General features: G+C 49.2%; 2 protein-coding genes and 1 pseudogene across 2 annotated transcripts; all 3 read left to right on the top strand.

The window, feature by feature from the left end:
• Positions 1-26: 26 nt before the first annotated feature.
• LOC144095591 (uncharacterized) lies at positions 27-1,265 on the top strand. The gene is made up of 2 exons (XM_077629270.1): positions 27-417; positions 487-1,265. Exons 1-2 carry the CDS (start codon positions 97-99, stop codon positions 811-813), a joined length of 648 nt encoding a protein of 215 aa, XP_077485396.1. The 5' UTR covers positions 27-96; the 3' UTR covers positions 814-1,265.
• A 10,323-nt stretch (positions 1,266-11,588) lies between these two features.
• Positions 11,589-22,437, top strand: LOC144114772 (phosphoenolpyruvate carboxykinase, cytosolic [GTP]-like). Its single transcript, XM_077648724.1, has 10 exons — positions 11,589-11,740; positions 12,457-12,749; positions 13,260-13,444; positions 13,745-13,948; positions 15,679-15,866; positions 16,372-16,585; positions 18,551-18,859; positions 19,154-19,249; positions 19,457-19,698; positions 22,166-22,437. The coding sequence occupies exons 1-10, from the start codon at positions 11,735-11,737 to the stop codon at positions 22,388-22,390; spliced, it is 1,962 nt and encodes a 653-aa protein (XP_077504850.1). The 5' UTR covers positions 11,589-11,734; the 3' UTR covers positions 22,391-22,437.
• A 9,333-nt stretch (positions 22,438-31,770) lies between these two features.
• LOC144116091 (uncharacterized) lies at positions 31,771-39,451 on the top strand (annotated as a pseudogene).
• The last annotated feature ends 32,257 nt before the right edge of the window (positions 39,452-71,708 follow it).

Here is a 71,708-nt window from a genome sequence, read left to right as displayed (position 1 = left end):
TTCTGTGAAAACGAAGAAGACGAATGTTGAACGAATCTGGCAGGCGCACATTGTGTGTGATCACGCTTAATACGCTGTGATTTAGGAATCGAAGTTATGCCAAGATGCACAAACTCGCAGCACCATGGAGAGGTTCAGAACGCACTTCAAGAGTACATTCGGAGGTCTTCCGGGATATTCGATCTGCGCATTCGTGAGCGACCGTGCATGTTATGGTCTTCGGCGGCCGAACCTACCATCGCGGACATGACCGGCCAGCGAAAACAGGGATTTGCCGTCGTGCCAGGGGAGCGGCGCGACTTGAATATCCTCGTCCGCATCGTGCTACTCGGTGGCTCGACGTACAAGTCTGGTTTCTTCCGCCAGCTGGTCAAGTGTATGGTGTTCTTTGCGGCTGGACCACGCGGCGAGCACCAGGTAATTACCTTCACAGGCCGAATGCCTTTGGTAATAACAAGCCTCTGCAAAAACGCAAATTCTTTCCAGGGCGTGCCCAAGTACAGGACCGGGCGATGGTCTCTGGCCTTTCTGCGCGCTGTTGTGGACACCATCGAGCATCGAAAGCAGGGAGTGGAACCAGATGAGCGCGGCGTGACCAAGATCCAAGCCCACAACGTGGAACTCGCAGGTGCGCCAATCTGGGGCGGCTTCTTCCATTTCCTGCTCAAGTTTATTACCTGCGAGAGCCAGGCAGTAGCTGCTGCAGAGCGGGTGCGCGTGGTACCGAACAGCCACGAGATCGGCAAGGCGCGCCTGGTTCTTCTGAGCACCTGGAATGGGCGGTGCCGTCTTCCCTATACGGGCGCCATTTAGGATGTCTTAAACCACTGAATTCCTGGACTGCGTCGTGCCAGAGCAGTACGGTGTCGGCAAGATCCGCGCGGTGGCTTGGACGGCGTGCCGTACGAGGGCGGCTTCTTCCAGTTCCTGCTCAAGTTTATTACCTGGGAGAGCCTGGCAGTAGCTGCTGCAAGAGCGGGTGCGTGTGCTACCGAACAGCCACGAGCTCAGAAAGGCGCGCCTGAGTTTTGTGAGCGCCTGGAATGGGCGGTGCCGTCTTCCCTATGCGGGCGCCATTTAGTTACGCTGAATTCCTGGACTGCGTCGTGCCAGAGCAGTACGGTGTCGGCAAGATCCGCGCCCGAATGGTGGCGTGGACGGCGTGCCGTACGAGGGCGGCTTCTTCCATTTCCTGCTCAAGTGTACGCGAGTCTTTGCATTAAAAGAACTCAAAGGCAGCTACGGTCACAGGGCGATTGCGCTTTCTCCCGTACATTTTCGAAGTCTTTGTATTGCGAAGTTTTTAACTCCGAAAATAAAAGTGTTAAGCACAAAATGAGAACATTGCTGTCCATGTGTTTTGACACTGTCTTGTTGGGCTAGGCTGTCGCCTCCTGCCTTGTGGGGTCTCTTGTCCTTATGTACAGTAACTGGCCCTCTTTGTTATGTTTCTATTTAACGAGGCTTGTTCCACCTTTTCATCAGCCACACAAGCCGGGCGACATCTGTATTCATTGATCTTATGGTGGAGCACAGTGCCGTTCTGGCAGCTGTTTCGGATCCTTGCAGCTACCATGGGTCTAGTAATAACGTTCCAGCCCCATACCATGTGTTCACTAATGCTAAGGACCCTCTGTGCGGTGTATTCGCACATAAAACAGCTTTTGATTGTTTCCGTTTTTACATTTTTTGTTATTTTGTAGCACTAGGTTGTATGGTTGAACACACGTATTTCCTTCTGGCTGTGTGTGCCGCCCCTCATGTCTCATTTTCCGTAATTCTTGCTGACCTGACGGAATCTGTCGCGCGCTTTCATGTGTCCGAGGTTCTAATTATGGATGACTTTAATGCTAAATATCCTGCCTGGGGTCCTAGAACTGCGGATGCTCACGGATCCCAACTTATGCAATTCGTTATTACACATAGCTGTTGTCTTCAATCATCCATCTTCCCCACGTATACTTTTGTCACAGATTATGCCTCCACCTGATGTTACGCTTGGTTCTCCTACGATGCATGCACATATGGTTCGCCGTGGACAGCCCTGGATGTTGAGGCTCCGGCGGATCACAGTGTTTTGCTTGTTGAGATAGGTAGTATCCCGGATGTGAACACGTCAAACTCTTTGTGGCGGGCAAAGAGCGGGTGATCAGTTACTTGGCCACGACTCCCTAGCTCGACCACATTCAGGGAGCGGACTTTCGCTCCTCTTCTGCCTTTGATGCCTGCCTTGATGCGTTATACTGGATCTTTCACCGCGAGCTTGCACGTCGTCAGCCCGTGGTCAAAGACTCTCTCTCCTGAACAAGTAATGTTTGGTGGACACCTTAAAGGGGGTTGGAAGGGGCTGTAATAACGTTGCAGTATGCATGGTACGTTAAAGCACGCCGCTTCATGAATATTGTCCAGCAAGAATTTTTAAAATTCGTTGTGTAGAAGCTGAGTTATCTCTAGTCAAAATTTGCATTTCAGCGTCTTCGGGCATTTTCCTCTCCTCTCGTCACTTTTTGCACTCTGGAAGGTTGGCGCTCCTCCTCCAGCTCCACCTCCGGGAGCGGAGCTTCCTGATCCGTCGGAGCTATGCGGCTTATTGGCCGCGGCCATGGTAGCTGCCTGACGTCCGAAAGAATAACCAATAGCCCCCTCTCAACTTGTATACGCAGGTGCGAGCGACGGAGGTGGGTGCAAGCTTGAAAAAGTCCCCGGGAAGGGCTCGCCAACTTTCGCGCGTGATTGTGGGTCCTCTGTTGCGTGCCGAAGTGTGTTGTTTGGCTCACGTTTTCATTTCAACACAATGTAGTGATTGAGCGAATTGATGTGGTCTCATCGAAAGGTGTTTCAGAGCCTCCTTAAGTAGCGGTGGAGCGGCGCCGCATTCGTGCGATGTGCTGGCGTTATCAACGTACTCCATGTCTTCATCTTTAAGCAGCGCGAAACACAGGACAAGAGGAAGAAACACGAGACGTCACGAGCGCTATTCTAACAACTGAACTTTTATTTTCGAAGGGTTAGTTATATAGGCACCAAAAGCGAGAACCGAAAAAAACACACAAAACCCCAGAACATAAAATCACGATAGTCCGTAAAACCGCACGTAAACGCAGTGGGAGGTTAATCGTTTCATTTTAACAAAGCGCACCAGCACACATTCCCCGAGAGCGTGAATCTCTTTTTCCACAAGATTGATAGAAGGCGAAGCGACACAAGTTTCAGACTCCTGCCTTATCAGAAATGCTTCAACTAACTCCCTGCAGGTCCGATCTGGGTGACTAAACAAGATATTTGTCCTGTCCAAATGGGGGAAACAATCTTTACATTTTCGGCCGTGCAGAGCAAGGTTCAGTAACAGGGGCAGTTTCGTCGAACCTTGCTCTGCACTGCCGAAAATGTAAAGATTGTTTCCCCCGTTTGGACAGGACAAATATCTTGTTTAGTCGCTCAGATCGGACCTTCAGGGAGTTAGTTGAAGCATTTCTGATAAGGCAGGAGTCTGAAACTTGTGTCGCTTCGCCTTCTATCAAGCCGCCGTGGTGGCTGAGTGTTTATGGCGCTCGGCTGCCGGCCCGAAAGACGCGGGTTAGATCCCGGCCACGGTGGTCGATTTTCGATGGAGGCGAAATTCTAGAGGCCCGTGTACTGTGCGATGTCAGTGCACGTTAAAGAACCCCAGGTGGTCGAAATTTCCGGAGCCCTTCACTACGGCGTCTCTCATGGCCTGAGTTGCTTTGGGACGTGAAACCCCTATAAAACCAAACCAAACCTTCTATCAATCTTGTGGAAAAAGAGATTCACGCTCTCGGGGAATGTGTGGCGACAGGGTGATAGCTGGGTGCACGTCATGTGTTAAGATTGCTGGTGTGCTTTGTTAAAATGAGGTGATTAACCTCCCGCTGCTTGCACGTGCGGTTTTACGGACTACCGCGATTTTATGTTTTGGGTTTTTGTGTTTTTTTGGTTCTTGCTTTTGGTGCCTATATAACTAACCCTTCGAAATTAAAGTTCAGTTGTTAGAATAGCGCTCGTGTCGTCTCGTGTTTCTTCCTCTTGTCCTGTGGTGTTTCGCGCTGCTTAAAGATGAATACATTCCAACTCGCCGTTTTCTGTTCTCGTACTTCATATCCGCTTCTTTGCTAGCTCTTGGAGCATCGTTATCATGCCGTTCATCGAACGTGCCGTCATTATCATAATCGTCATCAGCCTGACCACACCCACTGCAGGGCAAAGGCCTCTCCCATGTCTCTCCAATTAATCCGGCCCTTTTCCAGCTGCGCCCACCCTATGCCTGCGAACTTCTTTATCTCATCCGCCCACCTAACCTTCTGCGTCCCCGGCTACGCTTGCCTTCTTTTGGAATCCACGCCGTTACCCTTAAGAACCAGCGGTAGTCTTGCCTTCACATCACATGCCCTGCCCAAGCCCATTTCTTCCTCTTGATTTCGACTAGGATGTCATTAATCCGCGTTTGTTCCCTCACCCACTCTGCCCGCTTGAGGTCTCTTAACGTTACACCTATAATTTTTCTCTCCATGGTGCGTTGTCCTTAACTTAAGCTGAACCCTTTTCGTTAGCCTCCACGTTTCTGCCCCGTAGGTGAGTACCAGCAAGATACAGCTGTTGTAGACTTTTCTCTTGAGGGATATTGGGAAACTGCTATTCATGATCTGAGAGAACCTGCCATATGCGCACCACCCTATTCTTATCCTTCTTGTTATTTCCCTCTCATGATCCGGATCAGCTGTCGCTACCTCCCCTAAGTAGAATTATTCTTTTACCACTTCCAGCACCTCGCTTCCAATAGTGAACTGGTGTTCCCCTGCTAAACTGCTGAACATTACTTTGGTTTTCTGCACGTTAATTTTTAGACCTAGCGTTCTACTCTGCCTGTCTAACTCATTGATCATGCACTGCAGTTCATCTCCTGAGTGACTCAGCAAGGCAATGTCATCAGCGAATCGCAGATTATTTAAGTATTCTCCATTAACTCTTATCCCCAACTGTTCCCAATTCAGGCCTCTGAATACCTCCTATAAACAGGCGGTGAATAGCATTGGCGAGATCGTAGCTCCTTCCCTGACGCCTATCCTTACTGGAATTTTATTGCTGACCTTATGGAGGACTATGGTAGCTGTGCAGTTGCTATAGATATCGTCCAGTATTTTCACGTAAGGCTCTTCTACACGCTAATTCTGCAATGCCTATATGACAGCTGAGGTTTCCACAGAGTCGAATGCTTTCTCGTAATCAATGAAGGCTATATATAGGGGTTGGTTATATTCAGCGCGTTTCTCTATCACCTGATTGATAGTGTGAATATGATCTATTGTTGAATACGATTTACCAAAGCCTGCCTGATCATTTGGTTGAATAAAGTCTAAGGTGGCCCTGACTCTATTAGCGATTACCTTAGTAAATACCTTGTAGGCAACGGACAGTAAGCTGATCGGTCTGTAAATTTTCATGTCCTTGGTGTCTCTTTATGAATTAAGACAATGTTTGTGTTCTTCCAAGCTTCTAGTACGGTCGGTTTTGACCGACCGAACGTGCCAACAATATATTGCAGAAACGAAGCGTTCGGTATTGCCTTCTGTTTGTCCCTCCTCCGTAGAGAAAATCCTTTTGGCGTCCCCTTTCCGTACTGCGTTTGGGAAGATCGGTCACCAGTAATCCTCTCGTCTCTGCATGCGCATTCTGAGTGGTTCTTTCACGACTTACACTCTTCGGTCCGAATCTCACTTGACAACTCAGGTTACTCGGGATGTATAGCCTCAAATATTCTTTGGCGCGCTTCCTTGCGAGTCACATTCAGTATACTATAGTATTCGGTAAATGACGCCCCTCTTTCTTATTTCAAGATATCATTCAGTCGCTTCATCTTGGTACAGCTTCTGGGCTGGATAATTGTACAGCGGGGCTCCATGTCGAAATTTTTCGCGCTCATCCTTCGTTCTTTCATTTTGTCATGAACTCAGTGTAGGATGGGGATACTCCCCGCGCTGTTGGCATCGCGGTAGCCTCATTTTCATTCCTAAGCAGGCCCGTGACCCAGCTGATACGTCATCTTACTGACCAATCTGCATGAATTCAGTTTTCGGCAAGGCCCTTGAAAAGCTGCTTTTTTCTCATGTCTACTATTTTTGGAGTAGGCACAGCCCTTTGCCTCCCTCCCAATTTGGTTTCACGCATTCCAGATCTTCTGTTCAGGCTCTTTCAACACTTCGGCAACGCCTTTCTTATCTCCGGGCTCAGGGCGTGCAAGCGTTGCTAATTTCACTCGATTTCAAAGGCGCGTTTGATTCTGCTCGGCACCCTTTGGTGCTGCATTTCTTACGCTGATATCAATATCCTTCAAATCTGTATCACACCTTCTAGGGACTTGTGTAAAAAATTGTGAGGTCGCCTTCGCTACCAAGGCAGGTGAAGGTGGTAGCTTTTCAATCCCACAGGGGTCGCCTCTTATCCCACTTCTCTGGAACATTGTATACTTTACGGACTGCTTGACTTCCCTCTGTCATCTTAGGTTCTCATTCAGGCCTATGCTGACGACGTGTTTCTCTTGATCCCAAGTGCTTCACGAAGAGTTCTGGAAGACGCAGCTGCTGATTCTCTCACTCGGACACCCGATGGGTATCCAAAGCTAAGGTACAAATTAGTTCCAGTAAATCGTGCTGTCTGTTATTTCCGAATGACACTCACATGAACCGCCGTGAGCCTGCTTTTTGCTTTAAAGGCACACCGATTGCCTTTCAGTCTTTTATCTGGATTTATCTGGCGTCTGTTTTATTCAAAACAAACCCATGACCACCTCCTCTCGTTACGTGACAAAAGGGAGTGGCTGACAGCCAAAGTTGCAGTTTTTCCTCGCGTGCATTTTTCGATTTCACCCTTCGCCCTTCGTTTGCTTTATTGTCATATTTTTCTTGCGAATATTGCATATGCCTCTCCTGTATCGTGGCCTCAGTCTTCTGGGTCGCATGGCCATGAGCTTGTGATGCTCGTCCAGCGCATTCCCCTGTTAGCTCTTACTGGCGCATATTGGATGTATCAAGTGCGGCGGTTGCTCCTCCACTTGAAATAGAGTTTGCCAGTCTCAATGCTCAATTTCGTCTTTTATGTTCTAAATAACATGTCACTTTTGGTTCCTTTTCTTTTTACGCTGCTGATGTCCAGATGCCATACGACAAACGGGTTCATCGTCCCGCTACCGTTTCGAGGTTTTCACATGAGTGCCTTACTCCTGCCGCGGCCGCTGATCTCGCGAATAAGCGTGTCTTCCACATTTTTACAGATGGCACCAACACCACTTGATCAGCGAGAGTGGCACTTGTGGTTATTTGTCCATCAGGCCATATTATTAAAGTTGGCAAACTTTCTATCAGTCCACTTACGAGCGCTTATGGGGCTCAGTGTATGTCCCTCACAGTACCACTCCAATACATCCTGCATGTTCGTCCATCCTTTCCCGCTTTTCTATATTGCGACTGTTTGTCCTTCCTCGTTTCTGTTTCCCGTATCCAGGTTGCTGTAGCCTTGCTAAAATCAAACATCTTTTACTTCATATTTCACCGCTCTGTGTACCATCCGGCTCTGTAACGTCCCGTGTCACCGGGGTGTTGTCGGTAATCAACTTGCGGACATTGCAGTGGCCTCGGCTGAACGCCCTTGGATTTTCCCGCTACTCTCAGTTTTCCCGTAGTTGTATCCGGACCGCCTTTGCAGCTTCTGTCGACAGTCAGTGGTCTTGAGAATGACATTCTTTTCACAGTGGTACTGAAGTACATCACCGCTGGGTTCCTGATGTCACTCACCTTCCATCTTTCTCTCCGCCGAAACCCATCGTTCATTTCATAACAGGCCACGGTCGTTTCCCTTTTTATTTTCATCGTTGTGGACTCTGACCAGACAGTAAGTGTCCTTGTGGATGTGCTTGAGATTCTATATCTCGTTTCCTTGGTAACTGTGCTCTGACTTCACATATTGCTAGCAAAGTTCATGGCATGCCGTCCACGTATTCTGGCGCGAACGATTTGCAACTCCTCTGTAATGCACTTGCATGTGCTCTGGTTAAACAGGTAGTTGTTATTGTAAGGAGCACAATGTCCGACTGTCGCCGCCTTGTCACTAATCCTCATGGTATATAATTTTTTTATTGCGTATCTCGATCTTTTGCCTTCATCACAACTCTCTGAGGCCGTTAGTCCTATGCTGGAGCGCCCGCGTGCAGACCCATTGGGGAGTGCGTGACGCCCTATTTTCAGAGCAGCCCAATGCCTCACTGCTTGTCTCTTTCCGCTCTTTCCCCTCCTCGCTGTTTCTTTCCTACCTGCCTTCCTTCTCCTGTCCTCTTTGGTTATTTCGTTTTTGTGTGGTGTGAGCTGATATCCCATTTGTACAACATCACCTCTCATTTAATTTTCTTTGTTGTTTCATGCCGCTTTATTTTACCATGGTTCTTTCTTTTTCTTCTTTTTTTCTGTGCCTGACATCTGCCGCCTGGTTTTGATTTAGCGCATCAGCCAACGTCTTGTCTGCGTCTTCCGGCCCTCACTTTGAATTTCCACTCAACGTGTACCGTATCTCTATTTTTTCCCTAATTGGCATTTGATTTCAAATTTCATTTTGGGTTTGGAATAAAAATTTTTGCTGGGCTTCTTGACGCTTCGTTCTCTTGGGTGAAAATTAGCGTAAACGAAGCACGTGCACAAGTGAGGGAGACATGATAACGGTTTACTTTTTTTTAAACCCCTGGTCCTTTATTTTGGTTGACTGTGGTAGCTGTGCTGGGGCAATCATTCTCTCATTCTTTTTATTCCTTTTTTTGGCTTTTGCCTGTCAAACAGGGGCTGCAAAAGCAGGAGATGCGGCTGTACCTAACTGTGCTTTCTAATATGTGTACTTCGCGAAAACTTAACGGCATAGCTTTTATTTCCGACGACTGCTTTCATTTATTAGTGACTTTAATACTGGTAAATATGCAAACATAATTTTGTTGCGTTCGAGTGAATGAATGAATGAATAAATGATTAAATGAATGAATGAATGAATGAATTAATGAATGAATGAGACCTCTTTGGCAACACGCTGCTGCCGGCTACGACTGCTGGTATGACGGCCAATGCCGGGAACCTGTTAAGTGCAACAATGACCCCTTTTTTTGCAGTTGACGGTGGGAGTAGACGCTTTCACTCGCACGCCTCTATGTATAATAGGCTTAGTGAAAAGAAGCGAATAAAAAATCAGCAGAGGAAAAACAGTACCGTAAACTTCCGGTTAAATTCCACCCCTCTTGTCGCTGCTGGAATATGAACGCGAACCGGGGGTGGAAACATGCCTCAATGCAGCTTAACGCTGTATCGAGGCATCCTAGTTTTGCCGGAGGTCGCTTGGTGTACACCACTTTTGCTCCCGACAGTACGTATTTCCCCCGATTATCTTTGGTGTGGCAAACTGTCGACGTTATGGATGCTTAGTATGCGTCCGAAATACAATGGTTCCTCCTGGCCCTTGGATACTCCCTAATAGAGTGCGTGTTGTCAATTCTGAGCGTTGCACGTCTTGCCCATGTCGGTGTCAGCTAGGGTTTACGCAACTCATGTTTATCCTCTAATTTACACTGCTTTCTCGCAGTCCCTAAGCTTTACACCTCCCTAGTGTTATTTCTAGCCGTTTTGTTGGCCTTCGAGTTTCGGCCCCACGGGTGAGTACTGGCAGAGTACTTTGGGATACGAGAAGTGTTCATTAAGTTCTAAACCTAACATGCACGCAAGAATACAATGCCCAAGAAACCAGTTTTACTTTTCAAAACTTTAAAACTGCGAAGCTCGCAGAGCCGCTCATATTGTTGTCCAAAGAGAGCTCAACTAGATTTAACTCTGGCACAACTCACAGTGTTCAGTGCGAAACCCAGCTGCAACATGCTACAGTCCTTAGTATGACAGGTCTAACAGAGAAGGCCTTTCTGACGAGGCGTGGTTGGTTCTCGGATTCCTCGCGGAACATTCTTAATGGCTGTTCGTCCCGTAGGCCTTGACACTCGACAAGTAGAGCTTTACAGCACCGCATAGTTATTTAGCTATTTAGCAGTAAAGGAACGCCCCTAACATCCATCCATCCATCCATCCAGCTGTTTTGGCGTTCAAAATAGGCCGCCCGCTAGCATTCACTATCATCATCATCATCTTCGTCGTCATCATCATCATCATCATCATCATCAGACTGTGCGACAAAAAAGGAGGTGCGTTTGTTACGCGAGGTAAAAAATTGCGTTCCTGACAGTCAAAGTAGGGCGGTGCCTTCATTACACGAGTAAAACGGTATTTGGAAGTGTATCCGGCGTGGAAACACGCATTTATCGCTGCTTTTTTAAAAATAGGTCGCCTTGGTTGGTTTTGGGGGAAAGGAAACGGCGCAGTGTCTGACTCGCATCTTTGCGGACACCTGAACCGCGCCGTAAGGGAAGGGATAAAGGAGGGAGTGAAATAAGAAAGGAAAAAAATAGGCGCCGTAGTGGAGGGCTCCGGAATAATTTCGACCACCTGGGGATCTTTAACGTGCGCTGACATCGCGCAGCACACGTGCGCCTTTGCGTTTCGCCTCCATCAAAACGCAGCTGCTGCGGTCGGGTTCGAACCCGGGAACTCCGGATCAGTAGTAGAGCGCCCTAACCACTGAGCCACCGTGGCGAGTTCGAAATGGCGTTCTCTGCTCTCACATTATATTTTGTGATGCCTTCGCCAGCTATGAATGAAGGGCCGACTTCCCAGGTGCAACGTGGAATTAGAAAAGTAGTTTCAAATGCTTTGTTTACATCCGTTTCTATGGGCGGCGCGCCCGCCTGTTATCCTCACCCAGGAGTAAATCCCGCATATGAGAACACGCACATGCCACAGTGTTTTAAAAATATATCCCTATCGAACTGCGTTTCATACTTTCGCATTTATTTCCTAAGGTGCGTGACCAGCTGTTAACGGAGGGTCGACTTCGTACGTCGTGAGTGAAATAAGAAAATAATTTTGAGGACTTTTGTTTGCATGTATTTCTTTCTAGGCCCCGAACCAAGCCAGTATACCATCTCGGCGTTAGCAGCATCACCGCGTCTTGCCTACGTCGCTTATCGGTGTTGGTCTGTAAACGAATTGAGTCCAAAGATAACGCCCAAGACAAGCCCAAGCCAAAGTCTTTTCTCCAGCAATCACCCAGAAAGCGGTGAATGATGCTTTCTATCTCACATTAGCTGCCAAAAATCGCAGCCAGCTTTTGACATCGTCAGCCGGAACCGAGCATTTCTGGAGGCTGGCCAAACGGGGAATGAAAACTGCATGCTTGCAGTACGCCGCAGGGCAATTCAAACGAGGTGCAGTAGTCATGACACTGCGTTTGCTGTAACTGTTCAGAATGATGGTAGTGGCGACGAAAACACTGTAGTAATAGTGTAAGCGCAGGCAGGAACCGCGGGTGTTACGGGTCCTCGAAATAAAGCCTTTCATTATGAACTGCGTTAGAAATGCGTACGCTTATGTTTTCTGCTTGGGTGCCTTCTCCTGAAGACGAGATGGAGCGCAAATTTTTCCGCCCGCATTGCGCGGGATGCACGAGCTAGGCGGCGCAAAAGACGAAGAGGTTGCGCGCACGAGGTGTGCGTGTCAGCTTGCTCGGGCCCCAGCCATTGTTCCAACGCCACCGAAGCGCCAGGACTCCAGAACGTCTAAACTGTAACCGTCTCGGCGTCGCAGCGGTTATGATGGTGAGTAGAGCTCTGTCCTTGTCGTGGCTTGGCGGGCTTGCGCCTGCCTTCGACGCGCGAAGCATGAAGATCCGTCCGTGTTGCAATTTTTTTATTTTTGTGTATGGTTCCCTTCTAAGCGACAGCCGTGGAATGTAGCCTTGCAATCTCGCTGATAGCGTGCACACGTGCGCTATAGGTCCAACCAGCGTCCAGTGCAGTCCGTTGAGGTCGCGAATTCACAACTGGGTTCCTCATTTGTGCTCGTAAGAATGGCAAGGTGGAGGCTTCAACTGGGGAATGCGGTTGTCTTACAGAGACCCTTCGGTTGTATCACTTAGCGACACGCATCCGCTCTGCCCTCCGCGTTTAGTTCCGCTTTGTCATGGTCGCGCTACAGGTTCGTGAGGTCGCACTCTACTGAGTTTTTCGTTAGCCGGCTCTGTGTCCCTATATGTATTAACATCCGGCTGCCTTCCGCCATCACTTAGTTCCGCCATCATGGTTTAGATCAGTAGCATTTAAGATCGTCACTGTTCCGCCATCATGGTTTAGATCAGTAGCATTTAAGATCGTCACTATCATCCAGCCAACAATCCCTACTCCTTGACAGGCACCTCAAAAGGAACTCAAATTAGGTCGTTACTGTGTAACTCAAGTAAACGGTGGCTGCTGCACTCCTGTGGGGCGCGTCATCCGAGCACGCTTGAAGGAACCCTTGTTCGCGCTCGGCGCAGGACACGAGCAGACCACCGACTGCTCCAGCGGAGTCGGCACCGTCCTCGCCCCCGGAGCATAAGCCGGCGGCGCCCGTGGACGAGGATTGGTTGTTCAAGCCGCCAGCGGTGTGGAAGGGTCACGACGTGACCGACCTGCCCAAGAAAGTGCGCCACTTCGTTGAGGAGCAGCGCCGCCTCTGCCAGCCAGCGAGCGTGTACGTGTGCGACGGGAGCAGCGAGGAGAACGAGGCTATCATAGCCTTCATGATCAAGCTGGGACTCGCGGTGCCGCTGAAGAAGCACACCAACTGGTGCGTCTTCCCTCTGCGTCATCGCATTGTAATCGCCTCCCGGGTCTTGTGTCTCCTATTGTGCGCCTTATGGCCGATCAGTATTTTCATTTAATATTTTTTTTTGCAATGTATTCCAACTCTCAGTGGCCTGGCCGGTGTAAAGCAAATGTCGCCGTAAGATACCGGTTGGTGGCACACAGGTACTTATCTGTGGGGGATCTGTGGGATTCACTGAACGGAAATGTGCGCATTTAGTCATAGAAGCGTGGTTTGTTTACTGTGATGAGTGATGCGTCGCCAAAAGCTGCGTTTAAGTATTTTTTTACAATAGTTTTGATCAGACCAGTGCGTATCTCTGTGTTGCACAAAAATTCCGCTCGAGCGACGTTGACTGTGGCCCTAAACAGCGACGGGGCCTTTTTTCGCTGAGGCCACTGCCCATAAGCGCAGCGTTTGAACTCTCGGAGAGCAGAGGAGCTTCAGTATGCGGCTATAAGCAACAGTCGTGAGCCGGCGGCCGTCTTGCAGCTACCTGGTGCGGACGGACCCTCGAGATGTGGCGCGTGTCGAAGGGCGAACCTGCATAGCGACGGCGCGCCAAGAGGAGACCGCGCCCATTCCAGCGCCGGGTGTCAAGGGCATCCTCGGCAACTGGATAGCCCCTGAGGAGCTGCGCAAAATCCTCTCCGAGTGCATTCCCGGCTGCATGAAAGGTACGAGCTCCCAAGGAGGACGGTGCGTGGGTTTACTTTTTGGGAGGCGACAATAATGTTCCCCTTGGAACAGGGGTCTTGATCTCTTTATTTCGACTTTGTACATAGGAGCTACTATAGGTATAGGGAATGCACGTACAGCCGGTCGGGTGCTGTTGCTCCGTGCATGTCTCGTAAAGAGGATAACTGATATTTTGTCGAAGACAGTCGCAGCAGAAAAAAAAAATGTGCCGGCTCTCTTTGTTTAGCTCGGCCGAAACGCCTGAGCTGCTCCATTGTCGGGCTGCGTATGCCTCGCAGGGCGCACCATGTTTGTGATCCCCTTCAGCATGTGCCCCGTGGAGTCGCCATTGTCCAGGCTCGGTGTCCAGGTGACGGATTCGCCGTACGTGGTTGCCAGCATGCGCATCATGACCCGCATGGGAGCCAAGCCGCTGGCGGCTACCAAGGACAAAGAGTTTGTCAAGTGCGTGCACAGCATGGGCCGTCCACTTCCCCTGAAAGGTGCGCTTGTCTCCGCGGCGACGCCCCACGGGCCTTTGGGTTGGGCAGCATGTGACGTGCGCGATTCTGTAACTCGCAATTACGCGGTGCAGGTGGTGTCGATGTCGATGCTCTACCAATATTCTTCACTAAATGGGGTCAGCCAAAGCCAAAGTGCGAAAAGCAAGCGACCGGCAGTGGATACCGCAGCGGGAGCTGGTGTTTTTAAGGGACCAGTAATTTTACCTCCAATTATCACGCTTTCCGCCGAAGTGACGCTGCAACGTTTCATAAAAACACACCTCAAGAAGCGTGTTTACTAACGAAGTTAATATTTCCGTGAGCCTCGTTTTAACCCAGCAGAGATGCTTAATTGCAAAACGGAGTTCAAGGGTTTAAGCGGCCGCTTACTGCAAGCACGACTGCTAAAAGCACGGTGATGATGTAGAAAACACCGCGGATGTATTTAGGTATAGTTTGCATATGAAACCTGCGCGCTTAGCTACAATTTTACAACAGCCTTGAGACAGCGAGACAAATAACTGAAGTAGAATAGTTGTTCCTCACAGCTGAAGGAAGAGCATTAAACAAAGCGAAGGGACGATAAGTGTCATGGCGATAAGTGCAAATGTTAACAGTTTACTCTGCAGCCTTTTTAATGCTTATAGCTTTGCAGTTGGATGATGAGATGTGCTTGTTGGTTTCCGGTCCTGATTGGTGCTATTATGTGGCTCAATTATAGCTTAGTACGCGCACTTTTGCAAACATTTAATCAGTCACTGCGTGAGTTGTGTTTGTGTATTAGGATGTGCTGAGTTAGTAGCGTAAATAATGCGTTATGCTTAAACGCTGCGTGTGACCCAGCTAAAGTGAGTGCAGTGTTAAAAAAGAATCTGATGGAAGTTGCGGAAATAATATTAAAACAACGCTGCTTGTGTTAGCGTGGAATAGACACATTTGTTATATTTCTACCTTCTTGGATTAATTTGTTCGAACTAATCTTCCAGTCCAATAGAGCTACGCAACAGGTTTCAGTTAGAAAGTTGTGTAGCGTGAAAAGGAACTCAAAATAGCGTAATTTTGGAAAAGATAGCTATTTTAACGTTTTTTCCCGCTCTGAACCGGAACGCGCGGACCCCAGGAGGAGGTGATTTCAAACCGCTGTGCAAAGTTGGGCGCTCTAATTGAACGGCCACTAGGAGAGTATTTCCAGCCGTGGTACGTTGAAAACACGCACTCGTGCCCGGAACATTCTGGATCTCTCGTGCTTTATTCGGAAGTACGAAGCAGCACTTTCATGATTAAACTGCAATGCTGCCCCACTTATGGTTCCTTCCGTGTTGTGACGCTGTACGAATTCTGAGTTGAAAATTTTTGCGTATCTTCAGTGATCCAGAAGGTGATTACGTGATTTGTTAATTCAGTTGGAATCAATTAAATCCTAGGCGACCATCGCCAACACATTTAGATTCATTACTGCGACCTGTTCTACTTGCCAGCTCTCAATGATAACGTTGACCGTACGTCTCTAGTACGTGACTAGAGTAGCGAGTACGCGAGAACTAGTGCGTGACTAGTTCGGTCATTACTTGCCCTCACGTAATTCATCAGCGTCGAATACGTCGCAGAATGCTCACGTTTCGCAAGTAGTGAAATCCGCAAATTAATGTCACAACTTTGGGCACCAGTGCCGCTTCTTGCGCGCGTCATTACTAATTATGTATGCTCGCTCACGACCGACTCTCTTGCAGAGCCCTTGGTAAGCAACTGGCCGTGCAACCCCGAGAAGACGATCATATCGCACATACCGCACGACAACGAAATCGTCTCTTTCGGCAGCGGCTATGGCGGCAACTCGCTGCTCGCAAAGAAGTGCTTCGCCCTGCGTATCGGCTGCAACCTGGGAAGGCGCGAAGGCTGGCTCGCCGAGCACATGCTGGTAAGTTCTCTTCCAGGTTGCGGAGAGAGCTATTGCAGCTTGTCATCCGCGCATTGCGTAAACCTTCTGGAACGACAAATGTCAGTCAGTACTGGGTGAATTGAAATTGTGCGGAAAAAGTGAAGGGACCTTGTGCTTGCTCGAGTATTCTAATTAAACTTGAATTTTGAATGTTCAACTTAAGATTTGCTCAAAACTATTCTTCCAAAGTATGTGAAGCTTATGAAAAAATAAATAAAAGGTCGACAGTGCAATTCAGCCTGCTCAATCTGAAAGAGCTTGAACAACAACTTTCTTGACATAATCTGGCACCGATATTTCAAGGAATGTATTCTTTCGTCGCCTCGCGTCAGGCACTTCGCGGTTCCCTCGCGCTCTCCCTAAGCCGCGTTTTAGCGGCTTACCGATGCTTCTTTAAATCTAGCTTTGCCACACAGCCGCCAAGCGTGCGGCAAAGCAAAGCGAGGCGTGTCGTACAGGGCAGCGCGGCGATCGGCGCTCGCAGATCCTGGGCGTCACCACGCCGTCCGGGAACAAGTCGTACATCGTGGGTGCGTTCCCCAGCGCATGTGGGAAGACCAACCTGGCCATGATCACGCCCACCCTGCCGGGCTACCGCGCCGAGTGCGTTGGCGACGACATAGCCTGGCTGTACTTCGACGAGAACGGCATCATGCGCGCGGTGAACCCGGAGAACGGCTTTTTCGGTGTCTGCCCAGGTACTCACGCAGCGGCATCGCGACATTCTCGCAGCATCGAGCGCGGATTCCCTACGCATCGTCGAAATTTGGCGGTTTGCGCAGCGTTCATAGCGCAGTCAACGAGCTGGATCGCGTGATCTACCGCCTGAGTTCAAGGCTATTATATAACCGCGTTAGACAATGGCCGTTGAATTCATTTCCGTGACGGGTGCGTGTAACCTCCGAGCAGGAAATATTTCGAGGCTGGCCAAAGTGTCGTTTTTTTCTTTTTATTCCGAATTTTCAGGACGTTTGCGGGACAGTGCAGGAAGGGGGGTCAGGAGGCGCTCGTGCTCGTAATGCGTAGCAAGGTATCGGACCACTGTGCTCATACTCGCTGCCTTTGCGGGGGTGCGCATGATCGAGCTTGGAACTTGAATGGGTACGAGTCGATGGTGATGGCACCAGATGGAATAGGAGTGAAGGGTATTTTTAAATAGATATCGAAGTAGCCTATTCATGTGATGAAAAGGAATAGAAAAGCGCAGCCGTCCTTAAATTATGCCGACTAGTTTAACTTATTGAACTAGAAGTAGACTAGTGCCAATTCCGAGTAACTGAAAGTTTAATATAAGGCAAGTAGTTGAACGACTGAGAAAGCAAAGAGGGACATTTGTATTTTTCGTGTGCTCAGACGGAATAGCACTGGAGATTGTGTCGGTGTACAAAAATACAAGCGTACAGGCGCATAAAATAGATAATAGACGAGGCTCGGGGAGGCAGCCATAACTATGGTCAGGCCTCTGCACAGTGTCTGCCTTAAATACTCTAGAAACTCAGGCGATATTATATGCCATACAAGAAGCAGCCTACTCACTTAACACCAGTCCACTAACATCAACATTTATACGTGCTCCAGCAAAGACATTCGCAGTATACAACGCCGACTACTGGAAATCCACCTACATCACATTCTAACAGAATCCTATAACTGCATTTCGAACATTACAATAAGCTTGCGTTGGATGCCTGATTATACTGGGATCAAGGGAAATGACTTGGTTCATCAACGGACCCACGAAATTAACATCCAGGTGTCCTCGATTCCCTGGCTAGACCAAACGTTAGCGGAAAAAGCCGCAACATACAAAGAGCAAATAGTTGATCACTCCCAGAACGCCAGGAAAAATCGCGCAATTTTATCCCTACTTCACCCGTCACTCAACGCGGGACAAGCACACGCAAAGTTCACTCTCCTCACCCCACTAATGCTCTGCATCTTCAGATCACATGGCACATCTCACTGCCCCAACTGTCCGGGAGATAAAGGCAGACACAGAACACATTCTGCACTCATATGTAACACTGCCATTACCTCTCCTTATTTCTCTTACCCTTCCCCTCCTTCCCGGAGTGCTTGGTTTCACTCGTGCTCGGCAGATTATCAGCGGGTTTTAACGCAACAAGCACTTTTTCACTGGGCCTTAGTGTTGGCCTTGGATAAAAGGTTTGCCTCCTCCTCCTCCTTCTTCTTCTTCTGCGCATGAAGATGGAGGTTACCAAAGCAACAGTGCTAGAGCATTGTTCAGGCTAGTTGATGCATCGGTTGCCGGACTGTTAACGCAGAGAGACAGTGAAAAGAGAAACGAAGGTCTCCTTACGTCTAACGGCCAAACTCTGCGATAAAATACGCCTTGGCTTCCGAGGTGAATGAAGGCACGGAATGCGTGACACTAAATCATATACACTCGTAGTAACGGAAGTCAATCCTTCCTTCTATTGGCTTTCATCTCCTCGGTAAGGAATAGGATTAGTGTTAATATATTATTTTTCGAATAAAAAATCAGATGTTGGGGCTTGCTTTACAAAGTTCCATGCACTTAGAAACAGTTTATGACTGATTGGCCTAGGCACCAGTCATTTGTGAACCGAGTTAAGGCACGCGAACAGATTTCCCCTTGAACTACAAAGAGAAAGCTCAATGCTGTGTTTGTGCACACACAGGAACGTCGATGAAGACCAACCCGAACGCCATGATGACCATCCAGACCAACACCATTTTCACGAATGTGGCCGAGACGAGTGACGGCGACGTGTGGTGGGAGGGTCTGGACCTGCCGCCGCCTGACGTCACCATCAAGTCGTGGAAGAACGAGCCCAACTGGAAGCCTGGCGACAAGTCCAAGACAGCCGCGCACCCCAACGCGCGCTTCTGCACCCCGGCCGGGCAGTGCCCCATCATCGATCCGGCCTGGGAGGATCCCAAGGGCGTGCCCGTGTCAGCCATCATATTTGGTGGCCGCCGACCTGAAGGTCCGGTCTCCGATAAGACGCGTATATTGGCGAGCTCGTTTGACGCGCACATACTCTACAGTCCATTCGCTTCGCGGACAATTCTGAACGCGCACAAGGCGATTGCGAGACACACGCGAAGGACTGGATGCGAAGGCAACTAGGTCGAGGAAGTGTGTAAACGCATTTGCCTGTTCTTAACTTGAGCATCAGCTGTAACACAAATTGATGCTTGCACGTTGGGCTGCAGAAAAAAGAATATCGTATTTTTGTATGTGCCCAAATATGGATGCTAAACCTTGAGTGTCGTTTCAGGCGTGCCTCTGGTGTTCGAGGCTTTCAACTGGAACCATGGTGTTTTCCTAGGCGCCTGTATGAGGTCTGAAACGACGGCAGCTGCCGAGCACAAAGGTAAGCGTTCTTTCAGTTTCTTCTAGATAATCGCCTGATTGGTTGGGTTGTGTTACGCAGAGAAAGGATTTATCTGTTCATGATACACGGTACTACGCGAGTTGCATGACATACGGCACGCGATCTCATGTACTAACGGTTAGTAATTTGCTACGGTTGCTTAACTTTAACGCCTTGCGGTGCATACGCATATATTTTTTTTTTCAGCCAAAGTTATCATGCATGACCCCTTCGGGATGCGACCATTTTTTGGGTACAACTTTGGCGACTACCTGACCCACTGGCTGAGCTTCGCTAAAGAGGAAGGCAATCAGCTGCCCAAAATTTACCACGTCAACTGGTTCCGCAAAGGCGCCGACGGGAAGTTCCTGTGGCCAGGCTTCGGCGAGAACAGCCGCGTCTTGGACTGGATTATACGTCGCGTCGACGGTGAAGTCAACATCGCCAGGGCATGTCCTTTCACTTTTCTCGAAACGCAACAGAGCCCCCACCGTCACGTCCGTCGTGTTGTCACAGTGCATTTTGTTTGCGTGCAAAGGAATTTAAGCGCGCTGGGTGCAGACTTGTCTGTGCTGACCAGTTACTCAACATCTTGGCAGGGCTTAAAGTCTGGCTCCGTCGAAGGGGGCCTCTTGTGATTCGAGCGCACGCAGAAAGAGAAATTAAAGGGAGAGAGAGAAATCGGCTGGCGACATGGTTTACCCATCCATCGTTTTACTAAAACGGGAGAAATCATTTTTAAAGGTCATTGTTTGCTCAATTTATGACACAGACCTAGAACAAGCGATCTCCAAGCTCTGCCAATGTGGTCGTTGTTGCGTGCTTGTTCTTGTGTAGCCTTGGAGGTGAGTGGCCAACTATGAACAGACTCGTAGTGTGAGGGCACGGGTTTTCCTTTTAAAGTAAAAGCATTTCTTGCCTCAGAGTGCCCTGGACAGGATGTGTCACCAAGGGCTGTGGATAATTTCCCCATGAACTGTCGTTCATACAGTAAGAGTGTAATTATGATTTGTAATGGTTAATAACGACTCCATAAAAAGTTTAAATGACCTAATTACTAAAAAATGTGTAAACAATAAGGCAAGTAATTTAGATAGTTACTCCGAGTAAATCGCAAAAATTGCGAATTACTGGTAATTTCTCGAGAATTGAGAAAACGGTAAAGATAACGACGCAATTATTTCACCAATAATTAAGAAAGATAATTAATTAGTTTAATCGACTGAATACTAAATATAAAATAATTTAACGTTAGTAATGCCTGATGATGAATGAACCATAATATATTAATCGATAAATAATTACATTTCTAGATAACAGAAGAGGCAACGCAACTCTGAATGCTTTCGCATTTCCGCACATAAGGATAATTAAGTGCACCTTTTACTTTTTTCTTCCAGCGTTTCTGTAGTACTGCCGACTTTTTATTTTTCTCAGTCTCTGGTTTTAAAAAAACTCTTAATGATTATTACTAAAAGTTTTCGAAACGATAAAGAAATGCTCCGGCCAACACTGACAAGAAGAATGAAAGATTAGCTGCCGTTCAACTGCTATTGAACCTGCTTAGAGAGCGAAAGTTCTGGTGTATCGGGCAAGTAGACGCGGCTTGGCGTCTGCAACGTTGAGTGCGTTCCGCACACTGGATAGACAGCGCGCCCATCCTGCCACCGTGGCAGGTGGCAGTTAATCTAATGTTTGATCGCAAGAGGTTGGGCACCCAAAGAACGATGCGCCCTATTGCTGTAGTGCCGCGTTTCTGCCGCAACGTTGTCAATGCCAAGCATGCAGCGCACCTCTGTCATTACCGCCACACAGCTTAAAGCGCGATTGAGGCGTCCACTGACCCAGGAAGCCAGTTAAGCGCCCTTAATTTCCTGAAATCATCGAAGTCTAAAACGCTGTCTACACCAACGCCAATGAACACAGTGAACGCCGACGGCGTATAGCTTCAGTGCCGCGTTTCTGCTACAACGTTGTAAATGCCAACGCATGCAGCGCACATCTATCATACCGCCACGTAGCTTAAAGCGCAACGGAGGTTTAGTTTGGTTTATGGTTTATGGGGGTTTAACTTCCCAAAGTGACTCACGCTGCGAGAGACGCCGTAGTGAAGGGCTCCGGGAATTTCGAACACCTGGGGTTCTTTAACGTGCATTGACATCGCTCAGTACACGGTCCTCTAGAATTTCGCCTCCATCGAAATTAGACCACAGCGGACGGGATCAAACCCGCGTCTTTCGGGCCAGCAGCCGAGTGCCAAAACCACTCAGCCACCGCGGCGGCCCGCATATGAGCTGTCCACTGTTCCAGGGGGACTAGTGGCACGGGCAGGGACTTTCTTTTTCGATCTTTTCATCGTCCCACAATAATTTTTGTCCCAGGCGGACAGTTATGCGCCTTTCCTTTGCTTTCGAAGCTCCGGCTCGTCATCGGTTTCGGCGCAGCTTCGGAGCGGCTGATGGTCGCTGAAGGTCAAAGTGACGGACTTATCGAAACTCGAGGAACATTGAGTAGTAAAGATTTCGATAAAAATGGCTGCCTACTTCGGACTCATGCAGTATCAGTATTCTAGCACAGGGGGTCTCAGATTCCTTGTCAAAAGTGGTCGGGAATCTGAGAACCCCGAGACCCCCCTTGAGCTGGGCATTCGCTTGGCAGAGAATGCTAACTGCGGCATTGATAAAACAGTTAGAAACGTATACTTTTTATGAAAACTTTGCAAGCAGTAAAAAAGCAACCTTTTTATATAACCTTAAAATATAGTCTGCTGCAATACGCACTTCCAGTTACATCTATACTTTACCGCGTTGTGTTCAGGCTGTCGAAAACGAAATAGAAACTAGGAGATCGTGAAACTCTCCACATATGCAAAGCATGCCTCAACTTCATCGCACACTGCGTGTGGTTCCTTTTCAGGAGACGTTCCTGGGTTACGTGCCGACCGACGACGCGCTCAACCTGAGCGGCCTGAGCGAGCCGGTCAACATAGCGGAGCTGATGCGCGTCGACAAGGAGTTCTGGATCAAGGAGTGCCGCGACATCAAGGCCTTCTTCGACGAGCAGGTGGGCCGCTCGCTGCCCCCGGCCATCGCCGACCAGCTGGCCATGCTCAAGGAGCGCATCATGAAGTCGCCTTCCTGAGCGAACGGCTACGCGCCGCTGGGCACAATAAAGCACATGGCGGCAGACACGTCTGTCTAGGGACCGCCAGCTTTCCCATAAACACTTTTTCGACACTTTATGCCATGACTAGTTAGCACTTTGGCTTTCATTCTACGAATGCTGGGACAAAACATCGAGAATAATACGGGCTTTTAAATGAGGTACCAACGGCATTCGGATGATCTATTGCAACAGTCTTGTTGGTGGTGACACCAGGCTTACTCGGCGAGAAAAGGCTCCAGCTCCACGTCGGATATCTCCGGGCTCGATGCATCTTGGCTTTGCACCGTACGAACGAATTAGGAAATATACCATTTCGCAGGTAGTCGGCCAAAGTAATAGTTTTTTCACATCAGTGATGCGAGTTATCTTCCCATGAGGCCATAAGCAGCCGGTAACAATACCCACCTCAAGCGATAAAATATGTGAACAGTGAAGTAGCGTTGGTAAGTAATCGTGAAAGAAAAAAGTGGTAGCTTTTTTACGTAGTTACAAAAGCATGTGTTTAGGCTGGTTGGCTCATGGCTTTTATTTGCTCTGTCGGCGGCGCGTCTGCCAACGATATTAGTTCGATAGTAGTATAAGTTGACGAAGACGAAGTTGTGCAGTGCACATCGCGAGAATGAATATATTAATTTTATAGGAGTATTGGCTGAAGGATAAAACTATGCGCAATACACAGCGCGAGTGTGTGTTGAAGTTTAGCTGTAACACTGCCTTTCTCCTTCTTGAACAATATGTTCCAAGACTACTTGTTGACCTTCTGCTCACATGTTCCAATTGCGACTGATGCCTCGGTGTGTGAAGAAAAGGCAGGTGTAGGCATTTACTCCCAGTCCTTTGACTGGTCTTCTTCACTCCGTCTTCAAGAATTTACACCTATTCATCTCCCCGAGTTTCTAGCAGTGGTTCTTGCTGTGCGCAAGATACCCACATGTCAAATCAATTCGATTTGTTTGGTTTCCTGGGGAGATGGGTCTTTTCTTAAATGAAACTGCTGATACTTTAGCGAAGGCAGCCCTGATTGGTCCGATTGTTGACCCCATTTCAACCATTGCTTACATTACGGCGGCACGATTTCGTACGTACGCTTTAATGAAAGAATTTGGCGCATGAGCGCTTACTTCACTGGACGATTTTCAGCACCTCATATTCTCTTGGAGGATTAAAGCCTGGCGATCCCGCAGACTTGAAGTTTCCTTCACACGACTACGTTGCCGGGAACCGCATCTAAATTTTTACCTCTACAGGCCTGGTCTTGCGGTCTTCCCATTGTGTCCGTATTGTGCTGAGCCGGAAACAATAGAGCACTATCTTCACTATTGTCATCGCCACTCATCGCTCAGGAGGAGACTGTCAGAAGTTCCATTACGGAATCTCAGTTTGCGTCTATCTTCTGCGGTTGTTCTGTCTTATGGTGCTTCTATGCTTGGCCATACCAATGGGAATGTTTGATCTGCCGTTCAAAATTATCTAATAGAAACAAAACGTCTACCATCATAAGCTCTCGTACTGCCCATACTATCATAAGCTTTCGTATTTGGGTAGTTCCTTTTCGCAATTTCTACATTTGTTCTTTTTCCCTACTTTTTTCTTCTTCTCACTCCCTTGCCTAAATTTTAGCTTGTTAGTACCCCTACAGACCTGAAACAACCTCTGTTACAGAAATGGAATTGCCCATTTTTTTAGGTCATCTCATGCTTGGCGCATGCAATATTCAATGCAAATAGGCACCGCCTGGTTCTGGCCAATCCGCCTTGTTGGTATGTGCCATTTTGTGGGTCAAACAACAAGAACAACTCAAGGAGTGATCGGTTACGGCGATAGCGTAGTGCTCTCGTTCAGTGTCCACCGCGGGCTCGAATCCCGGTCACGGCGACATTTTATGGTTAGGAGAGAAGGGCGGCCAAACCGTAGGAAACGGTTGGGGCTACGAATAGGGATTACTTGTAATGTGTGAAGGCACACCCAGAGATAGCGGTAGAGCGTGGGAGGTGTAGCTACGCAGCTGTAGCAGCGGCACATATCAATCCAACCTTTTTGAAAGCGACGTTTCAAGGGGTGCCAAATTCCACCCCACAAGGCGGCCTGCATAACAAAAAGAAACAACGAATGATCGGTTTTTGACAGAGACAGATATCTTAGGCTGCAAGTTCGTTGGTCGTGGTTCACGTCCTTGTCTTATACATCCCCATTTCCCCGAAGTACGAATCCTGGCGCCAGTTAGGAAGGATTCTGGTGCAAATACGTGAAGCAGTTCATAAAAATGCAAGGACAGTCATGGTCAGACGCCAAAAGGTGTCCAACCGCTTTAAAGTCAGACATTTTCACCATAATAGGGTAAATATATTACAGATGACATCATGCACGTCGGGCAGGATCACTGCTGAAGCCCAAGAACTTGTGGCGGAGATTACAATAGCGCACGGCGCACAATGCATGAGTGTTTTCAAGTTCTCGAGAAGACTTACTATTCTTGGCATTTACATCCAGATTGCCGACGACAAAGTCCTGATTCGAATTTCAAGCCTCGCGTATCAAAAAGAAACTTTTACTTTTTTTTTTACATCGCTGCGTCCGGGTCGGATTCTCGCCGCTATTGCACCACAACTGCAACTGGCGTCCCATCGGGGAAGTTCCAGAGGGGGCAGTCCAGCGACCAGCGCCAATGACGATAACGCTATTACGGGCGGCAGCGGTGGCACCACAACGAAGAGGGGCAGGTGCTAGCTTTTGAAGAAAGCAATAACTTTCTCCTAATGATCAGGGGCATTCCGCAGCTGTATCATTACGGCAACAACACTCCCCTGACCATCGCCTGCTGCATTCGTGGCGTGATCATATTACACAACGTGGGTCACGAGGTCATCACATTCTTCCTCGGCGACTCGAAGGCCGAGTGGATACAGGAAAGTTTTGTTGGGAAAAGGAGTGGTAATAGTATGTAGGCTGATAAATTGTAAAACGGAAGGACAGGGGTCCTGTTAACTTGGAGATCGAAGGCGGGACAGTGTCATAATGTCCATAATAGTATAAAATGCCTGTAATGTTTCAATGTCGTACTGACTGAGAGCGGGAAAAGGAAAATAGAATAGGAGTCGCTGCGTTTCTTAAATGAAATTTTGCACAGCAGAGCGTACACTCCTGTCGCTTCGTCCAAGCAAAGAAGCACCAATGGAAAGAACAACCCCGGAGGACACAGGCAAACCCAGTTGATGAAATGGAATTTAAAAAAGACGCTTCCTCAAATTAGAGAAGCGGCGGCAGAACAGCAGGAAATGATCTATTGTCTCATGTTCGGCACAAAAAGGGCACAATGGGGAAGCCGCCAGGCCAGATTTGTGAAGGTAGAAATTTAGAAGGGGAACCCTGCAACGCAAGCGCGTGAAAGAGACCTCTAGTCTTCGTGAGCGCCAGTCTTTGCTACTCCAAGGAAGCAGAAGATGATGATATTCGGGAGATGATGCAAGAGCCGAGGCAGAAAATTTCTGAAATATTGTGTAGCTGCGACACCTCAGCGCAGCTGTATATGCACACGTTAGCAGGACAGCAAGAATTGGGCTGCAGAGTGAGGCTCTTGCTAAGGAATCTGTAACCTCACTTAAGTGAAAGCCCATGTGACCTGGTACCCAAAACAACCTTACCGAATTTAGATGGAGCGGAATCAGGAACTTAGAGCCGTAATGCCCGAGACTCAGGGGGTGAGGATAATGAAGAGCAAATGGACAGAGTCCGTCATAACCACGACCTTTGAAACGGTAGTTTCTATTTTTCGTAACGCTAAGATTACTGCTAATAATTCAACCAGATAAATTGGAGTGAAGTCAGCAAGACGGAGAGAAAAAGATCAACCCAGTGAAGGCGAAAAAATACCCACAGCTGCCTTTTCGCGATCCTGCGAGGCATCGGTAGCAATAAAAACATGAGAGGGAAAGGACCGCAGGTTGTCCTGCAACAGACCCTGAAGAAGCAGGCAGGGCTGCAGCTTTGCATTCGATGGGAAAATGTCATCGAATTCAATCTGGAGAGATGATGAGTTGTTATAAATTTGGCGGACATCTGTGAAAGGAATATATATGGGATCAAGGATGCACTGCACGTAACATATCAGCGAAGTATGAAACCGAGACCAGGCGGCACTAAAAAAGGCGGAAGGTTGACCAAGAAATATTATACTGGAGGCGTGAAGAGGTGAGTCGCACAATTTTCAAAATGTTTGAACTGTTAAAAGGCGGAACCTAGCTGATGACGATGGGATTCGCACCTCAAGGTGCAGAACAGCATTGGCGACACATTTTGGAAGCCCCAGACAAAGGCGCAACGCCTCACTCTCCAAGAGCACAAGAGGGCGATGTTTATAGGCAGGAGCTCCTGAGAATAACAAACATCCGAAGTCCAAAATTGGGCGGACGTACATTTTATAAATCATCAGATGTGTATGTCTTTTCATCCCTCACCTAGCACTACGAAGCCTGCGCAGGATGCCAATGGCCCGAACTCCTTTTGCAGAAACTTGCTCAATGTGTGGTTGCTAGGATAGAGTAGAGCCGTATATTACTCCGAGATACTTCACCGTCTGAACTTGAGGAATTGTGTTATTTCTATAGACCAGGCAGATATTTACAGGAACAGAAAGCGGAAAAACTAACAATGCGCATTTCTTCACATTGAGGGACAGATGAATTCTTCCTAACCAGTTGTCAAGAACATTGAGGTAGTTTTGCAGGGTTCGATAAATAGTGTGAACGTCACCTGGTGATGCAAAAAATGATATATCGTCGGCGTACACAAAAGTTTTCACATTTTGAATGCATGTTATTGAGCTTAGAAAAATGTTAAAAAGAACTTTTCTGTATCCAGCAATTAACCGCCTGTGACTTGGCCACTCCCCCGTAGTGGGTATGTGCCAGCAACGTCTGAGGCCTTCCTTCCTTCCTTTCATCCAGGATGCAATTCGACTCCTGCGCCTGGCGGTAGTAGGCCCCGTTGCGGCCCCTGGTGTGCGTCTGGCACTCGGTCTTCGCGTCGCCGAGGAAGAATGTGATGACCTCGCGACACACGTTTTGTAGTATGATCACGCCACGAATGCAGCAGGCGATGGTCAGCGGGGTGTTGTTGCCGTAATGATACAGCTGCGGAATGCCCCTGATCATTAGGAGAAAGTTATTGCTTTCTTCAAAAGTTAGCACCTGCCCCATCTTCGTTGTGGTGCCACCGCTGCCGCCCGCAGTAGGGTTATCGTCAATGGCGCTGGTCGCTGAACTGCCCCCTATGGAACTTCCCCGATGGGGCGCCAGTTGCAGTTGTGGTGGAATAGCGGCGAGAATCCGACCTGGACGCAGCGATGTAAAAAAAAAGTGAAAGTTTCTTTTTGATACACGAGGATTGAAATTCGAATCAGGACTTCGTCGTCGGCAATCTGGATGTAAATGCCCAGAATAGTAAGTCTTCTCGAGAACTTGAAAACACTCATGCATTGTGCGTCGTGCGCTATTGTAATCTCCGCCACAAGTTCTTGGGCTTCAGCAGTGATCCTGCCCGACGTGCATGATGTCATCTGTAATATATTTAACCTTATAATGGTGAAAATGTCTGACTTCAAGGCGGTTGGACACCTTTTGGCGTCTGACCGCGACTGTCCTTGCATTTTTATGAACTACTTCACGTATTTGCACCAGAATCCTTCCTAACTGGCGCCAGGATTCGTACTGCGGGGAAATGGGGATGTATAAGACAAGGACGTGAACCACGACCAACGAACTTGCAGCCTAAGATACCTGTCTCTGTCAAAAACCGATCATTCGTTGTTTCTTTTTGTTATGCAGGCCGCCTTATGGGGTGGAATTTGCCACCCCTTGAAACGTCGCTTTGAAAAAGGTTGGCCTGATATGTGTCGCTGCTACAGCTGCGTAGCTGCACCTCCCACGCTCTACCGCTTTCTCTGGGTGTGCCCTCACACATTAAAAGTAATCCCTATTCGTGGACCCTACCGTTTCCTACAGTTCTTCCGCCCTTCTCTCCTAACCATGAAATGTCGCCGCGACTGGGATTCGAGCCCGCGGTGGACACTGAACGAGAGCACTACGCTATCGCCGTAACCGATCATGCCATGAGTTGTTCTTGTTGTTTGCCTCCCGAAATGGCACATACCCACAATGCCGATTGGCCAGAACCAGGCGGTGACTATTTGCATTGCAGATTGCATTGCGACAAGCATGGGATGACCTAAAAAAATGGGCAATTCCATTTCCGTGACAGAGGTGGTTGCAGATGGTTAAGGGTAGTAGCAAGCTAAAATTTAGGCAAGGGAGTGAGAACAAGAAAAAAGGAGGGAAAAAGAACAAATGTAGGAATTGGGAAAAGGAATTACCCAAATACGAAAGCTTATGATGGTATGGGCGGTACGAAAGCTTATGATGGTAGATGTTTTGAACGGCAGAGCAAACATTCCCACTGGAATGGCCAAGCATCAGAGCGCCAAGAGACAGAACAATCGTAGAAGACAGACGCAAACTGAGATTCTGTAATATAACTTCTGACAGTCTCCCCCTGAGCGATGAGTGGCGACAACAATAGAGAAGAAAGTGCTCTATTGTTTCCAGCTCAGCACAATACGGACACAATGAGGAGACCGCAAGACCAGGCCTGTAGAGGTAAAAATTTAGATGTGACACCCGGCAACGTAGTCGTGTAAAGGAAACTTCAAGATTGCGGGATCGCCAGGCTGTAATCCTCCAAGAGAACAGGAGGTGCTGAAAATCGTCCAGTTATGTAAGCGCTGGTGCGCCAAATTCTTTCATTAAAGAGTACGTACGAAATCGTGCCGCCGTAACGTAAGCACTGGCTGGAAGGGGGTCAACAATCGGACCAATCAGGGCTGCCATCGCTAAAGCATCAGCTGTTTCATTTAATAGAACGCCCCTGTGCCCAGGAACACACACAAAACGAATTCATTTGACGTGTGGAGAGATCAGAAATTTTAGTATTCGAAAGGGCTGCGATTCAGTAGACGCAGACAGGGAAGTGCATTAGGATAATGAGTCCGTAATTATTGTTACCGTGGATAAAGAGTTGAGTATCTTTCGAAGTGCAAGAACCACTGCTAGAAAGTCGGAGAGATAAATATGTGTCAATTCTTGAAGATGCAGTGAAGAAGACCAGTCAAAGGACTGGGAGTAAATGCCTACACCTGCCTTTTCTTCACACACCGAGGCATCAGTCGCAATTGGAACATGTGAGCAGAAGGTCAACAAGTAGTCTTGGAACATATTGTTCAAGAAGGAGAAAGGCAGTGTTACAGTTAAACTTCAACACACACTCGCGCTGTGTATTGCGCATAGTTTTATCCTTCAGCCAATACTCCTATCAAACTAATATATTCATTCTCGCGATGTGCACTGCACAACTTCGTCTTCGTCAACTTATACTACTATCGAACTAATATCGTTGGCAGACGCGCCGCCGACAGAGCAAATAAAAACCATGAGCCAACCAGCCTAAACACATGCTTTGGTAACTACGTAATAAAGCTACCACTTTTTTCTTTCACGATTACTTACCTACGCTACTTCACTGTTCACATATTTTATCGCTTGAGGTGGGTATTGTTACCGGCTGCTTATGGCCTCATGGGAAGATAACTCGCATCACTGATGTGAAAAAACTATTACTTTGGCCGACTACCTGCGAAATGGTATATTTCCTAATTCGTTCGTACGGTGCAAAGCCAAGATGCATCGAGCCCGGAGATATCCGACGTGGAGCTGGAGCCTTTTCTCGCCGAGTAAGCCTGGTGTCACCACCAACAAGACTGTTGCAATAGATCATCCGAATGCCGTTGGTACCTCATTTAAAAGCCCGTATTATTCTCGATGTTTTGTCCCAGCATTCGTAGAATGAAAGCTAAAGTGCTAACTAGTCATGGCATAAAGTGTCGAAAAAGTGTTTATGGGAAAGCTGGCGGTCCCTAGACAGACGTGTCTGCCGCCATGTGCTTTATTGTGCCCAGCGGCGCGTAGCCGTTCGCTCAGGAAGGCGACTTCATGATGCGCTCCTTGAGCATGGCCAGCTGGTCGGCGATGGCCGGGGGCAGCGAGCGGCCCACCTGCTCGTCGAAGAAGGCCTTGATGTCGCGGCACTCCTTGATCCAGAACTCCTTGTCGACGCGCATCAGCTCCGCTATGTTGACCGGCTCGCTCAGGCCGCTCAGGTTGAGCGCGTCGTCGGTCGGCACGTAACCCAGGAACATCTGCTGAAAAGGAACCACACGCAGTGTGCGATGAAGTTGAGGCATGCTTTGCATATGTGGAGAGTTTCACGATCTCCTAGTTTCTGTTTCGTTTTCGACAGCCGGAGCCAGTGCCTCCTCTATACTTGAGTATAGAGGAGGTACTGCCTGAGCATAAGGCGGTAAAGTATAGATGTAACTGGAAGGTATTGTAGCACACTATTTTTAAGCTTTGTAAAAAGGTTGCTTTTTTACTGCTTGCAAAGTTTTCAGAGACAGTATACATTTCTAACGGATTTATCAAGGGCGCACTTAGGATTATCTGCCAAGTTAATGTCCGGTCCTAGACGCTAGATACCAACCGATTGCCCAGTCCTAAAAGGGGTATAACCCCCCCCCCCCCCCCCCCGTACTGACAAGGATTCTGAGAACTCCGTGCTAGAATGTAAAGACTGCATGAATCCGAAGCTGGCAACGATTTGTTAATATTCTTTTCTTCTCAGTGGTGGCCGGAACATTTCTACTCTATCGTTTTGCAAATTTTTAGTAAGAATCATTAACATATTTTCTAAAACCAAAGACTGAGAAAAATAAAAAGTCGGCACACAAAGTCGGCACACTACAAAAGGGCTGAAAGAAAAAAAATAAAGGTGCACTTAAGCCTCTTTACGTGCGGAAATGCGAAAGAATTTCGAGTTCTGTTGCCTCCTTTGTTGGTAAAGTAGTAATAATCGACGATAATTCAATAATTTATCAATCATTATTAAATAAATTAACTAGGTTATTGTTATTAAGTTAATGTATTCCTATTTTTTATTTAGGTTAGTTATATTTGTTCATTTTAATTATTTAGTAGGGTCGCTAGGGCCCGAGCAATGCAGACGTGCCTCGCATGTGCACCGCATTTCACAGTTTTTGAGAAGCAAAACTGGTCTTCCGGTGCAAAAGTGGTTTTATTCGAACGATAACACTCTGCAGAAGCTTTGGTCAGTGCCTCGGTCGGATCTGTATTTTTTTTTCAGAACTGCAAGAACTTCAACTCCGGCTGAGCGGCTACACGCCGCCTGGCTAGCCCTAACGCCACCCGCACCGGCGTAGGGCTCGCGCACGTACGCGTCGCTTCGGCACCGAAATGGAATACACCGTAAGATGCCGGAATCTGCCCGCCGCAGAATTCAACCCGGCGGAATGTTGTGAAGTCCTCAATGCCCGAACACGCTTGCCTGGGCAGCAATTCAAGAAGTTGTGAAGTCCTCAATGCCCGAACACGCTTGCCTGGGCAGCAATTCATGAATCCCGAGGAAACGCAGGCCGGCAAAACTGCGTCGGCTGCAAGCGTTCTCTCAAATGTCGAATAGACGGCTGCGACGCGTCTCCGGACAGGAATCCTGCCGCGGCTGCCCGTTGACGACTACAAGATCGTTTTCCGCCCTACTGGGGGTGTCAGTCTGGCCCAATACCACGAGGCAGAGTTAAGGGCGGCTGTAGTCGCCAACAGCGGACTGCAGTCTACTGTTGCTGAGGAGAACCTCATCTGCACCAACTTGTCCAAGAACATCTTCACAGAGTCCACTTGCTGCGTAGACAGAGTTGCCAACTGCGCCAAAATAAGACACCTGACGCTACGCGCCAACAAGCTGGCGTTCCACGCATACATAGCTCCTCCGCACTGGGCACGGCCAGGAATCATCTACCGCGTCTGGAGCGGTGAGTCGCTGCAGGACTTGCTCAGAGAATTGCGCCGGGCGAACCCCCTCCTGCCAGTTGTCCAGGCCAGGGACATGGGGCGCACCTCGCGCTCTGTGCTCATCCATTTCATGGCCGAGATACTTCCGCCCGCGGTGAAAATATTTGGCGTCCTTTATGCAGCCTTCCCCTTCCGCCCTAAAGTGGAGGCCTGCCTAAACTGCAGACAAAACGGCCACAGACGCGATGTGTGCCCTAGTGCGTGGTCTGAGGGGGCGCCCTCATAACAAGTGGCAGCGCCTCAAGAAACGCTTCCAGCGTCGCAATAGTCGTCCCTCCCGTCCACAACAGAGACAGCAGCAGCAGGAGTTCGAACTCGAGGAGCCCTTCCCAAGAACCGAAGACGGCCTCCGTGACAGCAGAAGCAAAAGTCCTGAACTAGTAGAATCCCAGAGCCGGGACCCCAGGACCCAGCCCCAAAAGATGAGATGGGTAGAGCGAGTCTCCTGCTTCACTACAACACGCTCTGAATCTAGAGAAAAATTCTAAAACTCAGGAAACTATTGAACGTCTAACTTGAGGGAATAAAAAATTAAACCAACAGTTGGCTCCCTTGCTGGAAAGTTTAAATACACTTACGGAAACTACCCCTAAATCTTCTCTGTCCCTATCTGTCCTTCCTTCTACCTAAGAGTCTGATATGGCACACCAATCAGAGAGTGATGCCATAGAATCCCCCCCTCTCAGCCCGAATCATCAGACGAGGACGCTAACTGCGCATTTCAACAGATCCAAAAAAGCATAGGGGGCTGATACAAGATGTTACCTTAGGTTTTACTGAAATCGCAGAACGCTTTACGAACATTGACAATATTCTCGACATGCTTGTTGCTCGGCTCACTCCCTTGGACGCCTTGCCACAATCCTCCACCCCCTTCCGAAGCTCCTTCCCAACCAAAACCCCCTCCTGCACCTTTGCCTCATCCTTTTTAACTTTACTCTGCATATGGCAATGGAACTGCCGCGGGTTGCAGTGGAAGAGAGACAATCTCTCACTTTACATACAGCAGTCTACACTCACCATAGATGTCATCTGCGTACAATAGCTTTTAAAGCATGCAAGCTCCTCGTCTATCAAGCTATACACTCCAATTCTACTTCCTCGTGGATTAAAACACACACACACACACACACACACACACACACACACACACACACACACACACACACACACACACACACACACACACACACACACACACACACACACACACACACACACACACACACACACACACACACACACACACACACACACACACACACACGCACGCACGCACGCACGCACACACACACACGCACACACACACACACACACACACACACACACACACACACACACACACACACACACACACACACACACACACACACACACACACACACACACACACACACACACCGTAGGCTATATGCACGATATATATATATCGTGCATATAGCCTACGATCTCTACGACCTCTACTCTGACTGCACTCTCTTCGAGCTCCTCCCGCGTCGCACAGGACCAGTAACATAATTTATTTTAAATATCTATTCTAATTCTAGAGATAACCTCACTGGTCTATTCGAAGCAACTGACAGGGACATCCAAATAGCAGATTCCGATCCTATAGTGGTAACGGGTGATTTTAATAAACAACACGTAGACAGGGGATAAAATAAAAACACTCGCAAGGGCACCCTAGTCACTGACAGCGCGCTAGCCACACGCATTGGACACTGTGAGCGGAGACACCAGACCAGAAATTATTTTCACTAAGAATGTCAGTCAAGTTAACTGGACTCATACGAGAGTAAACCTCGCAGCGATCATTACATCTTATCAATTACGCTACCGTATGCCAGTTTGTGGCCACAGTTCCGCCTTAAACCTATTGTAGGCTGGTACAAGTTCCACAAAATTAGACACCAAAACCCGGCAACAGAAATTCAGGACTACATGGACTGTGCTTTCTAACGGGACTGAGCTTTTAACAAAATATTGGCCCCGGCAGAACATATTGGCGACCCAGTAGACAGCAGGCTACTCCACCTCTGGGAGCCCTATCAGAATTTGGAGAAACGATGGCTCAGACATAAGAATAATCGCAAATTAAAACGGAAATTGGCGCAAACTCTCCAGCTCATCACTGAACTTGCGTCCGAGCTTTCGTCACAGCAATGGAATCAGTTATGCAACCGACTAGACGGCCCTCTACGACTCATTCTCCCTCCTGCTCCATTTGTTAAAACTTTGTTCCTCTCGGTCGCAAGATACTTAAAAAATACCAATCTCTTGCACGAAGTGGAGAAGCAAGGGAAAGACCTTGAAGCAGCTATTAAAGCCACATTGCTTCCCCGACATAAAGCAGGAACCATTACCGACCTAGAAAAGAAGCCCAAATCAGACTTGAACGTTCCCTTCACAGAGACGGGGGTATGGACTGCCCTGGGGCGGCTTCGCTCCACATCCGCCACAGGTCTCGATGGAATAGGTAACAAAGCGCTGCGAAATTTAGATGCCAAATCATTAGCCACTCTCACTAGGTACATGAACCAACATTGGGAGCAGGGCACACAGCTCTCAAAATAGAAGTGAGCTAATAAGGCAACTTTCACCCTAGCTAATCAAGCCTTTAGACCTTAAGAATATGAGACCCCTCTCTCTCACCTCCTGCACCGGTAAACTCATGGAGCACGTGATCCTAAATCGACTTAACCACTACATGGAGACAAACCAACTCTTCCCCCACCATTCTTGGCTTTTGAGCTGGACTGTCAACTCAATGCTTCATGTTTCCGCTTGAACAGGATGTGCTCAATAGCGTTTTTCCTCACATCACCACAGCCATCCTTGCTCTGGACCTGATGAAGCTTTTTGATAATGTTGCCAACTCTTTTTTACAATCACTGAGCGACCTAAACGTGGGCTCTCGCACGCACGAAGATGTTGTTGCCTTTCTTAGCAACATATCCGTCTGCCTACAATAGGCACAGTCAAAATATACTCTTTGACGCTTGGAAGCAAGCAAACGCCTCAGGGAGCAGTTTTGTCCCCCTTTCTTTTCAACATTAATCGTATCTCGCTATCGCGGGCATCTTGCCAAAATTCCTCCGGTCTACCACTCCTTGTATGCGGATGACATCACCATCTGGGTCAGTACCAGCCACCATGGCGAAATCGAATCCAAGCTCAAGTTGCCGCTAACACTGTTTCTATGGATGCCAGCAGCATTGCTCTGAGCTGCTCGGCTAGAAATCTGAGCTCCTAGTCAGGGACCGAAAAGAGCGAAAAACTCCTTAACATTCGAGTAACACTACGCGACACAGCCATGCGCAGGGTCAATCGAATCAAAATTTTTCTCAATATTTCTAACAACGGCTGCTTCGCTGAGAATTAGAGAAAACCTAGCGCCAAAACCATGCAAACCACAAGGACGAACGACGACGAGACACAAGCGCTATACTCTCAACTGAATTTTTATTGAAGCCAGGATGCAGCTTATATAGGGTGAAGCTTCAAGGGGCGAGAAGGGTGACAAGGAGGAGAAGGTGAACAAAGGCAACATCGCTTCGCAGAAGCGGGCAGACAGCCAAAAATCACACAAGAAAAAGAAAAATTACATGATAACTGAATCTAAAAAGTTAAACTCTGAGGCAAAAAGAGACAAAGAAGGAGTACTGACGCACCTACAGCCAAATTTCTTTATGTAGAAAGCCTCCAGGCTAACACGCGCAGTCTAATCTATGCTCTTGCCAAGAATCCTCGTCTCATTCAAACGCGCCTCGCACCCGTCGCAGCTCATTACGTGCGCAACCAAATGTGCGTACTTATCTCTTAAGTGACAAATTTCGGGCATGGTCCCCCAAACGTCCGTTGATGCAGCGGCCAGTCTGACCGACATAAAACTTCCCAAAAGTTAAGGGGATAGCGTAGACCACTCATACGGAACACTTGATAAACGGAGTGTTGTGCTTTATCTGGCAACCCCGCTTCCTAGAGTTGCAGATTCGGGGGGCACAACTTTACCAGCTTGTTAGGAGCCGAAGAAGCGGCACTCACGCCATACCTGTTGGCCACTTTCCTCAAGTTGTGCGAGGTCTTTTGTACATAAGGCACAACTAGCGGCTTCTGTGTCCTGAAACGACCTTCTCCGGTATTTCTTCGTGTTCCGTACATAAAATTCAACAGTTGTCGTTGAGTATACCTGCAGAGTTCCGATGACATCGGCTTTGGGTTTTCGGTAGATGTGCAAGATTTGTTTTACTCTATACCTCACGACCAGGTTTTGTTGGTTGTAAAGGAATGCATAGAACCAAACGGAGACGTGCCTTTCCAGAATTCTTCAGGACTGTCGGCTGGTAATTTTATCGCTCTATTACAGTTTTACCTAAGTGCTACTTTTATACATTTTGACAACCTGCCTTTTTTGCAGCGCAACGGTGTGCGCATAATGTCCTGCGTGACCCCTGTCCTTTGCGATATATTTTTAACAAAGGTTGATCAATCTCTAGATAAACTCTTTTATAGGATAGGGTTGGTTTTAAAGGTTTTTAGGTATGTGGGCGAGTTTTTAGTGCTTTTAAAAAAGCAGGCGTCCTTCACCTACTCCTCTACAGTAGGTGAAGTTTTAAATGCTTTTGACAGACATGGTCTTGGGCTCACTTTTACGCATGAACTACCTGACACTAATGTTTTTACAGTTTTTAGATTTTAAACTAACCTTCCTGGAAAGGCACGTCTGCTGGCGCTATTACCCGCATGCAAAAAAGATCTTTTACCTTATGATTCTAAGCATTCCAAGACTGTAAAAAGAGCAATAGCGTCCCATTGCCTGAAGCCTTCTTAAGAAATCGGGCCCGTATCAGTTGCAAGCTAGCTTTCACAATCAGATGAGCCGACTTTCGGTGGCTGGGTTCTCCTGCTCTGTGTGTGTTGCTGTTTCCGAGACCCCCGAAGAAATACCGGAAAAGGTCGTTTCAGGACACAGAAGCCGCTAGTTGTGCCTTATGTACAAAAGACCTCGCACAACTTGAGGAAAGTGGCCAACAGGTATGGCGTGAGTGCCGCTTCTTCGGCTCCTAACAAGCTGGTAAAGTTGTGCCCCCCGAATCTGCAACTCTAGGAAGCGGGGTTGCCAGATAAAGCACAACACTCCGTTTATCAAGTGTTCCGTATGAGTGGTCTACGCTATCCCCTTAACTTGTGGGAAGTTTTATGTCGGTCAGACTGGCCGCTGCATCAACGGGCGTTTGGGGGACCATGCCCGAAATTTGTCACTTAAGAGATAAGTACGCACATTTGGTTGCGCACGTAATGAGCTGCGACGGGTGCGAGGCGCGTTTGAATGAGACGAGGATTCTTGGCAAGAGCATAGATTAGACTGCGCATGTTAGCCTGGAGGCTTTCTACATAAAGAAATTTGGCTGTAGGTGCGTCAGTGCTCCTTCTTTGTCTCTTTTGCCTCAGAGTTTAACTTATTAGATTCAGTTATGTAATTTTTCTTTTTCTTGTGTGACTTTTGGCTATCAGCCCGCTTCTGTGAAGCGATGTTGCCTTTGTTCACCTTCTCCTCCTTGCCACCATTCTCGCCCCTTGAAGCTTCACCCTATATAAGCTGTATCCTGAGTTCAACAAAAATTCAGTTGTGAGTATAGCGATTGTGTCTCGTCGTCGTTAGTCCTTGGGGTTAGCATGGTATTGGCGCTAGGTTTTCTTTTATTCAAGTATGCACCAGATAACCCAAAAAGAGGTGTTAATGCAGTATCTTCGCCGAGAACATAAAATTAATTCGTGCTGCGATTCTCAACGCAGCGTCAATAATTAAACGTACCACCAATTGCCATCGCGACATGAATCAAGCACACACACGTCACCTCATTCAGGCCTTTTGCCCTCGCAGGATCACCTACTCCATCCCTTACCTCTACCTCACCCCTAACGAAACCGCGCAACTGAATAGACTCATCCGCACAGCCTACAAAACTGCTCCCCTTCTCCCTAAATCAACGCCAACTGAGAAACTCCTTCAACTAGTGGTGCACAAAGCTCTGGGAGAGCTGGTAGAAGCGCACCTCATAAGTCAGTACCATAGACTCTCACATACCGAAACCGGCCAAATTCTCCTGCGCCGACTTGGAATGAGCCTCCCTGGCAATACCGCGGCCGCGTGAACTCCTTCCAATGCTGTCACTTACAATCTTTACATTCCGCCTCTTCCGAAAAATACCCACCCGGAGCATGATCTAGAGATTTAAAGCTAGAACCAAGCCTTTGGACAAGAACTATCCTCCTCATGCTCCGGCAGTTTACATATACACGCGGCCGAAAATCACACCGACCGGCTTTCCCATTAGCCGTAGTGGACGGAATGCAAAACCTGATAGTCAGTGCGTCCATTCCAAATCTACAAGATTGCCGGGAAGCGGAAGATGCAGCATTTGCTTTACCAGTGGCACACTCCTCCGCTGGCCATATTTTTTCAGATTTCAAAACAACTAGTAATTATGCCAATCACAAAAACCACTCTCCAGCTGCAAAAAACCTAGCATCATCACCCCCACTAATTCGCCTCATCACCCTCTTCTGGGTCCCTGCCCACAGCAAACACCCAGGCAAAACGGCCACACACACCGAAGCCCCTGAGCTTGTAAGCCGGGCTGAGAGCGAACTGCCTTAGTCTCGCAGTGCGAGCGATTGGCTTCTCAACTATAAAGACCTCACCCTCTGCCATAAAAATTTCCGCCTAATGTACCCTCCACCGCACAAATCTCTTCCAAAAAGCGACCATGCTTTGTGGTGCAGACTTCTCTGTAAACACTGTCACATTAAAACTGTAAATGGCCATATTCATGACCCCTATCCTTCTCTCAAATATAACTCACTGCCACTTGTGTCCTAGCACCAGAGCCGACTTTAATCACATATTTCTGAACTCCTCAAACAAAAGCCTCCGTGGCAAGAGTATATAGGACATCAGGAGCGATGTGAGGCTGCACTGCGTAGCTCGCTGCCGGAGATCCAGCTTCTGACGGTGGGCTGGGCTTGAGGGGTCGCCGAAGCACAAAAGTGCCCGGCCATCTAGAGCAACCCGACGCCCTCCGTCGTCGTGCTTCTTCTTTCCCCTCCCACCTTACTCGGTTCTTTGATGGTTACCTACCTTCCTGGTGCTTAAGCCCATCGGTTGCCCCAGGGGGCTGGCGACAAACCGCTGGAGGCAGCAGTGTTTACAGTGCCGTCGTCTGCCACCCCGTGTCGCATGAACGACGCTACCGCCTTAGCCGACTCTTTGTTGCACCGGGAGGCCAGCTGACAAAGCCTTGAGAATCGCTCTTGGAAACCGCCAAAAGGGAACCGAACCTTGCTATTGGAACTCATGGAAACTGCACGCTTGGCGGCATTTTGCCACAAGTCATCATTAAGTATGAGCAGGCGGGCGTCTGCCTCGTGAATTCATTCCTTGAACCTCCATAGTGGGAGAGCTCGATATTTCCTGAAGGCATCATTCTTAAGCCGTCGTCTGATTTATGTTGCGGAGGAGGCTGCGGAAGCAGCTGCATTTAAGAGGAAAGATAAAAGTGGAAGAATGGGTGAAAAAAATTTAATGTAAAAGTTGTTGTGACACTCTAGACGGATTTAATCTCGTTTTTATTCGGCGTAGTGGCACTGAGTAGGTCCCCAGAGTGAAGCTTTAATGAAATCGTCAACTGTCAGTCATACAGTCGTTAGTACGCTGCTTCAACTGCCGCCCATATACGAAGGTGTCCGTGTGAACCCCAATTAGTCTTCCAGGTTGAGAGAAGAGTATGCCTTAGCGGGTGCTCTGACTAACCCCTTGTTCCTTGAGAAGCTGCTGCCCATATCATGTGCTCGCACGCAGGGCATTCTTTATGCAGAGAGATGACTTGGCTGGCACGAAGTCACGAAGAAACTTTGCTACCTGAGCCAATGCACCCAAATCCATCTTGCTCATAGTTGCTGTGCTAGAGGGGAGGCCTCAACACCTTGGCTTCAGAAAGCTGGCTTTCGACGAACGGGATAATTACATTATTATATTGAGAGGACGTCCCAATATTGTTAAAATCATCCCTCAAAAGTGTGCGTCTTTCGCATTTCTCAAAAGGAACTCTCCATTTCGTATCTCGGCAGCATGTCTCAATAACATTTCTCAATACAATTTTCCAAGAGTCTACAGCTTTGAAAAGCTCCTTTGAAGACATCTGTTAGAACTATAGGTCAGGGCTGAGCTGTTGGTAATGTTTGCCACCCATTTCGGTTAATATTTTCATACTTTTTCATGGCGCAGCTGCTGAGCACCAATCCCTGGCTTCGATAGCGTCCGATGTGGGTGTAACAGATGACATGACGTCTCGTGCCATGACGTCAACAGGAGCGAGAACCCATCCAAGCGCGCTCCGCACAGGTGTTGGTGGATTCGATTAATCGTGGTTGTTGAAGTCTTGTCATGTTACCGTGCTTCGTGATATCACCGCGAGCATTCAGCCGTCCGAGCGCGACCAGACCCGCCCATGTGATCAGCATCAGTCTCCTGACCTCTTGCCGTGACGCCACCGTGAGCACGCAGCCACCCGAAAGCACTCCCCGCTCATTGTCAGGTGACTTCTCTAGGCTTCCGATTGGTGGAACTGCGAGCTCCATTGCAGTTATTCCCATTGGTCAAAAAAGGTCTTAGAACACGCTAAACGGGGCTGTGGTGGTCAACGGACGCCGTGCCGGTCACGCTGCAAAAGCCTGTATACTTACTTTATGCTTAATTTATAAGGCAATGTGGACGAGTTTCGCGCTACCCATTGGCAACCACAAACATTGCGCGCTTCCATTCGCGGCGCTTTGGCTCCTTTAGAGTGCGCCAAGCTGCGCACCGTTCGGACAAAACTTTAGGAAAGTTCGCTTCACATTCTCTTCACGGTCGCCCTCAGGTTCGCGTGGTTCCCGCACGGTGTTCGCCTCGATTTTCTGAGAAAGGGGTTAGAAGCATGTAATGGTTTAAAAGACGTCACCGTGTTAAGGTGCCTGGTGCGCGGCTCGTTAGAGGGCCTTCACATAGCCGCTCTCCACCATGGCACAGAAGATGAACCGTCGGAAACCCCACACAGCTCGAAAGAACATAACGAACGTCGCCGAGAGCTCGTGCGCAAATGACTACTTGAAGATCAGGGGTGTCGTCCCCTTGAATTGGAACGAAAGCGTCAGTGGCGATAGGACCCGGCCGTGTGACCTCGCGATACCGCGATGAGGCAATGGCACTAGACTCTCCCGCATTCATGAGCCGGCCTCATGTCATCGCTCATTTTGTGTATGAGAACAGACGCAAACATAGTCCGGCCCGGAATTTACAGTGACGAAGAACGTCGCCTGTGTGTGCGCGAGCGAGCTTGAGAACGCAGTCACCAGCAAAGAGGAGACCCCGGCTAGCCCAACCACCTCCCTCCGCACCGAAGTTGCAGATCTTCAGATGACTGTTCCTACTGTCCAGAGACCAGAGCACACACAGAACACATTCTGTACTCATGTAACGCTACTCATGTTCTGAAGTGCCCGGTGCAAAGAGTTAACCACATATCCACCGAATTCTGTGATCATAAAGCTATAATGGTCACCCTAGAATAGTTATCAATTACTTACTGCATCCATGTGTGTAGTATTAATGGATATGCCTTACCTTTGCAAAGACAGCTGAGAAAGCATCGTCATCATGGACATGACTATCATTTAAGCTTAGGTTAAGCATGCATGTAGGACGCAAATGCGCCGCATACTCGATGGTTGTGTGGTAATTTTTTTCTTACCGTTCACACACTTCATCTTTATGCCATGCTACACCTCGTCCGAGATCGAGCGGCCGCGGCTATACCCTCTCTGTGCATTAGCTGCGCCATTACTCTCGGTATTTTGACGACTAAAATGTTTGGGCTTCAAGACAGTTCTTTCACCAAAATTTGTGCAAAAGCTAGCAAATCCGCACTATATTGGCTGACATGCCTAACTGATGCGACTATCTCAGACAGTAACATGGCCTCTGTAGCGACCATGGCAGTAATAACGCTGCTCTGACGAAATGATGATAATGAGCATGGTAACTACTTAGTACTGTATCGCAGGAATTCAGCGGTAATAAATTAATTCCAAGCTGCAATGTTCCGAAAAACATTTTACTTTTGCTATTACCCCATAAAATGCCCGTACATCAAGCATAAAATTTTGTAGCAATTTCTCAGTCACGGAAGACACACTAACTATTGCGCAGACAAAGCATGATGATGATGATGCTAGGTTTTTATGGCGCAAGGGCATGTAAGGCAAAAGAGCGCCAAACACGAGTTGTTGGTCGGCTCCAGGTAAAATATGTAAAGATGATAAAATCAACACCAGATCTATAGCGCTTAAGAGAAGCGAGTATGTCCATGATTCCAGATTGTAAACAGGGTGCATAAATCTAGTGCAAGTGCCTAAACTTATGTATACGCCTAAAAATTGTTTTAAAATGAGTTATATATAAAAGGCGCAGACAAAGCACCAAAAGTGAAAACGTGGAAGACCGTCGTCAGAAACTTCTCCGACTCTTGGTGGTAGTCTGCCGAAAAAGCACCGAGGACACAGAACGAAGCCAGTAAATCGCGTTTAGAAGCAAAACTGTAACTGCTTGAAAATGAAGATAAAAGCTCCCGGCGGCGAAGACTCCATGGTACATCATCTGGATGCCTTTGAAATCGACCTCGACGGAGAGAAAGATGAACCTCGGAGCTCGCTGCACGGGCGCGCACCACGCGGCAACGTGCCCTCGAACTGCGTTCCGGGTCCACCGTTCCACGAACGTGCCAGGCCTACTGCGAACCGCTTTGAAGTCGTGAGGTTTGCGACTGCTTCTTCACTAGAATGGCACCTGCGACTGCATTCGGTTCATGCTGCCTCCAAGTCTTGAGCACTGCCATTGCGTTTCCGCGTGCTCTTAAACAGACACAGGCAGCGGCGACAGGCTATGAAGAACGCCGCATCGAAACTTGGCACAGCTACGAAGCCTTGCCAGTTGGACTCCAGCGAAGAGCTCCAGCCCAAGGCAGTGTCCGCAGGCGAAGCGTTCCTGCCGTACTGAAGGACTCCAGCGAAGAGCTCCAGCCCAAGGCAGTGTCCGCAGGCGAAGCGTTCCTGCCGTACTGAAGGCTTCCGTTGTGAGTTTTGCTGCGGCCATGCAGCCAAGAAGGTTTGAGTCGAAGAGGCGACGGCCAACCAGGAAACATCTGCCGGCGCTTCGTAAGTGCTTGCCAAGGAATGAGTCGTTTGAGTTTCTCGAAGGAACTGGCGCTGGTTGGACAGCACTTGCTACAGTTCCTTTTCTCAACTCTGCACCGATTAACGCCCTGCGGTCTGTTTTCGTCGCCGAATACCGCCGAGAGTTGACGCAGAAGAAACACCTTCTTGCCATTCTCCACCGAAGTAAGCTGCTTGCCCCAGATGACAAAGGATGCCCCAGTCAGCATGAACACCTGGTCGGGATCGGAGTCGGCTTCAGGCGCAAAGTCATCATCGCCCGTACCGAGCGCGTCGTTGTTCTAGTCGCAAATGGTCCTCCACATCCTCGCGCTGCAGGTAACCGCCTCCTGATCGTCGTCCTCCATTACGCGGCAGCTCCACCCTCCCGGTTTGCGACGCACCGGCCTGATGCGCTTATGGACGCTGCAATTAGCCCGTGCTTCGTTGAAGATGGAATAAAGCTCGGCGACCCCCATCAAGATACGCGGCTCGTAATCGGTGTCTACTTCAGGCGCAACGTCATCATCGCCCACACCCGGCGCATAGTGGTTCTCGTCGCCATTTGCCCGCAACATCATCGCGGTGCAGGTGACCGCCTCGTGCTCCTGGTCCTTGACCACGCAGCCGGTCCCCCCTATCGGTTTGCGACGCACCGGGCTGATGCACTCATGGATGCTCCACTTGGCCCGTGCTTCGTTGAGGATGGGATAAAACTCGGCGACCCCCATCAAGACGCGCGGGCCGTGATCGGTGTCTACTTTGGCGCAACGTCATCATCGCCCACACCCAGCGCCTAGTGGTTCTCGTCGCCATTTTCCCGCAACATCATCGCGGTGCTGGTGACCGCTTCGTGGTCCTGGTCTTTGACCACGCGGCCCGTCCCCTCTATCGGTTTGCGACGCACCGGGCTGATGCGCTTGTGGATGCTCCACTTGGCCCGTGCTTTGTTGAGGACGGGATAAAACTCGGCGACCCCCATCAAGATGCGCGGGTCGTGATCGGTGTCTACCTTAGGCGCAACGTCATCATCGCGCGCACCCAGCGCGTAGTGGTTCAAGTTGCAAGTCGGCCGCAACATCATCGCGGTCCAGGTGACCACCTCGTGCTCCTGGTCCTTGACTACGCGGCCGGTGCACCCTACCGTTTGCGACACACCGGCCTGGTGCGCTCATGGATGGTCCACTTGGCCCGTGCTCCGTTGTGGTGCCACCGCTGCCACCCGGGATAGTGTTATCGCCATGGGCGCTTGCCGCTGGACTTCCCACCTCTGGAACTTCCCCGATGGGATGCCAGTTGCAGTTGTCGTAGATTAGCGGCGAGAATCCGACCCGGACGCAGGGATGTAAAAAAGAGTTAAAGTTTCTATTTGATACGCGAGACTTGAAATTCAAATCAGGACTTTGTCGTCGGCAATCTGGGTGTAAACACCCAGAACAGAAAGTTTTCTCGTGAACTTGAACACAACCATGCATTGTGCGTCGTGCGCTAATGTCATCTCTGCCACAAGTTCTTGGGTTTCAGCAGTGATTCTGCGCGATGTGCTTGATGTCATCAGTAATATATTTAACTTTATAATGGTGAAAATGTCTTACTTCAAGGCGGTTGGATACCTTTTGGCGTCTGACCGCGACTCTCCTTACATTTTTATGATCTGTTTCCTGTATAAGCACCAGATTCCTTCCTGACTGGCGCCAGTATTCGTACTGAGGAGAAATGGGGATGTCTAAGGCTAGGACGTGAACCACGACCAAAGAAGTTGCAGCCACAGATACCTGTCTCTGTCAAAAACTGAACATTCGTTTTTTGTTGTTGTGCAGGCAGCCTTGTGGCGTGGAATTGGCACCCCTTGAAATGTCGCTTTCAAAAAGGTTGGCCTGATATGTGCTGCTGCTACAGCTGCGTAGCTACACTTCCCACGCTCTACCGCTAACTCTGGGTGTGCCCTCACACATTACAAGTAATCCCTATTCGTAGCCCCAACCGTTTCCTAAGGTTTGACCGCCCTTCGGTCCTAACCATAAAATGTTGCCGCGACTGGGATTCGAGCCCGCGGCGGACATTGAACGAGAACACTACGCTATCACCGTAACTGAGCATGCCTTGAATCGTGCTTGTTTGACTCACAAAAGAGCACATACTCACTAGGTGGATTGGCCATAATCAGGCGGTGGCTATTTGCATTGCAGATTGCATGCGGCAAGCATGGGATTACCTAAAAAATAGGGGCACTCAATTTCTGTAGCAGAGGTGGTTTCAGGTGGTTAGGGGGACTTACAAGCTAAAGGTTACGCAAGAGAGTGATAACAAGAAAAAAGAGAAAAAGAAAAAATGCAGGAATTGCGAAAAGGAATTACCCAAATACGAGCGCTTATGAGGGTATGGACAATACGAAAGCTTATGATGGTAGACGTTTTGTTTCTCGAAGCTAATTTTGAACGGCAGAGCAAACATTCCCATTGAAATGGCCAAGCATAGAAGCGCCAAGAGACAGAACAACCGCAGAAGACAGACGCAAACTGAGATTCCGTAATGGAACTTCTAACAGTCTCCTGCTGAGCGATGAGTAGCGAAGACCATAGAGAAGATAGTGCTCTATATTTTCCGGCTCAGCACAATACGGACACAAAGGGGAGACCGCAAGACCAGGCCTGCAGAGGTAAAATTTAGATGCGGCACCCGGCAACGTAGTCGTGTGAAAAAAACTTAAAATTTGCGGGATCGCCAGACTTTAATCCTCCAAGGGAACAGAAGGTGCTGAAAATCGTCCAGTGAAGTAAGCGCTGATGCGCCAAATTCTTTCTTTAAAGAGTACGTACGAAATCGTGCCGCCGTAATGCAAGCACTGGTTGGAAGGGGGTCAACAATCGACCATTCAGGGCTGGCTTCGCTAAAGTATCAGCTGTTTCATTTAATAGAAGATCCCTGTGCCGAGGAACCCAAACAACTCGAATAGATTTGAATTGTGGAGGGATCAGAAATTTTAGTAGTCGAATTGGCTTCGATAGAGTAGACGCAGACAGGGAAGTGCATAAGGATAATGAGTGCGTAATTATTGTTACCGTTGATAGAGAGTTGGGTATCTTGCCCAGAGCAAGAACCACTGCTAGAAACTCGGCGAGATAAATAGGTGTCAATTCTTGATGAGTCAGTGAAGAAGACCAGTCAAAGGACTGGGAGTAAATGCCTACACCTGCCTTTTCTTCACATACCGAGGCATCAGTCGCAATTGGAACATGTGAGCAGAAGGTCAACAAGTAGTCTTGGAACATATTGTTCAACAGTGAGAAAGGCAGTGTTGCAGTTGAACTTCAACACACTCTCGCGCTGTGCATTGCGCATAGTCTTCTCCTTCAGCCAATACTCCTATCAAACTAATATACCCATTCTCGCGCTGTGCACTGCAAAACGTCGTCTTCATCAACTTATACCACTATCGAACTAATATCGTTGGCAGATGCGCCGCCGACAGAGCAAAGAAAAACTATGAGCCAACCAGCCTAAACACAAGCTTTGGTAACTACGTTAAAAAGCCTAACACTTTTTTCTTTCACGATCACTTACCAAGCCCAGTTCACAGTTCGCATACTTTATCGCTCGAGGTGGGTATTGTTACCGGCAGCTTATGGCCTCATCGGAAGATAACTCGCATCACTGATGTGAAAAAACTATCACTTTGGCCAACTACCGGCGAATTGATATTTTTTCTAACTCGTTCGTACGCTGCAAAGCCAAGATACATCGAGCCCGGAGATGTCGGACGTGGAGCTGGAGCCTTTTCTCGCCGAGTTAAGCCCGGTGTCACAACCAACAAGACTGTTGCAGTAGATCATCCTAATGCCGTTGGTACCTCAATTTAAAAGCGCGTTATTAGCCCCGGTGTTGTGTCCCAGCATTCGTAGCATGAAAGCTAAAGTGGTAACTGGTCATGACATAAAGTGTCGATTCGCTTAGGGTAAAGCTGGCGGTCCCTAGACAGACGTGTCTGCCGCCAAGTGCTTTATTGTGCCCGGCGGTGCGTCTCCATTTGCTCAGGAAGGCGACTTCATGATGCGCTCCTTGAGCATGGCCAGCTGGTCGGCGATGGCCGGGGGCAGCGAGCGGCCCACTTGCACGCCGAAAAAGGCCTTGATGTCACCGCACTCCTCGATCCAGAACTATGTCGACGCGCATCAGCTCCTCTATGTTGACAGGCTCGGTCAGGCCGCTCTGCTTGAGCGCGTCGTCGGTCGGCACGCAACCGAGGAACGTCTCCAGAGAACTAACAACACGAGTGTGCGGTGGATTTGAGGCATGCCTTGCATATGTGGAGAGTTTCACGATCTCCTATTTTCTGTTTCGTTTTCGACAGCCTGAGCCAGTGCCTCCTCTATACTTGAGTATAGAGGAGGTACTGCCTGAGCATAACGCGGTAAAGTATAGATGTAACTGGAAGTGCCTATTGTACCACACTATTTTTTAAGCTTATATAAAAAGATTGCTTTTTTACTGCTTGCAATGTTTTCATAAACAGTATACGTTTCTAACCGTTTTATCAAGGGCGCACTTAGCGTTATCTGCCAAGTTAATGCCCGGTCCTAGACGCTAGATGCCAAGGGAATGCCCAGTCCTAGAAGGGGTATCAGCCACCTCCCCCCCTCCCCACATATTGACACGGAATGTCAGAACGCCGTGCTAGAATGTAGAGACTGCATGAATCCGAAGCTGGCAACCATTTGTTATTCGTCTTGTTGAACTGCAAACTCTCTTGGAGCTATTACTATTGGTCAAAAAAGGTCTCAGAACACACTAAACGGTGCTGTGGGGCTCAACGGACGCCGTTCCGTTCACGCTGCAAGAGCCTGTATGCTTACTTTATGCTTAATGTATAAGGCAATGAGGACGAGTTTCGCGCTGCCCGTAGGAAACCACAAACACTGCGCGCTTCCATTCGCGGCGCTTTGGCTCCTTTATAGTGCGCCAAGCTGCGCGCCGTTCGGACAAAATTTAGGAAAGTTCGCTTGACATTCTCTTCACGGTCGCCCTCAGGTTCGCGTGGTTCCCGCACGGTGTTCGCCTCGATTTTCTGAGAAAGGGGTTAGAAGCATGTAATGGTTTAAAAGACGTCACCGTGTTAAGGTGCCTGGTGCACGGCTCGTTAGAGGGCCTTCACATAGCCGCTCTCCACCATGGAACAGAAGATGAACCGTCGGAAACCCGACACAGCTCGAAAGAACATAACGAACGACGCCGAGAGCTCGTGCGCAAATGACTACTTGAAGATCCGGGGTGTCGTCCCCTTGAATTGGAACGAAAGCGTCAGTGGCGATAGGACCCGGCCGTGTGACCTCGCGATACCGCGATGAGGCAATGGCACTAGACTCTCCCGCATTCATGAGCCGGCCTCATGTCATCGCTCATTTTGTGTATGAGAACAGACGCAAACATAGTCCGGCCCGGAATTTACAGTGACGAAGAACGTCGCCTGTGTGTGCGCGAGCGAGCTTGAGAACGCAGTCACCAGCAAAGAGGAGACCCCGGCTAGCCCAACCACCTCCCTCCACACCGAAGTTGCAGATCTTCAGATCACTGTTCCAAATATCCAGAGACCAGAGCACACACAGAACACATTCTGTACTCATGTAACGCTAGTCATGTCCTGAAGTGCCCGGTGCAAAGAGTTAACCACATATCCACCGAATTCTGTGATCATAAAGCTATAATGGTTACCCTGGAATAGTTATAAATTACTTACTGCATCCATGTGTGTAGTATTAATGAATATGCCTTACCTTTGCAAAGACAGCTCTGAAAGCATCGTCATCATGGACATGACTATCATTTAAGCTTAGGTTAAGCATGCATGTAGGACGCAAATGCGCCGCCTACCCGATGGTTGTGGTAATTTTTCTCTTACCGTTCACACACTTCATTTTTATGCCATGCTACACCTCGTCCGAGATCGAGCGGCCGCGGCTACACCCTCTCTGTGCGTTAGCTGCGCCATTACTCTCGGTATTTTGACGACTAAAATGTTTGGGCTTCAAGACAGTTCTTTCACCAAAATTTGTGCAAAAGCTAGCAAATCCGCACTATATTGGCTGATATGCCTAACTGATGCGACTAACTCAGACAGTAACATGGCCTCTGTAGCGACCATGGCAGTAATAACGCTGCTCTGACGAAATGATGATAATGAGCATGGTAACTACTTAGTACTGTATCGCAGGAATTCAGCGGTAATAAATTAATTTCAAGCTGCAATGTTCCGAAAAACGGTTTACTTTTGCTATTACCACATAAAATGCCCGTACATCAAGCAGAAAATTTCGCAGCATTTTCTCAGTCACGGAAGACACACTAACTATTGCGCAGACAAAGCATGATGATGATGATGCTAGGTTTTTATGGCGCAAGGGCATGTAAGGCAAAAGAGCGCCAAACACGAGTTGTTGGTCGGCTCCAGGTAAAATATGTAAAGATGACAAAATCAACACCAGATGTATAGCGCTTAAGAGAAGCGAGTATGTCCATGATTCCAGATTGTACACAGGGTGCATAAAACTAGTGCAAGTGCCTAAACTGATGTATAGCGCCTAAAAATTGTTTTAAAATGAGTTATATATAAAAGGCGCAGACAAAGCACCAAAAGGGAAAACGTGGAAGACCGTCGTCAGAAACTTCTCCGACTCTTGGTGGTAGTCTGCCGCAAAAGCACCAATGACACAGAACGAAGTCAGTAAATCGCGTTTAGAAGCAAAACTGTAACTGCTTGAAAATGAAGATAAAAGCTCCCGGCGGCGAAAACTCCATGGTACATCATCTGGATGCCTTTGAAATCGACCTCGACGGAGAGAAAGATGAATCTCGGAGCTCGCTGCACGGGCGCGCACCACGCGGCAACGTGCTCTCGAACTGCGTTCCGGGTCCACCGTTCCACGAACGTGCCAGGCCTACTGCGAACAGCTTTGAAGTCTTGAGGTTTGCGACTGCTTCTTCACTAGAATGGCACCTGCGACTGCATTCGGTTCATGCTGCCTCCAAGTCTTGAGCACTGCCATTGCGTTTCCGCGTGCTCTTAAACAGACACAGACAGCGGCGACAGGCTATGAAGAACGCCGCATCGAAACTTGGCACAGCTACGAAGCCTTGCCAGTTGGACTCCAGCGAAGAGCTCCAGCACAAGGCAGTGTCCGCAAGCGAAGTGTTCCTGCCGTACTGAAGGCTTCCGTTGTGAGTTTTGCTGCGGCCATGCAGCCAAGAAGGTTTGAGTCGAAGAGGCGATGGCCAACCAGGAAACATCTGCCGGCGCTTCGTAAGAGCTTGCCAAGGAATGAGTCGTTTGAGTTTCTCGAAGGAACTGGCGCTGGTTGGACAGCACTTGCTACAGTTCCTTTTCTCAACTCTGCACCGATTAACGCCCTGCGGTCTGTTTACTTCGCCGAACACCACCGAGAGTTGACGCAGAAGAAACACCTTCTTGCCATTCTCCACCGAAGTAAGCTGCTTGCCCCAGATGACAAAGGATGCCCCAGTCAGCATGAACACCTGGTCGGGATCGGAGTCGGCTTCAGGCGCAAAGTCATCATCGCCCGTACCCAGCGCGTCGTTGTTTTAGTCGCAAATGGTCCTCCACATCCTCGCGCTGCAGGTAACCGCCTCCTGATCGTCGTCCTCCATTACGCGGCAGCTCCACCCTCCCGGTTTGCGACGCACCGGCCTGATGCGCTTATGAACGCTGCAATTAGCCCGTGCTTCGTTGAAGATGGAATAAAGCTCGGCGACCCCCATCAAGATGCGCGGGCCGTGATCGGTGTCTACTTATGGCGCAACGTCATCATCGCCCATACCCAGCGCCTAATGGTTCTCGTCGCCATTTGCCCGCAACATCATCGCGGTGCAGGTGACCGCCTCGTGCTCCTGGTCCTTGACCACGCAGTCGGTCCCCACTATCGGTTTGCGACGCACCGGGCTGATGCGCTCATGGATGCTCCACTTGGCCCGTGCTTCGTTGAGGACGGGATAATACACGGCGACCCCCATCAAGATGCGCGGGTCGTGATCGGTGTCTACTTATGGCGCAACGTCATCATCGCCCACACCCAGCGCCTAGTGGTTCTCGTCGCCATTTGCCCGCAACATCATCGCGGTGCTGGTGACCGCCTCGTGCTCCTGGTCCTTGACCACGCAGCCGGTCCCCTCTATCGGTTTGCGACGCACCGGGCTGATGCGCTCGTGGATGCTCCACTTGGCCCGTGCTTCGTTGAGGACGGGATAAAACTCGGCGACCCCCATCAAGATGCGTGGGTCGTGATCGGTGTCTACTTCAGGCGCAACGTCATGGTCGCGCGCACCCAGCGCGTAGTGGTTCAAGGTGCAATCGGCCGCAACATCATCGTGGTCCAGGTGACCACCTCGTGCTCCTGGTCCTTGACTACGCGGCCGGTGCACCCTACCGTTTGCGACACACCGGCCTGGTGCGCTTACGGGCACTCTACAGTGCCCGTGCTTCGTTGTGGTGCCACCGCTGCCATCCGGGATAGTGTTATCGCCATGGGCGCTTGCCGCTGGACTTCCCACCTCTGGAACTTCCCCGATGGGATGCCAGTTGCAGTTGTCGTAGATTAGCGGCGAGAATCCGACCCGGACGCAGGGATGTAAAAAAGAGCTAAAGTTTCTATTTGATACGCGAGACTTGAAATTCAAATCAGGACTTTGTCGTCGGCAATCTGGGTGTAAACACCCAGAACAAAGTTTTCTCGTGAACTTGAACACAACCATGCATTGTGCGTCGTGCGCTAATGTCATCTCTGCCACAAGTTCTTGGGTTTCAGCAGTGATTCTGCCCGATGTGCTTGATGTCATCTGTAATATATTTAACCTTATAATGGTGAAAATGTCTTACCTCAAGGCGGTTGGATACCTTTTGGCGTCTGACCACGACTCTCCTTACATTTTTATGATCTGTTTCCTGTATAAGCACCAGATTCCTTCCTGACTGGCACCAGTATTCGTACTGAGGAGAAATGGGGATGTCTAAGGCTAGGACGTGAACCACGACCAAAGAAGTTGCAGCCTCAGATACCTGTCTCTGTCAAAAACTGAACATTCGTTTTTTGCTGTTGTGCAGGCAGCCTTGTGGCGTGGAATTGGCACCCCTTGAAATGTCGCTTTCAAAAAGGTTGGCCTGATATGTGCTGCTGCTACAGATGCGTAGCTACACTTCCCACGCTCTACCGCTAACTCTGGGTGGGCCCTCACACATTACAAGTAATCCCTATTCGTAGCCCCAACCGTTTCCTAAGGTTTGACCGCCCTTCGGTCCTAACCATAAAATGTTGCCGCGACTGGGATTCGAGCCCGCGGCGGACATTGAACGAGAACACTACGCTATCCCCGTAACTGAGCATGCCTTGAATCGTGCTTGTTTGCCTCACAAAAGAGCACATACTAACTAGGTGGATTGGCCATAATCAGGCGGTGCCTATTTGCATTGCAGATTGCATGCGGCAAGCATGGGATGACCTAAAAAATAGGGCAACTCAATTTCTGTAGCAGAGGTGGTTTCAGGTGGTTAGGGTGACTAACAAGCTAAAGGTTACGCAAGAGAGTGATAACAAGAAAAAAGGGAAAAAGAAAAAAATGCAGGAATTGCGAAAAGGAATTACCCAAATACGAGCGCTTATGATGGTATGGACAATACGAAAGCTTATGATGGTAGACGTTTTGTTTCTCGAAGCTAATTTTGAACGGCAGAGTAAACAGTCCCATTGAAATGGCCAAGCATAGAAGCGCCAAGAGACAGAACAACCGTAGAAGACGGACGCAAACTGAGATTCCGTAATGGAACTTCTAACAGTCTCCTCCTGAGCGATGAGTAGCGACGACCATAGAGAAGATAGTGCTCTATATTTTCCGGCTCAGCACAATACGGACACAAAGGGGAGACCGCAAGACCAGGCCTGTAGAGGTAAAATTTAGATGCGGCACCCAGCAACGTAGTCGCGTGAAGAAAACTTAAAGTTTGCGGGATCGCCAGACTTTAATCCTCCAAGGGAACAGAAGGTGCTGAAAATCCTCCAGTGAAGTAAGCGCTGATGCGCCAAATTCTTTCTTTAAAGTGTACGTAAGAAATCGTGCCGCCGTAATGTAAGCACTGGTTGGAAAGGGGTCAACAATCGACCATTCAGGGCTGGCTTCGCTAAAGTATCAGCTGTTTCATTTAATAGAAGATCCCTGTGCCGAGGAACCCAAACAACTCGAATAGATTTCAATTGTGGAGGGACCAGAAATTTTAGTAGTCGAAATGGTTTCGATAGAGTAGACGCAGACAGGGAAGTGCATAAGGATAATGATTGCTTAATTATTGTTACCGTTGATAGAGAGTTGGGTATCTTGCCCAGAGCAAGAACCACTGCTAGAAACTCGGCGAGATAAATAGGTGTCAATTCTTGATGAGTCAGTGAAGAAGACCAGTCAAAGGACTGGGAGTAAATGCCTACACCTGCCTTTTCTTCACACACCGAGGCATCAGTCGCAATTGGAACATGTGAGCAGAAGGTCAACAAGTAGTCTTGTAACATATTGTTCAACAGTGAGAAAGGCAGTGTTGCAGTTGAGCTTCAACACACTCTCGCGCTGTGCATTGCGCATAGTCTTCTCCTTCAGCCAATACTCCTATCCAACTAATATACCCATTCTTGCGCTGTGCACTGCAAAACGTAGTCTTCATCAATTTATACTACTATCGAACTAATATCGTTGGCAGATGCGCCGCGGACAGAGCAAAAAAAAACTATGAGCCAACCAGCCTAAACACAAGCTTTGGTAACTACGTTAAAAAGCCTAACACTTTTTTCTTTCACGATCACTTACCAACCCCAGTTCACAGTTCGCATACTTTATCGCTTGAGGAGGGTATTGTTAACGGCAGCTTATGGCCTCATCGGAAGATAACTCGCATCACTGATGTGAAAAAACTATCACTTTGGCCAACTACCGGAGAATTGATATTTTTCCTAACTCGTTCGTACGCTGCAAAGCCAAGATACATCGAGCCCGGAGATGTCGGACGTGGAGCTGGAGCCTTTTCTCGCCGAGTTAAGCCCGGTGTCACAACCAACAAGACTGTTGCAGTAGATCATCCTAATGCCGTTGGTACCTCAATTTAAAAGCGCGTTATTAGCCCCGATGTTGTGTCCCAGCATTCGTAGCATGAAAGCTAAAGTGGTAACTGGTCATGACATAAAGTGTCGATTCGCTTAGGGTAAAGCTGGCGGTCCCTAGACAGACGTGTCTGCCGCCAAGTGCTTTATTGTGCCCGGCGGTGCGTCTCCATTTGCTCAGGAAGGCGACTTCATGATGCGCTCCTTGAGCATGGCCAGCTGGTCGGCGACGGCCGGGGGCAGCGAGCGGCCCACTTGCTCGCCGAAAAAGGCCTTGATGTCACCGCACTCCTCGATCCAGAACTATGTCGACGCGCATCAGCTCCTCTATGTTGACAGGCTCGGTCAGGCCGCTCTGCTTGAGCGCGTCGTCGGTCGGCACGCAACCGAGGAACGTCTCCAGATAACTAACAACACGAGTGTGCGGTGGAGTTGAGGCATGCCTTGCATATGCGGAGAGTTTCACGATCTCCTATTTTCTGTTTCGTTTTCGACAGCCTGAGCCAGTGCGTCCTCTATACTTGAGTATAGAGGAGGTACTGCCTGAGCATAACGCGGTAAAGTATAGATGTAACTGGAAGTGCGTATTGTAGCACACTATTTTTTAAGCTTATATAAAAAGATTGCTTTTTTACTGCTTGCAAAGTTTTCATAAACAGTATACGTTTCTAACCGTTTTATCAAGGGCGCACTTAGCATTATCTGCCAAGTTAATGCCCGGTCCGAGACGCTAGATGCCAAGGGAATGCCCAGTCCTAGAAGGGGTATCAGCCACCTCCCCCCCCCCTCCCCACATACTGACACGGAATGTCAGAACGCCGTGCTAGAATGTAGAGACTGCATGAATCCGAAGCTGGCAACCATTTGATATTCGTCTTGTTGAACTGCAAACTCTATTGCAGCTATTACTATTGGTCAAAAAAGTCTCAGAACACACTAAACGGTGCTGTGGGGCTCAACGGACGCCGTTCCGGTCACGCTGCAAAAGCCTGTCTGCTTACTTTATGCTTAATGTATAAGGCAATGAGGACGAGTTTCGCGCTGCCCGTAGGAAACCACAAACACTGCGCGCTTCCATTCGCGGCGCTTTGGCTCCTTTATAGTGCGCCAAGCTGCGCACCGTTCGGACAAAATTTAGGAAAGTTCGCTTGACATTCTCTTCACGGTCGCCCTCAGGTTCGCGTGGTTCCCGCACGGTGTTCGCCTCGATTTTCTGAGAAAGGGGTTAAAAGCATGTAATGGTTTAAAAGACGTCACCATGTTAAGGTGCTTGGTGCGCGGCTCGTTAGAGTGCCTTCACTTAGCCGCTCTCCACCATGGCACTGAAGATGAACCGTCGGAAACCCCACACAGCTCGAAAGAACATAACGAACGTCGCCGAGAGCTCGTGCGCAAATGACTACTTGAAGATCCGGGGTTGCGTCCCCTTGAACTGGAACGAAAGCGTCAGTGGCGATAGGACCCGGCCGTGTGACCTCGCGATACTGCGATGAGGCAATGGCACTAGACTCTCCCGCGTTCATGAGCCGGCCTCATGTCATCGCTCATTTTGTGTATGAGAACAGACGCAAACATAGTCCGGCCCGGAATTTACAGTGACGAAGAACGTCGCCAGTGTGTGCGCGAGCGAGCTTGAGAACGCAGTCACCAGCAAAGAGGAGACCCCTGCTAGCCCAACCACCTCCCTCCACACCGAAGTTGCAGATCTTCAGATCACTGTTCCAACTGTCCAGAGACCAGAGCACACACAGAACACATTCTGTACTCATGTAACGCTACTCATGTTCTGAAGTGCCCGGTGCAAAGAGTTAACCACATATCCACCGAATTCTGTGATCATAAAGCTATAATGGTTACCCTGGAATAGTTATAAATTACTTACTGCATCCATGTGTGTAGTATTAATGAATATGCCTTACCTTTGCAAAGACAGCTCAGAAAGCATCGTCATCATGGACATGACTATCATTTAAGCTTAGGTTAAGCATGCATGTAGGACGCAAATGCGCCGCATACTCGATGGTTGTGGTAATTTTTCTCTTACCGTTCACAAACTTCATCTTTATGCCATGCTACACCTCGTCCGAGATCGAGCGGCCGCGGCTACACCCTCTCTGTGCGTTAGCTGCGCCATTACTCTCGGTATTTTGACGACTAAAATGTTTGGGCTTCAAGACAGTTCTTTCACCAAAATTTGTGCAAAAGCTAGCAAATCCGCACTATATTGGCTGATATGCCTAACTGATGCGACTAACTCAGACAGTAACATGGCCTCTGTAGCGACCATGGCAGTAATAACGCTGCTCTGACGAAATGACGATAATGAGCATGGTAACTACTTAGTACTGTATCGCAGGAATTCAGCGGTAATAAATTAATTCCAAGCTGCAATGTTCCGAAAAACGGTTTACTTTTGCTATTACCACATAAAATGCCCGTACATCAAGCAGAAAATTTCGCAGCATTTTCTCAGTCACGGAAGACACACTAACTATTGCGCAGACAAAGCAGGATGATGACGATGATGCTAGGTTTTTATGGCGCAAGGGCATGTAAGGCAAAAGCGCGCCAAACACGAGTTGTTGGTCGGCTCCAGGTAAAATATGTAAAGATGATAAAATCAACACCAGATGTATAGCGCTTAAGAGAAGCGAGTATGTCCATGATTCCAGATTGTAAACAGGGTGCATAAATCTAGTGCAAGTGCCTAAACTGATGTATAGCGCCTAAAAATTGTTTTAAAATGAGTTGTATATAAAAGGCGCAGACAAAGCACCAAAAGTGAAAACGTGGAAGACCGTTGTCAGAAACCTCTCCGACTCTTGGTGGTAGTCTGCCGAAAAAGCACCATGGACACAGAACGAAGCCAGTATATCGCGCTTAGAAGCAAAACTGTAACTGCTTGAAAATGAAGATAAAAGCTCCCGGCGACGAAGACTCCATGGTACATCATCTGGATGCCTTTGAAATCGACCTCGACGGAGAGAAAGATGAATCTCGGAGCTCGCTGCACGGGCGCGAACCACGCGGCGTCGTGCCCTCGAACTGCGTTCCGGGTCCACCGTTCCACGAACGTGCCAGACCTACTGCGAACCGCTTTGAAGACTTGAGGTTTGCGACTGCTTCTTCGCTAGAATGGCACCTGTGACTGCATTCGGTTCATGCTGCCTCCAAGTCCTGAGCACTGCCATTGCGTTTCCGCGTGCTCTTAAACAGACACAGGCAGCGGCGACAGGCTATGAAGAACGCCGCATCGAAACTTGGCGCAGCTACGAAACCTTGCCAGTTGGACTCCGGCGAAGAGCTCCAGCCCAAGGCAGTGTCCGCAGGCGAAGCGTTCCTGCCCTACTGAAGGCTTCCGTTGTGAGTTTTGCTGCGGCCATGCAGCCAAAAAGGTTTGAGTCGAAGAGGCGACGGCCAACCAGGAAACATCTGCCGGCGCTTCGTAAGAGCTTGCCAAGGAATGAGTCGTTTGAGTTTCCCGAAGGAACTGGCACTGGTTGGACAGCACTTGCTACAGTTCCTTTTCACAACTCTGCACCGATTAACGCCCCGCGGTCTTTTTACGTCGCCGAACACCGCCGAGAGTGGACGCAGAAGAAACACCTTCTTGCCATTCTCCACCGAAGTAAGCTGCTTGCCCCACATGACAAAGGATGCCCCAGTCAGCATGAACACCTGGTCGGGATCGGAGTCGGCTTCAGGCGCAAAGTCATCGTCGCCCGTACCCAGCGCGTCGTTGTTCTCGTCGCAAATGGTCCTCCACATCATCGCGCTGCAGGTAACCGCCTCCTGATCGTCGTACTCCATTACGCGGCAGCTCCACCCTCCCGGTTTGCGACGCACCGGCCTGATGCGCTTATGGACGCTGCAATTAGCCCGTGCTTCGTTGAAGATGGAATAAAGCTCGGCGACCCCCATCAAGATGCGCGGGTCGTGATCGGTGTCTACTTATGGCGCAGCGTCATCATCGCCCACACCCAGCGCCTAGTGGTTCTCGTCGCCATTTGCCCGCAACATCATCGCGGTGCAGGTGACCGCCTCGTGCTCCTGGTCCTTGACCACGCAGCCGGTCCCCTCTATCGGTTTGCGACGCACCGGGCTGATGCGCTCATGGATGCTCCACTTGGCCCGTGCTTCGTTGAGGACGGGATAAAACTCGGCGACCGCCATCAAGATGCGCGGGTCGTGATCGGTGTCTACTTATGGCGCAACGTCATCATCGCCCACACCCAGCGCCTAGTGGTTCTCGTCGCCATTTGCCCGCAACATCATCGCGGTGCAGGTGACCGCCTCGTGCTCCTGGTCCTTGACCACGCAGTCGGTCCCCACTATCGGTTTGCGACGCACCGGGCTGATGCGCTCATGGATGCTCCACTTGGCCCGTGCTTCGTTGAGGACGGGATAATACACGGCGACCCCCATCAAGATGCGCGGGTCGTGATCGGTGTCTACTTATGGCGCAACGTCATCATCGCCCACACCCAGCGCCTAGTGGTTCTCGTCGCCATTTGCCCGCAACATCATCGCGGTGCTGGTGACCGCCTCGTGCTCCTGGTCCTTGACCACGCAGCCGGTCCCCTCTATCGGTTTGCGACGCACCGGGCTGATGCGCTCGTGGATGCTCCACTTGGCCCGTGCTTCGTTGAGGACGGGATAAAACTCGGCGACCCCCATCAAGATGCGCGGGTCGTGATCGGTGTCTACTTCAGGCGCAACGTCATGGTCGCGCGCACCCAGCGCGTAGTGGTTCAAGGTGCAATCGGCCGCAACATCATCGTGGTCCAGGTGACCACCTCGTGCTCCTGGTCCTTGACTACGCGGCCGGTGCACCCTACCGTTTGCGACACACCGGCCTGGTGCGCTTACGGGCACTCTACAGTGCCCGTGCTTCGTTGTGGTGCCACCGCTGCCATCCGGGATAGTGTTATCGCCATGGGCGCTTGCCGCTGGACTTCCCACCTCTGGAACTTCCCCGATGGGATGCCAGTTGCAGTTGTCGTAGATTAGCGGCGAGAATCCGACCCGGACGCAGGGATGTAAAAAAGAGCTAAAGTTTCTATTTGATACGCGAGACTTGAAATTCAAATCAGGACTTTGTCGTCGGCAATCTGGGTGTAAACACCCAGAACAAAGTTTTCTCGTGAACTTGAACACAACCATGCATTGTGCGTCGTGCGCTAATGTCATCTCTGCCACAAGTTCTTGGGTTTCAGCAGTGATTCTGCCCGATGTGCTTGATGTCATCTGTAATATATTTAACCTTATAATGGTGAAAATGTCTTACCTCAAGGCGGTTGGATACCTTTTGGCGTCTGACCACGACTCTCCTTACATTTTTATGATCTGTTTCCTGTATAAGCACCAGATTCCTTCCTGACTGGCACCAGTATTCGTACTGAGGAGAAATGGGGATGTCTAAGGCTAGGACGTGAACCACGACCAAAGAAGTTGCAGCCTCAGATACCTGTCTCTGTCAAAAACTGAACATTCGTTTTTTGCTGTTGTGCAGGCAGCCTTGTGGCGTGGAATTGGCACCCCTTGAAATGTCGCTTTCAAAAAGGTTGGCCTGATATGTGCTGCTGCTACAGATGCGTAGCTACACTTCCCACGCTCTACCGCTAACTCTGGGTGGGCCCTCACACATTACAAGTAATCCCTATTCGTAGCCCCAACCGTTTCCTAAGGTTTGACCGCCCTTCGGTCCTAACCATAAAATGTTGCCGCGACTGGGATTCGAGCCCGCGGCGGACATTGAACGAGAACACTACGCTATCCCCGTAACTGAGCATGCCTTGAATCGTGCTTGTTTGCCTCACAAAAGAGCACATACTAACTAGGTGGATTGGCCATAATCAGGCGGTGCCTATTTGCATTGCAGATTGCATGCGGCAAGCATGGGATGACCTAAAAAATAGGGCAACTCAATTTCTGTAGCAGAGGTGGTTTCAGGTGGTTAGGGTGACTAACAAGCTAAAGGTTACGCAAGAGAGTGATAACAAGAAAAAAGGGAAAAAGAAAAAAATGTAGGAATTGCGAAAAGGAATTACCCAAATACGAGCGCTTATGATGGTATGGACAATACGAAAGCTTATGATGGTAGACGTTTTGTTTCTCGAAGCTAATTTTGAACGGCAGAGCAAACAGTCCCATTGAAATGGCCAAGCATAGAAGCGCCAAGAGACAGAACAACCGTAGAAGACGGACGCAAACTGAGATTCCGTAATGGAACTTCTAACAGTCTCCTCCTGAGCGATGAGTAGCGACGACCATAGAGAAGATAGTGCTCTATATTTTCCGGCTCAGCACAATACGGACACAAAGGGGAGACCGCAAGACCAGGCCTGTAGAGGTAAAATTTAGATGCGGCACCCAGCAACGTAGTCGCGTGAAGAAAACTTAAAGTTTGCGGGATCGCCAGACTTTAATCCTCCAAGGGAACAGAAGGTGCTGAAAATCCTCCAGTGAAGTAAGCGCTGATGCGCCAAATTCTTTCTTTAAAGTGTACGTAAGAAATCGTGCCGCCGTAATGTAAGCACTGGTTGGAAAGGGGTCAACAATCGACCATTCAGGGCTGGCTTCGCTAAAGTATCAGCTGTTTCATTTAATAGAAGATCCCTGTGCCGAGGAACCCAAACAACTCGAATAGATTTCAATTGTGGAGGGACCAGAAATTTTAGTAGTCGAAATGGTTTCGATAGAGTAGACGCAGACAGGGAAGTGCATAAGGATAATGATTGCTTAATTATTGTTACCGTTGATAGAGAGTTGGGTATCTTGCCCAGAGCAAGAACCACTGCTAGAAACTCGGCGAGATAAATAGGTGTCAATTCTTGATGAGTCAGTGAAGAAGACCAGTCAAAGGACTGGGAGTAAATGCCTACACCTGCCTTTTCTTCACACACCGAGGCATCAGTCGCAATTGGAACATGTGAGCAGCAGGTCAACAAGTAGTCTTGTAACATATTGTTCAACAGTGAGAAAGGCAGTGTTGCAGTTGAACTTCAACACACTCTCGCGCTGTGCATTGCGCATAGTCTTCTCCTTCAGCCAATACTCCTATCCAACTAATATACCCATTCTTGCGCTGTGCACTGCAAAACGTAGTCTTCATCAATTTATACTACTATCGAACTAATATCGTTGGCAGATGCGCCGCGGACAGAGCAAAAAAAAACTATGAGCCAACCAGCCTAAACACAAGCTTTGGTAACTACGTTAAAAAGCCTAACACTTTTTTCTTTCACGATCACTTACCAACCCCAGTTCACAGTTCGCATACTTTATCGCTTGAGGAGGGTATTGTTAACGGCAGCTTATGGCCTCATCGGAAGATAACTCGCATCACTGATGTGAAAAAACTATCACTTTGGCCAACTACCGGAGAATTGATATTTTTCCTAACTCGTTCGTACGCTGCAAAGCCAAGATACATCGAGCCCGGAGATGTCGGACGTGGAGCTGGAGCCTTTTCTCGCCGAGTTAAGCCCGGTGTCACAACCAACAAGACTGTTGCAGTAGATCATCCTAATGCCGTTGGTACCTCAATTTAAAAGCGCGTTATTAGCCCCGATGTTGTGTCCCAGCATTCGTAGCATGAAAGCTAAAGTGGTAACTGGTCATGACATAAAGTGTCGATTCGCTTAGGGTAAAGCTGGCGGTCCCTAGACAGACGTGTCTGCCGCCAAGTGCTTTATTGTGCCCGGCGGTGCGTCTCCATTTGCTCAGGAAGGCGACTTCATGATGCGCTCCTTGAGCATGGCCAGCTGGTCGGCGACGGCCGGGGGCAGCGAGCGGCCCACTTGCTCGCCGAAAAAGGCCTTGATGTCACCGCACTCCTCGATCCAGAACTATGTCGACGCGCATCAGCTCCTCTATGTTGACAGGCTTGGTCAGGCCGCTCTGCTTGAGCGCGTCGTCGGTCGGCACGCAACCGAGGAACGTCTCCAGATAACTAACAACACGAGTGTGCGGTGGAGTTGAGGCATGCCTTGCATATGCGGAGAGTTTCACGATCTCCTATTTTCTGTTTCGTTTTCGACAGCCAGAGCCAGTGCGTCCTCTATACTTGAGTATAGAGGAGGTACTGCCTGAGCATAACGCGGTAAAGTATAGATGTAACTGGAAGTGCGTATTGTAGCACACTATTTTTTAAGCTTATATAAAAAGATTGCTTTTTTACTGCTTGCAAAGTTTTCATAAACAGTATACGTTTCTAACCGTTTTATCAAGGGCGCACTTAGCATTATCTGCCAAGTTAATGCCCGGTCCGAGACGCTAGATGCCAAGGGAATGCCCAGTCCTAGAAGGGGTATCAGCCACCTCCCCCCCCCTCCCCACATACTGACACGGAATGTCAGAACGCCGTGCTAGAATGTAGAGACTGCATGAATCCGAAGCTGGCAACCATTTGATATTCGTCTTGTTGAACTGCAAACTCTATTGCAGCTATTACTATTGGTCAAAAAAGTCTCAGAACACACTAAACGGTGCTGTGGGGCTCAACGGACGCCGTTCCGGTCACGCTGCAAAAGCCTGTCTGCTTACTTTATGCTTAATGTATAAGGCAATGAGGACGAGTTTCGCGCTGCCCGTAGGAAACCACAAACACTGCGCGCTTCCATTCGCGGCGCTTTGGCTCCTTTATAGTGCGCCAAGCTGCGCACCGTTCGGACAAAATTTAGGAAAGTTCGCTTGACATTCTCTTCACGGTCGCCCTCAGGTTCGCGTGGTTCCCGCACGGTGTTCGCCTCGATTTTCTGAGAAAGGGGTTAAAAGCATGTAATGGTTTAAAAGACGTCACCATGTTAAGGTGCTTGGTGCGCGGCTCGTTAGAGTGCCTTCACTTAGCCGCTCTCCACCATGGCACTGAAGATGAACCGTCGGAAACCCCACACAGCTCGAAAGAACATAACGAACGTCGCCGAGAGCTCGTGCGCAAATGACTACTTGAAGATCCGGGGTTGCGTCCCCTTGAACTGGAACGAAAGCGTCAGTGGCGATAGGACCCGGCCGTGTGACCTCGCGATACTGCGATGAGGCAATGGCACTAGACTCTCCCGCGTTCATGAGCCGGCCTCATGTCATCGCTCATTTTGTGTATGAGAACAGACGCAAACATAGTCCGGCCCGGAATTTACAGTGACGAAGAACGTCGCCAGTGTGTGCGCGAGCGAGCTTGAGAACGCAGTCACCAGCAAAGAGGAGACCCCTGCTAGCCCAACCACCTCCCTCCACACCGAAGTTGCAGATCTTCAGATCACTGTTCCAACTGTCCAGAGACCAGAGCACACACAGAACACATTCTGTACTCATGTAACGCTACTCATGTTCTGAAGTGCCCGGTGCAAAGAGTTAACCACATATCCACCGAATTCTGTGATCATAAAGCTATAATGGTTACCCTGGAATAGTTATAAATTACTTACTGCATCCATGTGTGTAGTATTAATGAATATGCCTTACCTTTGCAAAGACAGCTCAGAAAGCATCGTCATCATGGACATGACTATCATTTAAGCTTAGGTTAAGCATGCATGTAGGACGCAAATGCGCCGCATACTCGATGGTTGTGGTAATTTTTCTCTTACCGTTCACAAACTTCATCTTTATGCCATGCTACACCTCGTCCGAGATCGAGCGGCCGCGGCTACACCCTCTCTGTGCGTTAGCTGCGCCATTACTCTCGGTATTTTGACGACTAAAATGTTTGGGCTTCAAGACAGTTCTTTCACCAAAATTTGTGCAAAAGCTAGCAAATCCGCACTATATTGGCTGATATGCCTAACTGATGCGACTAACTCAGACAGTAACATGGCCTCTGTAGCGACCATGGCAGTAATAACGCTGCTCTGACGAAATGACGATAATGAGCATGGTAACTACTTAGTACTGTATCGCAGGAATTCAGCGGTAATAAATTAATTCCAAGCTGCAATGTTCCGAAAAACGGTTTACTTTTGCTATTACCACATAAAATGCCCGTACATCAAGCAGAAAATTTCGCAGCATTTTCTCAGTCACGGAAGACACACTAACTATTGCGCAGACAAAGCAGGATGATGACGATGATGCTAGGTTTTTATGGCGCAAGGGCATGTAAGGCAAAAGCGCGCCAAACACGAGTTGTTGGTCGGCTCCAGGTAAAATATGTAAAGATGATAAAATCAACACCAGATGTATAGCGCTTAAGAGAAGCGAGTATGTCCATGATTCCAGATTGTAAACAGGGTGCATAAATCTAGTGCAAGTGCCTAAACTGATGTATAGCGCCTAAAAATTGTTTTAAAATGAGTTGTATATAAAAGGCGCAGACAAAGCACCAAAAGTGAAAACGTGGAAGACCGTTGTCAGAAACCTCTCCGACTCTTGGTGGTAGTCTGCCGAAAAAGCACCATGGACACAGAACGAAGCCAGTATATCGCGCTTAGAAGCAAAACTGTAACTGCTTGAAAATGAAGATAAAAGCTCCCGGCGACGAAGACTCCATGGTACATCATCTGGATGCCTTTGAAATCGACCTCGACGGAGAGAAAGATGAATCTCGGAGCTCGCTGCACGGGCGCGAACCACGCGGCGTCGTGCCCTCGAACTGCGTTCCGGGTCCACCGTTCCACGAACGTGCCAGACCTACTGCGAACCGCTTTGAAGACTTGAGGTTTGCGACTGCTTCTTCACTAGAATGGCACCTGCGACTGCATTCGGTTCATGCTGCCTCCAAGTCCTGAGCACTGCCATTGCGTTTCCGCGTGCTCTTAAACAGACACAGGCAGCGGCGACAGGCTATGAAGAACGCCGCATCGAAACTTGGCGCAGCTACGAAACCTTGCCAGTTGGACTCCGGCGAAGAGCTCCAGCCCAAGGCAGTGTCCGCAGGCGAAGCGTTCCTGCCCTACTGAAGGCTTCCGTTGTGAGTTTTGCTGCGGCCATGCAGCCAAGAAGGTTTGAGTCGAAGAGGCGACGGCCAACCAGGAAACATCTGCCGGCGCTTCGTAAGAGCTTGCCAAGGAATGAGTCGTTTGAGTTTCCCGAAGGAACTGGCACTGGTTGGACAGCACTTGCTACAGTTCCTTTTCACAACTCTGCACCGATTAACGCCCCGCGGTCTTTTTACGTCGCCGAACACCGCCGAGAGTTGACGCAGAAGAAACACCTTCTTGCCATTCTCCACCGAAGTAAGCTGCTTGCCCCACATGACAAAGGATGCCCCAGTCAGCATGAACACCTGGTCGGGATCGGAGTCGGCTTCAGGCGCAAAGTCATCGTCGCCCGTACCCAGCGCGTCGTTGTTCTCGTCGCAAATGGTCCTCCACATCATCGCGCTGCAGGTAACCGCCTCCTGATCGTCGTACTCCATTACGCGGCAGCTCCACCCTCCCGGTTTGCGACGCACCGGCCTGATGCGCTTATGGACGCTGCAATTAGCCCGTGCTTCGTTGAAGATGGAATAAAGCTCGGCGACCCCCATCAAGATGCGCGGGTCGTGATCGGTGTCTACTTATGGCGCAGCGTCATCATCGCCCACACCCAGCGCCTAGTGGTTCTCGTCGCCATTTGCCCGCAACATCATCGCGGTGCAGGTGACCGCCTCGTGCTCCTGGTCCTTGACCACGCAGCCGGTCCCCTCTATCGGTTTGCGACGCACCGGGCTGATGCGCTCATGGATGCTCCACTTGGCCCGTGCTTCGTTGAGGACGGGATAAAACTCGGCGACCGCCATCAAGATGCGCGGGTCGTGATCGGTGTCTACTTATGGCGCAACATCATCATCGCTCACACCCAGCGCCTAGTGGTTCTCGTCGCCATTTGCCCGCAACATCATCGTGGTGCAGGTGACCGCCTCGTGCTCCTGGTCCTTGACCACGCAGCCGGTCCCCTCTATAGGTTTGCGACGCACCGGGCTGATGCGCTCATTGATGCTCCACTTGGCCCGTGCTTCCTTGAGGACGGGATAAAACTCGGCGACCCCCATCAAGATGCGCGGGCCGTGATCGGTGTCTACTTATGGCGCAACGTCATCATCGCCCACACCCAGCGCGTAGTGGTTCTCGTCGCCATTTGCCCGCAACATCATGGCGGTCCAGGTGACCGCCTCGCGCTCCTGGTCCTTGACCACGCAGCCGGTCCCCTCTATCGGTTTGCGACGCACCGGGCTGATGCGCTCATGGATGCTCCACTTGGCCCGTGCTTCGTTGAGGACGGGATAAAACTCGGCGACCCCCATCAAGATGCGCGGGTCGTGATCGGTGTCTACTTATGGCGCAACGTCATCATCGCCCACACCCAGCGCCTAGTGGTTCTCGTCGCCATTTGCCCGCAACATCATCGCGGTGCAGGTGACCGCCTCGCGCTCCTGGTCCTTGACCTCACAGCCGGTCGCCTCTATCGGTTTGCGACGCACCGGGCTGATGCGCTCGTGGATGCTCCACTTGGACCGTGCTTCGTTGAGGACGGGATAAAACTCGGCGACCCCCATCAAGATGCGCGGGTCGTGATCGGTGTCTACTTCAGGCGCAACGTCATCATCGCGCGCACCCAGCGCGTAGTGGTTCAAGTTGCAAGTCGGCCGCAACATCATCGCGGTGCAGGTGACCACCTCGTGCTCCTGGTCCTTGACTACGCGGCCGGTGCACCCTACCGTTTGCGACACACCGGCCTGGTGCGCTTACGGGCACTCTACAGTGGCCGTGCTTCGTTGTGGTGCCACCGCTGCCACCCGGGGTAGTGTTATCGCCATGGGCGCTTGCCGCTGGACTTCCCACTTCTGGAACTTCCCCGATGGGATGCCAGTTGCAGTTGTCGAAGATTAGCGGCGAGAATCCGACCCGGACGCAGGGATGTAAAAAAGAGTTAAAGTTTCTATTTGATACGCGAGACTTGAAATTCAAATCAGAACTTTGTCGTCGGAAATCTGGATGTAAATGCCCAGAATAGTAAGTCTTCTCGAGAACTTGAAAACACTCATGCATTGTGCGTCGTGCGCTATTGTAATCTCCGCCACAAATTCTTGGGCTTCAGCACTGATCCTGCCCGACGTGCAAGATGTCATCTGTAATATATTTAACCTTATAATGGTGAAAATGTCTGACTTCAAGGCGGTTGGACACCTTTTGGCGTCTGACCGCGACTGTCCTTGCATTTTTATGAACTACTTCACGTATTTGCACCAGAATCCTTCCTAACTGGCGCCAGGATTCGTACTGCGGGGAAATGGGTATGTCTAAGGCTAGGACGTGAACCACGACAAAAGAAGTTGCAGCCTCAGATACCTGTCTCTGTCAAAAACTGAACATTCGTTTTTTGTTGTTGTGCAGGCAGCCTTGTGGCGTGGAATTGGCACCCCTTGAAATGTCGCTTTCGAAAAGGTTGGCCTGATATGTGCCGCTGCTACAGCTGCGTAGCTACACTTCCCACGCTCTGAAGCTAACTCTGGGTGTGCCCTCACACATTACAAGTAATCCCTATTCATAGCCCCAACCGTTTCTTAAGGTTTGACCGCCCTTCGGTCCTAACCATAAAATGTTGCCTCGACTGGGATTCGAGCCCGCGGCGAACATTGAACGAGAACACTGCGCTATCACCGTAACCGAGAATGCCTTGAATCGTGCTTGTTTGCCTCACAAAAGAGCACATACTAACTAGGTGGATTGGCCATAATCAGGCGGTGCCTATTTGCATTGCAGATTGCATGCGGCAAGCATGGGATGACCTAAAAAGTAGGGCAACTCAATTTCTGTAGCAGAGGTGGTTTCAGGTGGTTAGGGTGACTAACAAGCTAAAGGTTACGCAAGAGAGTGATAACAAGAAAAAAGGGAAAAAGAAAAAAATGTAGGAATTGCGAAAAGGAATTACCCAAATACGAGCGCTTATGATGGTATGGACAATACGAAAGCTTATGATGGTAGACGTTTTGTTTCTCGAAGCTAATTTTGAACGGCAGAGTAAACAGTCCCATTGAAATGGCCAAGCATAGAAGCGCCAAGAGACAGAACAACCGTAGAAGACGGACGCAAACTGAGATTCCGTAATGGAACTTCTAACAGTCTCCTCCTGAGCGATGAGTAGCGACGACCATAGAGAAGATAGTGCTCTATATTTTCCGGCTCAGCACAATACGGACACAAAGGGGAGACCGCAAGACCAGGCCTGTAGAGGTAAAATTTAGATGCGGCACCCAGCAACGTAGTCGCGTGAAGAAAACTTAAAGTTTGCGGGATCGCCAGACTTTAATCCTCCAAGGGAACAGAAGGTGCTGAAAATCCTCCAGTGAAGTAAGCGCTGATGCGCCAAATTCTTTCTTTAAAGTGTACGTAAGAAATCGTGCCGCCGTAATGTAAGCACTGGTTGGAAAGGGGTCAACAATCGACCATTCAGGGCTGGCTTCGCTAAAGTATCAGCTGTTTCATTTAATAGAAGATCCCTGTGCCGAGGAACCCAAACAACTCGAATAGATTTCAATTGTGGAGGGACCAGAAATTTTAGTAGTCGAAATGGTTTCGATAGAGTAGACGCAGACAGGGAAGTGCATAAGGATAATGATTGCTTAATTATTGTTACCGTTGATAGAGAGTTGGGTATCTTGCCCAGAGCAAGAACCACTGCTAGAAACTCGGCGAGATAAATAGGTGTCAATTCTTGATGAGTCAGTGAAGAAGACCAGTCAAAGGACTGGGAGTAAATGCCTACACCTGCCTTTTCTTCACACACCGAGGCATCAGTCGCAATTGGAACATGTGAGCAGAAGGTCAACAAGTAGTCTTGTAACATATTGTTCAACAGTGAGAAAGGCAGTGTTGCAGTTGAGCTTCAACACACTCTCGCGCTGTGCATTGCGCATAGTCTTCTCCTTCAGCCAATACTCCTATCCAACTAATATACCCATTCTTGCGCTGTGCACTGCAAAACGTAGTCTTCATCAATTTATACTACTATCGAACTAATATCGTTGGCAGATGCGCCGCGGACAGAGCAAAAAAAAACTATGAGCCAACCAGCCTAAACACAAGCTTTGGTAACTACGTTAAAAAGCCTAACACTTTTTTCTTTCACGATCACTTACCAACCCCAGTTCACAGTTCGCATACTTTATCGCTTGAGGAGGGTATTGTTAACGGCAGCTTATGGCCTCATCGGAAGATAACTCGCATCACTGATGTGAAAAAACTATCACTTTGGCCAACTACCGGAGAATTGATATTTTTCCTAACTCGTTCGTACGCTGCAAAGCCAAGATACATCGAGCCCGGAGATGTCGGACGTGGAGCTGGAGCCTTTTCTCGCCGAGTTAAGCCCGGTGTCACAACCAACAAGACTGTTGCAGTAGATCATCCTAATGCCGTTGGTACCTCAATTTAAAAGCGCGTTATTAGCCCCGATGTTGTGTCCCAGCATTCGTAGCATGAAAGCTAAAGTGGTAACTGGTCATGACATAAAGTGTCGATTCGCTTAGGGTAAAGCTGGCGGTCCCTAGACAGACGTGTCTGCCGCCAAGTGCTTTATTGTGCCCGGCGGTGCGTCTCCATTTGCTCAGGAAGGCGACTTCATGATGCGCTCCTTGAGCATGGCCAGCTGGTCGGCGACGGCCGGGGGCAGCGAGCGGCCCACTTGCTCGCCGAAAAAGGCCTTGATGTCACCGCACTCCTCGATCCAGAACTATGTCGACGCGCATCAGCTCCTCTATGTTGACAGGCTCGGTCAGGCCGCTCTGCTTGAGCGCGTCGTCGGTCGGCACGCAACCGAGGAACGTCTCCAGATAACTAACAACACGAGTGTGCGGTGGAGTTGAGGCATGCCTTGCATATGTGGAGAGTTTCACGATCTCCTATTTTCTGTTTCGTTTTCGACAGCCTGAGCCAGTGCGTCCTCTATACTTGAGTATAGAGGAGGTACTGCCTGAGCATAACGCGGTAAAGTATAGATGTAACTGGAAGTGCGTATTGTAGCACACTATTTTTTAAGCTTATATAAAAAGATTGCTTTTTTACCGCTTGCAAAGTTTTCATAAACAGTATACGTTTCTAACCGTTTTATCAAGGGCGCACTTATCATTATCTGCCAAGTTAATGCCCGGTCCTAGACGCTAGATGCCAAGCGAATGCCCAGTCCTAGAAGGGGTATCAGCCACCTCCCCCCCTCCCCCCATATTGACACGGAATCTCAGAACGCCGTGCTAGAATGTAGAGACTGCATGAATCCGAAGCTGGCAACAATTTGTTATTCGTCTTGTTGAACTGCAAACTCTAGTGCAGCTATTACTATTGGTCAAAAAAGGTCTCAGAACACGCTAAACGGTGCTGTGGGGCTCAACGGACGCCGTTCCGGTCACGCTGCAAAAGCCTGTATGCTTACTTTATGCTTAATGTATATGGCAATGAGGACCAGTTTCGCGCTGCCCGTAGGAAACCACAAACACTGCGCGCTTCCATTCGCGGCGCTTTGGCTCCTTTATAGTGCGCCAAGCTGCGCATCGTTCGGACAAGATTTAGGAAAGTTCGCTTGACATTCTCTTCACGGTCGCCCTCAGGTTCGCGTGGTTCCCGCATGGTGTTCGCCTCGATTTTGTGAGAAAGGGGTTAGAATCATGTAATGGTTTAAAAGACGTCACCGTGTTAAGGTGCCTGGTGCGCGGCTCGTTAGAGGGCCTTCACTTAGCCTCTCTACACCATGGCACAGAAGATGAACCGTCGGAAACCCCACACAGCTCGAAAGAACATAACGAACGTCGCCGAGAGCTCGTGCGCAAATGACTACTTGAAGATCCGGGGTTGCGTCCCCTTGAATTGGAACGAAAGCGTCAGTGGCGATAGGACCCGGCCGTGTGACCTCGCGATACCGCGATGAGGCAATGGCACTAGACTCTCCGGCGTTCTTGAGCCGACGTCATGTCATCGCTCATTTTGTGTATGAGAACAGACGCAAACATAGTCCGGC

The sequence above is a fragment of the Amblyomma americanum genome, chromosome 1 (genome assembly GCF_052857255.1).
Source record: "Amblyomma americanum isolate KBUSLIRL-KWMA chromosome 1, ASM5285725v1, whole genome shotgun sequence".
Classification (NCBI taxonomy): Eukaryota; Metazoa; Arthropoda; class Arachnida; order Ixodida; family Ixodidae; genus Amblyomma; species Amblyomma americanum.
The sequence above is the reverse complement of the archived record's forward strand: the minus strand, read 5'-3'. Positions and strand labels throughout refer to the sequence as shown.

Excerpts from the sequence above, each read along its gene's own strand:
- LOC144114772 (XM_077648724.1), top strand. Across the intron at positions 19,250-19,456 it reads GGCAGCTGCCGAGCACAAAG|CCAAAGTTATCATGCATGAC; the intron begins GTAAGCGTTCTT and ends TTTTTTTTTCAG. Across the intron at positions 19,699-22,165 it reads GTGAAGTCAACATCGCCAGG|GAGACGTTCCTGGGTTACGT; the intron begins GCATGTCCTTTC and ends GTTCCTTTTCAG.
- LOC144095591 (XM_077629270.1), top strand. The coding sequence starts at position 97 with ATGCCAAGATGCACAAACTCGCAGCACCATGGAGAGGTTCAGAACGCA. Across the intron at positions 418-486 it reads GACCACGCGGCGAGCACCAG|GGCGTGCCCAAGTACAGGAC; the intron begins GTAATTACCTTC and ends AATTCTTTCCAG.